The 71,714-nt window shown below is 33.0% G+C and overlaps 7 protein-coding genes across 8 annotated transcripts; 1 reads left to right on the forward strand and 6 right to left on the reverse strand.

The window, feature by feature from the left end:
• Window positions 1–7,213: 7,213 nt before the first annotated feature.
• LOC105789049 (spermidine coumaroyl-CoA acyltransferase) lies at window positions 7,214–8,854 on the reverse strand. The gene has a single exon (XM_012616255.2). It carries the CDS (start codon window positions 8,798–8,800, stop codon window positions 7,418–7,420), a length of 1,383 nt encoding a protein of 460 aa, XP_012471709.1. The 5' UTR covers window positions 8,801–8,854; the 3' UTR covers window positions 7,214–7,417.
• Window positions 8,855–10,248: 1,394 nt separating this feature from the next.
• LOC105789050 (RNA-directed DNA methylation 4) lies at window positions 10,249–13,512 on the reverse strand. The gene is made up of 10 exons (XM_012616256.2): window positions 13,291–13,512; window positions 13,091–13,171; window positions 12,902–12,990; window positions 12,674–12,745; window positions 12,512–12,550; window positions 11,481–11,617; window positions 11,280–11,398; window positions 10,912–10,999; window positions 10,762–10,832; window positions 10,249–10,682 (listed from the first exon to the last, which is right to left on the reverse strand). The coding sequence occupies exons 1-10, from the start codon at window positions 13,397–13,399 to the stop codon at window positions 10,414–10,416; spliced, it is 1,074 nt and encodes a 357-aa protein (XP_012471710.1). The 5' UTR covers window positions 13,400–13,512; the 3' UTR covers window positions 10,249–10,413.
• Window positions 13,513–16,079: 2,567 nt separating this feature from the next.
• LOC105789051 (putative tRNA pseudouridine synthase) lies at window positions 16,080–19,184 on the reverse strand. Its single transcript, XM_012616257.2, has 7 exons — window positions 18,885–19,184; window positions 18,770–18,805; window positions 18,398–18,510; window positions 18,168–18,316; window positions 17,922–18,066; window positions 17,206–17,637; window positions 16,080–16,933 (listed from the first exon to the last, which is right to left on the reverse strand). Exons 1-7 carry the CDS (start codon window positions 19,105–19,107, stop codon window positions 16,502–16,504), a joined length of 1,530 nt encoding a protein of 509 aa, XP_012471711.1. The 5' UTR covers window positions 19,108–19,184; the 3' UTR covers window positions 16,080–16,501.
• Window positions 19,185–33,892: 14,708 nt separating this feature from the next.
• On the forward strand, window positions 33,893–40,312 carry LOC105789052 (protein TIC110, chloroplastic). The gene is made up of 15 exons (XM_012616259.2): window positions 33,893–34,539; window positions 34,657–34,716; window positions 34,807–34,930; window positions 35,013–35,081; window positions 35,186–35,284; window positions 35,476–35,542; window positions 35,691–35,755; window positions 35,835–35,929; window positions 36,127–36,254; window positions 36,500–36,600; window positions 37,671–37,887; window positions 38,016–38,170; window positions 38,499–38,624; window positions 38,734–39,705; window positions 39,816–40,312. The coding sequence occupies exons 1-15, from the start codon at window positions 34,043–34,045 to the stop codon at window positions 40,056–40,058; spliced, it is 3,018 nt and encodes a 1,005-aa protein (XP_012471713.1). The 5' UTR covers window positions 33,893–34,042; the 3' UTR covers window positions 40,059–40,312.
• A 398-nt stretch (window positions 40,313–40,710) lies between these two features.
• Window positions 40,711–42,684, reverse strand: LOC105789053 (biogenesis of lysosome-related organelles complex 1 subunit 1). 2 transcript variants are annotated; one of them, XM_052627607.1, is made up of 4 exons: window positions 42,414–42,684; window positions 42,122–42,327; window positions 41,937–42,039; window positions 40,711–41,001 (listed from the first exon to the last, which is right to left on the reverse strand). In XM_052627607.1, the coding sequence occupies exons 1-3, from the start codon at window positions 42,568–42,570 to the stop codon at window positions 41,950–41,952; spliced, it is 453 nt and encodes a 150-aa protein (XP_052483567.1). In that variant the 5' UTR covers window positions 42,571–42,684; the 3' UTR covers window positions 40,711–41,001; window positions 41,937–41,949. The 2 variants fall into 2 exon arrangements, with proteins under 2 accessions (XP_052483567.1, XP_012471714.1); XM_012616260.2 differs by having other exon boundaries at window positions 40,711–41,005; window positions 42,414–42,682.
• A 1,770-nt stretch (window positions 42,685–44,454) lies between these two features.
• LOC105789055 (peroxidase 4) lies at window positions 44,455–46,404 on the reverse strand. The gene is made up of 4 exons (XM_012616262.2): window positions 46,099–46,404; window positions 45,468–45,659; window positions 45,210–45,378; window positions 44,455–45,100 (listed from the first exon to the last, which is right to left on the reverse strand). Exons 1-4 carry the CDS (start codon window positions 46,306–46,308, stop codon window positions 44,709–44,711), a joined length of 963 nt encoding a protein of 320 aa, XP_012471716.1. The 5' UTR covers window positions 46,309–46,404; the 3' UTR covers window positions 44,455–44,708.
• Window positions 46,405–52,226: 5,822 nt separating this feature from the next.
• LOC105789054 (peroxidase 4) lies at window positions 52,227–54,785 on the reverse strand. Its single transcript, XM_012616261.2, has 4 exons — window positions 54,473–54,785; window positions 53,308–53,499; window positions 52,988–53,156; window positions 52,227–52,893 (listed from the first exon to the last, which is right to left on the reverse strand). The coding sequence occupies exons 1-4, from the start codon at window positions 54,686–54,688 to the stop codon at window positions 52,502–52,504; spliced, it is 969 nt and encodes a 322-aa protein (XP_012471715.1). The 5' UTR covers window positions 54,689–54,785; the 3' UTR covers window positions 52,227–52,501.
• Window positions 54,786–71,714: the final 16,929 nt, after the last annotated feature.

Here is a 71,714-nt window from a genome sequence, read left to right on the forward strand (position 1 = left end):
GAAAATTTGATAAAGAAAATGACTAAATTGGAAAGTGGAAATGATAAATGATGATAAATGATTAAATAAAAATATCATCTTTTCATCATCTTTCCCAAATAAAAATACATGGACTAGTTTGAAGCTTGAAGATAGACAAGCTTATTTTGGCTCAATTAGGTGAGTATTCAAGTCTTGATTTTAGTAATTGTTATGTTTCCGATATCATAATAGCTTAATTTAGCTATCTTGGGGATTAATTTGTAAAGTTATCAAAGTACTAGGGTTTTTCCATGGATGAATATAGTTTAATTATGAAGTTTTATGGTAGAAAATGAAAGGTTGTTGATAGATAAACAACTTTTGTTAAGGGAATTTTGATGAAATTATTATTTAGGGACTAAATTGAAAAGATGTAAAATTCATGGAAAAATTATGAATTTTGTGAATTATATGAGCTGCTATTGTTACATGTAAAAATCGGCTAGGCTTGGAATAAGGATTAAATTGCATGAATTTCATTTTCCGAGCCTATGGACAAAATCAAAATTAACTAAAAGTATAAGGGCAAAATGGTAATTTTGCCTAAGATGTGAATTAAATTGAATTGAATGTAAATTGTATTAAATTGATGTTAAAATTCATTCATATAGATCCGGATAGACCAAATACGGAGTTAGATCGTGGAAAAGAGAAAATAACGGACTAGTAACTTTTGTGCGCACGAACATTGTCAAGGTAAGTTCGTGTAACTAAATTGTTTACATTTAAATGTTTTAATTGATGTTGTATATGTGAACTGTATAAATGCCATATATATGAAATTGATCTCATATCCGATAATGTCCGACAAGTATTAAGTCTCGTTTGAATAAATGAAATTCGATGGATATAGGGTTCCAAATTGGTTGTGGTCCTGCATATGTTGCGAACAAACCATAGCTCGAAAGAGCGTCCCGTTATTAGCTCTCATGAGCAGCCCGATATTTGGCCCTTTCGAGCTTCCTATTATATGGTTCTTGTGAGCTTCCCATTAATAGCTCTTCGGAGCATCCCGATTGGTTGTGAATCTGCATGTGTTGTAGACACACCACAGCTCTTATAAGCGTCCCGATATATGGCTCTTCGTGAGCTTCCCGATTAAAGGCTCTTTGTGAGCTTCCTATTAACGACTCTCCGGAGCTTCCCAATATGGCTCGCTTGAACTTTTCGATATATGACTATCCAGAGCTTCCAGATTAATGACTCTTCGGAGCTACCCGTTATTGGCTTGCATGAGCTTTCTGAATACAAATTTTAAGAGCTTCCCGTTATACAGCCCAGATAAGTTTCCCGTTACATGGCTCACATGAGCTTCCTGTTATATGGCTTGAGAGAGGGTTTCTCATTTATGTGCTCGTATGAGCATTCCTGAATATGAATTGACAGATTATAGTTTTGTACACTTTGAGTGTACTACCTATGTATCCATCGATATTTCAAATAAATTCAACGAGCAAAGTTCCGACATGGAATAATCTGAACTTGAGATAAATTATTATGGAAATGTACATGTTATATGAATATATGATGTGGAAAAAATATGTATATAAAAATTGTTACATGATGAGCTCATCATTGTTTCTTGATATTCAAATGAAGTACATGACTAACATGTTTCTTGAGGATATATGTGTTTAGGCAAATTGCCAAATTTCTTTGGATGAATTTTACATGCTTACTTTAAATATAAATGAATGGTAAGCTAATTTCATGTTATACGAACTTACTAAGCATAATATGATTACTATGTTTTATTTCCTTTGTTCTATAGTAATTCGGAAGCTCGTTGGGTTGGAAGCTTAGCGAAGATATCATCACACTATCCATCGGCTCATCTCGGTATATTTAGTAAATCAACTTTGGTTATAATGGCATGTATATGTTAACTTGGCCAATGTTGGCAAAAAAATATTTTGGTTGTAATTAGCCATTGGAATGGCTTGTGATGGACATGTTTTGATGTGAATATAAGAGGCTATATCATGTTTGATATGTGTTTGAAATGGTTGGTTGATAGAATCATATTGGTATATTAATGATTAAATTGAGTTAACATATTTGGTAAAATATGCTTTTATGTGAATTTGGTAAGTTAGGTAAGTTTGTATACTTGGTTATAAGAGGTATTATATCATGCATAATACTTGATTTTGAATGGATTTGAATGTCTTGTTTTGGCTTGAGAATATGTTTAAGTGTTTATGTGGTGGAAGGTAAACTTGGGTGAGAAATATGGCTTAGAAATAACCTTATTTCATCCACATGGGCAAAGGCACTGGCGTGTATCTTAGCCATGTATGACACAGGGCCTAGCACATGGGCGTGCGTATTGGCCTTGTGTCCCCTGCATCATTAAAATTCAAAACAGAATGCTCAATATTTTTCACACGGTCTGGCACACGAGCGTGTGGCTTGGCCGTGTGACCCCTGTACCTATACACGTCCTATATAAGGGAATGTGATCGGTTTATGGTGTGAATGTTAAATGTCATGAAATATTTGTATTTGACTTGTAAATTTTGATAATGCTCCGTAACCCTGTTTTGGCGACGGATATGGGTTAGGGGTGTTACAAATTGTTTAATAAATTTTGTCAATGATTGAGTCTCTGTATCTATGATTAAGTGTTCTATTTATGTGTTTGAGATTAGGGATTCGAGTATTCTCTTTTGAAATTTTACAGTTTATTTTGGCATAACCTTTATCAGTGAACTGACGACTTAGGTTTATTTATGCGTTAATCTGTATCAAGATTGAGTTCGCTGGTTCAATGGATAAGCTTCTGTGTGTCTTTGGTCGTTTACTTGAGTCTTTGCGTAAGCAAAGTGGGGATATATTTTTGCTATTCTAAAAAATTCGTGTGATTTTATTATTAAATTAAATTTGCTAAAATCCCCACTCCTTCTACGTTGGTTTTTTTATTCTTCCCTCTTCTTCTTCTTTTTCATTTTTTTCCCTTCTTTTTTGTTTCCTACCACTTCATCTTCCATCTTTTACTCCTTTTTTGGGCATTTTGTTGGCACGTCTCGTTACTTCTATCAACGGTAAGGTTAATCTTATAAGTTCTGGGTTGGAATCCGGTTAATTGTTGTTTTTTGTTCGTTTTTGCCAAGAATTGGTTTCTTATTTTTTCTTGCTCAATTCCTTTGTTTATGTGTCAATTTATTGTCAATTTTAGGCGAAGATCTAGAAAGTAGCATTCCCTCAACACGTTAGTTCGGTATCTCGCTGTTTTGTACAAGGTGAGTGCGTAAAGTTTTCGAGATTGATGTTCTTCATCGAACTTTTTGACATAACTTTGTTGGTCGACTTTTAGAGCATTCCTTTGGGAATTAATTGTTGAATTGGCCTTTGGTTGTTCGCTGTTAGGTCTCGGAGTCATTTTTTTTGCTTCTAAGTTGATTATGCATCAGGTGTATAACGAAAACCCGATTTTCTGCAAATTTTAAACGTCGAAAAACATGGCTCTCGACGCCATACGATCGTGTGGTAGGCCATGTGTTAGGCCGTGTAACTCACTATTTGCGAATTAGGGTCACACGAGTTAGGGACACGGACTTGTGTTCAGGCCGTGTAACTCACTTTTTTTTGCATTAGTGTCACACGGGCCAGAGGTACGGTCATGTGTCCAAGTCATGTGAGAGATATTTTGATATTTGAGTCACACGGACGTCCGCTTGGTCATGTGTTAAAACTGTGTAACTCACTGTTTTGAGCCACATAGTGTGTGCTAGGTCATGTGATAGGTTATGTCTGACATTAAGAGGGCCACATGGGCATGTGTCATGCCGTATGGACCACACGGGCCAGACACCTAGGCCGTGCGAATCCACACAGGCGTGTGGGCCAAAATACTAAAATTTCCCCTAAGGTCGTAAGCGTTGTTTGAATCGAACGTAGGCCTTCTGTAGGGTCTGTATAATCTGAATTAAACTGTATACTTGATATCCAATATTCTGAGGCTGAATAATCGATTATTTGTACATATAATTAATGCAATAACAGTAAACTGATAATGATCTGTATTATCTGATTATGACTTGTATTAGGATAACAGTATGTACATCATTGATATCTCATATTTGTAATCTGTATCTGCATTGGGTGGGAATGGTATAAAGAATGAAGTGTCAGCAATTTATTGATCTGCCGAATTGAGTGGCTAAGCCACAGTTTAATCATCGTATACTGATCTGACAGTTAGTCTGTAATCACTCTGAAATGTGTCATACCGACATTAATTATTGTGTAGGGCTGGATGAGAACTTGATACATTATATGGTGTGTTAGGATGGTCGGAGATGGTGTGTAACGGATGGGGGTAGGAAACTGCATCTGATTTTGATTTGTTCTGCATATGTATCTGATTTGTTTTGCATCTTATTTGAACTATTATGATAATACTAAGTATCATTTGATTCTGATTCTGTGTCTGAATTTGGGAAATTACTGTCATACTTATATTGTTGTTTTACCTTTATATCTGTTACACACATTGATTTATAAACTCATTCTATTGGTTGATTGAATTGCAGGTAACCCATAGACTTAGGAGGCTCGGTGTGTCAAGAGCTTGGTCATATTTCTTTTCTAGATATTTTACTGTTTATATAAATTTGAACTAGTGTATGTTTTATTTCGGACTACGATTTGTAAGCACGGATTTCCATGTTGGTTTAATTGTTTAAATGTTTTCTGTATAATGAATTTTAAAATACTTAAAGGTTGGTTATCCCCTTAAACATTTTGATATAACCTCCAAACTTGGTCTTTAACATCTAGGTCAAGTATGAGGTGTCATATATTTTCTCGGGTATTTTTCAAAAAATACATACGGGTACCACTTGACATAGTGAAGACACCAAAAAAAATTCTTTAAAAAAAAACTCATGATTGCCTAATGATTTGAGGGGAAAATGGGGTGGTACTGCTGGTGTGTCAGGCAACACCGACAGAGACGGTTCAAAACAACTTATTTTCATAAAATATTTTTTCTCTGACCCATTTTCGTAATTAATTATTTATATATATATATATATGTATATATTGTAAAAGAGCCCCTCACAATTAATTTTGAGCCATAATAATAAAAAAATGGAAACTAAATGTTGGACGAAATGTAAAAGATAAAAAGATTAAATGTATAATAATTTTAAACACAACATAGAAACATGAAATATTTAATAAATAAGACATATATCACAATAATAATTGATATTTAATTTTTGAACATATTTAGTAATTTATATTTATATAAAAATTATCATTTTTAAGTGATCTGGTTTTGAGTGACAATGACACTTTAAACATTGTGTTGAGTATGAAAATGAAGACAAGTATTTGTTATGTTATGTTATGTTATGAATGGATAATTAAATAATTAAATTTAAACATAAATTTAACTCTTTATAATATTAAATTTGTTGAATTATTTAGAATTAGAATTAAATTAATAGAATATGTAAATGTTGAGAACTAAATGTGTAATTATGTCACTTAAAAAATACCGTATAGTTATTTTCATTAATGATTTAATAAAGGGTGACCAAAATAGAAACCAATGATAATGTTAGTGACGAAAATGAATTTTTTTGTAGATTAATAATCAAAATAGAAATATGCTAATAGTTGGGTGAATAATTGTATAGCTTACTCTAAAATTATTTTAAAAATTCATAAAAGAACATATAAAATTGTCAGTAATTATAAAAACTTATAAAATTTCAAAGCAAGTACTAAAAGATTATAATTTTGAAATATTAAAATATATAAAAATTGATTTATCGGTTCCTCATTTTGAAAATTAAACCCGTAAAATTAAAACGAACACGTGACATTAGACCAACTGTTAGATAATGTGAATAGTCATCAAAATATTCCATGTTGACATATGCTAATGTTTGTAACGGTTGGATAATGAAAATTTGATTTTATAGTATCTATTTGTACTAAAAAACTTTATCATACAATACTTAGCAAACAATTTTCAACATTTTAAGGCTCAAACTATTGTATCATACTTAAAATTGGAGATAAAATTTTTAAAAATAATAATAACAATAATAATTTATCAATAAATAGGAGAGGTCTCACAATTATCGTTTTATTTGTAGAAGATCGAGAATATTTTATTCAATATGAAAATGACCCTAACGATTTGACGATTAATTTCATTATCCAACGATTGGTATAATGTTATGTGTTCATTATTATTTTAGGTTATAATTTCTAAATTTTTATAGTTTCTTTACAATTTATTAGAGTTTATTATATTATTTATAATTTTTATGAATTTTATAATCTTTTATAAAATTTTGAATATGTTTTATATGTTTTATTAATTTTATAATTTTTATAATTTATTAGAATTTCTATAAAATATTACAATATTTATAAGCTTTTTGAATTTTTATATTTTTATAAGTACTATTCTAATTTGTCTATAATTTTATAATTTTATATAAATATTTAATTTTTATGATATTTTATAATTTTTATGATAAAAATATAAGATTAAATTAAAAGCTATCTGTATCGCCATTTAATTGGTTTGTCAAATTATTTTAATGGTCAACGTAGTACTTAATTAATTTTTTTAATTAATGAAAGGGGCTCAATTGAGTGCGAATTTAATGCAGGGCTCAATTGATTTTTTTCCGTTTTCTCATAAAGAGCCTTTTTGCACCTATAAGCCTAAAAAAAAGCTCACGTAGTCACATGGTATCCATGCAACTAAAAAAGTAACCTCGATTTAATAAAATAATTTTAGCACTGTTAATAGCTTGACTTGAAATTTAAAATCTAAAAAGTAGATGAAATAAATTCATAGAAATAATAGTAAAATGTCCAAAAGAGTGGAGGGACTTTTACATATTTTAACCAACTATTGATGCCATACATGATAGCCCCACGTATTTGGTGGTAGTTAGTGGACGAGTCTGTAAAATTTATGAAGACATGCAAAGTAAAACCAGGACGCAACAGTAGCTATTCATTCATTTACCCTCTAATGTTTATGGATGAAGAATGATCTCTCATCTCATCCTCACCAACCAATTATTTCATTCACGTCTAATGCATGAAAATAGTTTTAGAGATGTTTTAGTTAGGTAAAATAGTACTTCATGTTCTTAACTTTTTGCTTAAAATATGGAATAATCCAATTTAATTTCGTCAGTTTTGTACAATCCTCTTAGGTAGAAGGAATTTATGTCTGAAACAATGTAATTGCCTTATACATTGTAAGTGGATAAGAACAACCCTCATATTCTTCTAACTCAATATTGCTCTTTCCACTACAATAATTTATTAACACATATATGCAATACGATAAAACACAACATTATCAACTTAAAATGTTAAAACAACATATGCATACATCGGTAGACAAGTTCAACTAATGGCCAGCAGCATCGTCACCATGCTTGAGAGCATCCATTTCTTCCCTGAATTTGGCAATAGCAGCTCTAGGTAGGGAAACCAACACCCTAGCTCCGCCTTTCATTGATTGGTCCAGTTTGCAAGGAGGCAATAAAAACACCAAATCCACGTACCCAAACATGTTCCACGGCAATGGTATCATGTTCACACATCCTTTCCATCCAAAATCTATGTCTTCCACTAGACCCAACCGTCTCCAGTCTGTTATCACCATGGTTGCACCACTGGCTGCTTCAAACTTCATGTTTAGTTCCCTCAGTTTCTCGTTAATGCTCATCAAGTTCCATATATAGTCATTGTTGGTGGCAAGCTTTTTGCCCTCCTTGATTTGTTTCACAGCTTTTGTGAGCGACCCTTCATTGAGTTCCTTCCCTGTCATGGATGCATTTGCTGCGGTGAAAGCATTGCCATAGTATCCTTCAGGCAATGGTGGTTTCACAGTGCGTCTCATACCTACAGCCATGGAGAAAATTGTTTTTCCATCTGGGTTCAATTTTAATGCTCTGAACCTTGCTCTCCATATATAGGCTGATAGGACCTCAAGGCTGGTCACTGTTTCATCTTTGCTTTCTTTGATCAAATTCATTTTCAAGGTTTTTATGCTGTCGTCGGTTACATAAAAGCAATCATGGACTATGTCAGTAGATGGCAGATATGGTGATGTTGCAGACGAGGCCTTATCGAGCATATCTGAAGGGATTGCTTCGATAGGTTTGGCTACCAGTAAGTGCCTATCCCATACTGGTTTAACCGAGGGCTCGTTGTTACCACTTGCAAGCTCAGCCAAGGCTTGAAAGACCTGAGCTGCACCAAAGCCATCGCAAACCGAGTGTGATAAGCTCAAAGCAATGGTGAACCCTCCACATACGAACTTGGTCACCTGCATGACTAAAGGGTGATAACCATCGTCAGATTCTGATGGGAAATCCAAGGCAAATTCTTTACCAGTTTTAACATCTATGCCGTCCAAGTAATTCAACGAAGAGAGCTTGCAATTCGCAGTTGCTACTAAGAAAGGCACCCCATCATCAGTATTGCAAGTGATTCGAAGTTTCCCATCAGTCTCCCTCTTCATCTTCCCTGCTAGTGGATAGTAATAAACCAAGAGGTTGGAGAGAGCTTCCTTGATTATTGAAGCTGGATCTTTTATCTCTTCTCCCTTAGTACAAAAATCGGCATTTGATTGGTATACGAAAACAGTGTGGCACATGAGCTCAAGGTTAAGATCATTGTCAATGGTGGAGAGAGATAGAAGGTGTGAGGGTGTTGGTTTGGAGGGTTTAACGAACGCTATGTCTTTTCTGTCTACTGAGAACATGATGCTACTGTGGGTTGCCATTGGAGATTTGGGGGAAAAATTCAAAGGTCTAAAGGTGAGGCTTAGATAGGTAATGGAAAATGGAAGTGCTCCATTATATAGAGAGTTTCCATATTATGGGCTTATCCATATCCAGTACCATTATTACGAGATGACTCGTAAGATGTTAGAGATTACGACGTTGGTAATGATGGGATCTCAATGATTTTTTGTAAAAAGTATACCAAGTGCACTTTGCAAAGCAGAAAAACCGCGTCAATACATGTTGAGTGGTAAGAAATTTGTTGTTTTTTTTATACATGATAACTACAAAATCAAAAGCTGCTGGAAAAAATATCATCAACCTCATGAAAATGGTAAAATATTTCATCATTTGAAGTTTGAAGGAGTTATATGAAAATCTTGATCATTTGAACCCAGAGATGGATTCTGCTGGTCCTGCCTGCAATAGTCTTGTGTTTTGGTTCAGGCTGAGATTATTAGCCAATAGCGGCAGACCATTATTAGTGGAGCATGAGCATTGATCGGAAAGATTGGATATCCCACTATAACAGGATGTAAGTTTCTTAGAGAAACCATTAATCACCTAATTAATTGACAACTTACCTTCAGTATAATAATAATAATAATAAAACATATATCATTATGATACACTTGAACAAAACGAATCTAGACAAAACTAAAGACCCGAAACGTTATAGGTTTGTTCAATACATTCCTTCAATCAGTCGGTGCCTCAAAAAGTGAAAAAGTAGGGTAGCTTGTATAAAGCTCGACCAGCATGTTTTTTTATTGATGAATATTCACGTTCTTGCTTCTTGGTAAAAAGGGATTTTATTTCTAAATAACAAATGCTAAGAAGAAAAAAGAAGACGATGAAATGATGTAATCATGACCTCTCCTTGGTATCATACCCCTGTTTTTATACTATATACTATACACCTAGAATCGTATGTGTGAGAGAGAGAGAGAGAGAGAGAGAGAGAGAGAGAGAGAGGATTATTTCTTCATATAAATGATGAATGAAGATAGAGCAGCTTGACTGCAACTGCAAGCTAAGCAGCACTAAACAAAATTGTTTGCGTATCATATTTAGCTTCAGCTAAACAATGATGTGTAGAGTTGAGAATTACATTTATACAAACAGTACTGTAATATGACCATTATTGATGAAAACCACAAGTTTTCAACTGTACTATGAATTGTCATCCAAAACGACAAAGAAAAAACCCTGAAATTTTAAGTGCTGGATCAATGTTTCAGGTAAGGCTTCTAAAATAAGCCACCCCAGGGTTGAGGCTGTATAATATTAATAATGGAGCATGTTTTCTTTTTTTATGAATGAACATTGGGTAAAAGTATTGCAAGAAAGTTGTGTACCAGGTTGGTGTCCCACTCTAAAAATTCATTGCAAGACTTGTAAGGTTGAGTGTTAAACTATTGATGCAATGTATTTTGAAACCATGGACTTAACATGGAAAAAACACCAGAACTATGATATTAGCAACTATACAGGTCCTCCAAGGTGAGGTCTTTCCAACACTGAATCCATTTGGATCTAATTATGAACAGAGATAATAGGAAGCAAAATGATGTCCAAACAGACCACTCTAGTTGCCAAAAAAAGCCAGATTTCATCTGTAAGACCATCTCCAATCTTCACCGTCAGTATCATAATCGCTATTACCATGACCAAGATGATTAGAATCGCCATTGATATCATCATAGGGATCAACTTCATATAAAACTTCTTCATCATAGCCACTCACGCTCCCAACTTCTGAAGATTTGCTACTTCCTTCTCCTGATTGATCAGACGCTTTAGTCTCCTCATCCTCATCCTCTTCCTCCTCCTCCTCTTCAGATGATTCATCAGGATAATCATTTCTTGGATTATCTTCAGCTGCAAACACCAAAAAAGAACATACAAGTCATACAAGCATCCCTAGAATTTGGTGACAGAGAGTAGACACTAAGATTACCATTTGAATCTTCACTATCATATTCTGACTCATATGGCACATCATAGAAATCCTCATCATCCACCTTTACCCTGAAACAAGATCATGCATCAGTTTCTAAGAGAGAGAGAGAGAGAGAGAGAATGCAAGAGCAGGTTATATAATACTTACAGTGGGAATGGATTTGAAGCCATATCCTCCTCACCTACATCCATGTCATTCTTCACAGTGTAGTAGTCATACACATATCCATCTGCATCTGCATGTTAAATCGAAAAGGAAATAATACATCAGATGGTCATAAGAACATAAACAAAATATCAGCCAGACTGAAGTACTAAAGAGAAAACAAATAATACTAATTCTCTAATGAAACAGCATTGCAGCGGAAAACCAGTAAAATTGGCTCCATAAAAACCATACATGAAAATTTCCTGTTATGAAAGATCAAAAAGAACGCCAAAAACAATAGCAGCTGAAAGGCCAAATATATTGCAGTCAATAATAGTTATTCATAAAACAAATTTACGATCCACAACCTTTTTCAAACATGTAAGCTCGAATATCAGATTCAATTTCAGCAGCAGCTGCAGGGATAAACTCTCTTAATAGAGGCAAATAACTAGATAAAAGCTCGCGATCTTCCAAGGATTCCTCTCTGCAGTAAAATCAAGGCAACTTAAATCTGTTTCACAATAATTCTTTAACATATAAGTTAATGAATTTTAAAACAAACTTACTCAATTTGCATGCTATTAGACTTTTCCTCAACCTCAACACGAAGAACATCATAGAAATGGTACATTTCATCAACTGCCTCTTTTTTACCTCTTCTGCTCCTCCATATTTGTTCAAAACGAGCATTTTTTGCCATTTCCTAAAACAATAGACTTCATGAAACTACAGAAACATGAAAGTAAGAGGCAAAAAAAAAAATTTCCTTTTTTCCTGTATCACAAGATAGCTGGCTGTGTTAATTACAAACTTAGGAGCCAAATAAAGCAGTAAGCTGCTTAGCTCCAGTACAAAATTGCACTTGATGCTGACAAACCACTTCAGATTCTCTAGAATTTGGATTAAAACAATAGTACGAACAGGTTTCTACCAGGAAAATTGTAAGCAAACTTGAGCAGTTTGGTTTTTCTTAGCAACACTAGTCATCAAATTTTTACTTTAGTCTCAAAAAAAGCATGCATTTAATCACTCAAGGTTATGGCATCAATCTCATAGTTTCTGAAGGCCGAGACTGTAAAACTACTCATAATATCAAATCATCCTAACCCCTTTTCTTTTAAAAAGGGTAAGCCTTTGCAACATTCTTATTAGGAAATATGAAAACAAGACATAGCCAAACCAGCAGCTTGTTCCACATTAGCATGTTACGTGGTCTAAAGCATTCCCTATACACCAGTAAATGTGCTTAATGGATATTCTATTATCTGTATAACTAATTATTTAAGATGGTAGTAATTTCAACTAATACACGATGACAGTGCAGGAATAAACAAGTGGAGTTTACAAGTAGGCATTAGCCCATGCTTTTGACACATTTCATAAATCTAGGTTTAAATAGTAAATTGAAATGTAGACAAAGCAAAAAAAATGCTATCTGATCAACAAAATCAGAACAAAGGATGAAAGCCATAAGATGAACACTAAAGAAAAAATTCTCAAAGATCCATGGTAAACAATAACGAGGATATAGAAAGGATCATTGATTATGACTATCTTTTCAAAATTAATAAAGGCATTTTTAGAGACATTAAACTACCTCTTGCTTTTGGATGGATTTAGATAGCTGCTCTTGACGCTGCAGACATTAAAATAAAAAAGGGGAAACATTAGGATAAATAAAAAAGAGACAAGAATCACTAGCAGATTCAAGGAGCAACGATAGTTGTGTTGCTTGAAGCGAAATAGAATGAGAGATTACATAATTGGTTTTCTGAGGGCGCCTTCCTTCCTGACTCTTTGTATTACCGTCAGTAACATCAGCAGAATTCGGCTGTCAAAGAAACCATCGTTAGAGCTATGTTTGCATGTTCTATGCAGAAGTACATGACAAGAAATTAATGAAAAATACCTTCAAAAAGCAGACTCTAACAAAAGCAAAGGATAAAAGAGAAAACAGTTACATTAACAGCATTTCAGCACCACTTACTATAAAAGATTGCACAATATCAACTGTAGCCTGAGAGCTTGTCAGTGTATCCACATGCCGCACAAATACTTTCTTACTCTTCAACTCCTCTAATGCAAAACAACATCATTGCGTCAATTTTAGAAATTTCTAAATTATGGAGCATGCAAATTAGGAATGACCCTTGAATTTAATCAGGAAAAGAAAAACCTCTTTGGGACGATTCAGATATCGATAGTTTCTCAAAATCAGAAAAGGGGCGTTTCAAAGGTCTCTCATTGATTTCCAGCCCTGCAACAGACAACACGAGTATTCCTTAAAGTTTCAAAATTGCATTTTAATCTATAACGGAAGCAAAAGGAAACATAAAAAAGGGTAAAGAAATGAAAGAATGAAAAGAAATGACATACAGAAAGCATCAAGACGAAACTGAGAGACTTTGCGCTTAACCCTAACAATCACAGGCTTATCGGTCGTCGATTGAGGCGGAGTTGAAGAGCTTTCGCCGTTACTTGCCATGGGTTTTGGTTGGTTGCAAAGAGGTTAGGGTTTAAGCTTCGTTGAGGAAGAATGGAGAGGGGGTTAAGGCTTTAATTAGTCCTCTTAACTTTCGTGTAAATTCTGAGGGCAATGCTTTTATATGTGATGGATATTTGAAATATATATATATTTCAATAGAAATGTATATTCTAGAGATAGCAATAAAGTATATCTGAGGTCAATGTTGCTAAATTTATTATCTCTTTATCGAGTTCGAGTTGAGAAAGCAAATATCAATCACTCTACATCATTTGTCTAAAAAAATTTTACTCGTTTTCGTACATATTCATTTTTTAAAAGTATTGATACGAGCATTCAATAAAAAAGAGAAAGTGATCATGATTAGAGGGTCGATTCACCTATGACAAACAAAAAATCAAAATTGGATTAGGAGGTTAAAAGAGACGGAGGAAGATGAAAATAGCTAAGGAAACACTTAGGTTTTTCTTGCGGAGGAAGAAGAGGTTTATTTGTCTCTTGTGCTTTGGGTTATATATCGAAGGGCGCCCTTGTATGGTAGTGTCACGTAGCCAACAATATGGATGGTAGACCAACCTTGCCCATGTGATCAGTTAGCTGGCAGGATCATTATAGGTCAGTTATCGTCATGTGCAGTATTGTGTGATGTGGTCTTGCTCTTACTTTCTTTTTGTTGAGGTTGCACGAAATTGTTATGCCTTAGTAGTTCCCTTGGAGGGTCCACAGTGGATGGTCTCTAGAATGGGTTCAAGATGGCTCGAAAGGAATTCATAGATGGTTCTAGATGGAGGGGCATCACAAGGGGTATCTAGTGGAAGGTTGCTCATGAGTCGCATACAGTGAGGGGTCATTACCAAGTTATCCCATGTTTCGCCGCATGTCATTATTGGAGTAGGGGTATAACAACAACAACAAAAACCCACCCCATTTGGAGTGAATCGAGTTTGGAATTCATCAAGGGTGTTCAAATTTTGACATCCCTAAGCTTAACTTAAAAATTAGTACCAAAATATATATTTTTTAAAGTTATATTTCTTTGTCACAAGTGTTACGTAAACAATTCTTTCATTACACATTTTACACCAAAATGCTACACCTGATAAAAGTCCAATCAATAATAAACTGCCACGTCATATAAGATTTAAAAGGTTAAATCATTATTTAGGACCTGAACCTGACAACAATTCTCACATTATGGCTTGAACTGGTTTTTGGTTCAAGTTAGTCCCTAAACTTGGTAATTATTTTCATATTGGAGCCTAAAATAGGTAATTGTTCCTGCATTGGGGCTTAAACTTTTTTTCTTAGTTAGTCCTTGAACTTGGCAATTATTCTCATATTAGGGCTTGAACTTGACAATTGTTCCAACATTGAGAGTTAAACTTTAGGGTTTTCAATTAAACATCAATTGCTAACTTGGACAAAAAAAAGTTCAAGCCCTAATGTGAGAACAATTGTTAAATTCAAGGACTAAGTTTAACAAAAAAAAAGTTCAAACCCCAACGTAGGACTAGTTGCCAAGTTCATGTCCCGAAAAGTGATTTAGCCCAACTTTAAAAAAATATTTTTTTATTGTTTGATTTTTTTTTCTTTTACATTATTTCACTATTTCTTTTCTCTTTTTTTTTTTTTTCCTTTTTTTTCTTTCTTCTTCCTTTATAATGTTTTACAATGCACACAATACTTGAAATTCGTCCTTTCAAGGTCGACATGCAAGTTGGACCAAAAATCAGCCGGGGTGCCGATCTTGAGATAAGGGTTGAACTGATTAATCAACGAATCGATACAAACCAGTTGAATCAAGCTAAAAAAATCGATTGGACCAATTTTCTATATTTTTAAATATATATTTATTTTTATACATTTTTGATAATTTATTAATCGAATTAAATGAATTGATCAAACCATGAATTGGTGGCTTGACCGACTCGATTATCATGCTAATTCTAAAAACCTTAATAAAAACTATGAAGCCCATATTAAAGCTCGTACTTGTAGAAGAAACATAAGATGAGAGAAAGAAGAAAAAATAAATATAGAGTAAAAATTAATATAATATATATAAAGAGAAAATAATGCTTTTTCTGTCAACAATTTTAGTTGATTATATTTTTTAAATAGATTTAATGTTTTGACTAACTATTGAAGTAAGGTAACAACTTGAGAAAAAGAAGAAGGTAACTTCAGTCTACTAAAATGAGAAAAATATGCATAATTTAGATATCAATTTGTAGGTTAAGTCTTTTAAAAAAAGATTTAACAGTTTGACTAACGATCTGTATTAATGTAGTTTAAATACCATTTGTGACCAGAAAGTAATTTAGATACCAAAATGAGAAAAAAAATGTATAGTTTAAGTACCAACTTGAGAATTAAGCCATTATTAAAAAATAAAGCAAAATTAATATATTAAAAGAAATAAAAGTAATATGGGTGGATTTAAAAAGTATTGAATTAATCATCCTAAAATGGAGAAGTTTAAACAAAATTATAATTGCTGATAGCCTCGAGAGCTTGCTTGAGCCCATAAACCCCCAAGGAAATGGGAATCAGTTTAACTTTGTGTTTCTTCTGCTATTTAGAAGAGGCTAAGAGGAACCTACCAAACCTACTCTATATATTTGCACCACTCTACATCTACCTTCTCAACTATACCAGTAAGAAATTAGGCAAATATGGGTGCTAGGCATAACTTGGTTTTTCGTATTGAACAAAAAATTATTAAGGTGAAAATGGAAAGATTGGCAAGCAAGTTCTTGACCACAATTTAGCACTCTATAACATGTATTCTAAGCCTTTTAAGTCAAAATATAGAAAAAAAAAAAATGCATTCTCCTATCTTAGCCGACCGGTGGTGAATCTTGTGCTATTTACCTCTACTTCTGTGACCTTCACATCACTTTGTTCAAAAAGTTTTCCGACTAAGCCAGAGTCTTGATTCATCTGACCCTGCACAGAATCAAATTCGCAAAGGCCGTTCTCATCATCTTGAATACAAGCTAGCAAGTATCAATCAAAATTGTTTAGCCTATTCCTCCTTTCCATTGATTCTAGCATAAATGACAGACAAATATCAAATAATGCTGAAAATTTCAGTGTGTTTTATAGGCTCACTGCCGGTGCAGAAGAAGTTCGCCTAATCGGCAACTTCTCCTTCCACAGCTTCCAAGCATTCCTGACTTCATCCAACTCTGCATCGGGAATGCCTGTGTTAAAATCTAAATTTTCAACCCATTCTTCCCAGGGTGATTTGGAAGGGTCCAAAAATTTTGAAACTTGCGGCAACATTACAGATTTGTAGAACTCATCAACTGCCTTGAGGATTTCTTTTGATTCAACCATCGTCAGCATTTCAGGTCTTGTTACATTACCAGGCGCCTTTCTCAATATGAATGTGTTCCCCCTCAAAATTAGAACTTCAGATGGAGCAAGGGGAAGGACAACCCGTGAGAATTTGGCTAGCGATAATGTTAGAATATCTCTTGGGAGCAATTTGCGCTTCACAGCTACGGCAGTACCAACCATTTTGCGGATCTGGCACAATATACAGTATTTAATGTTATAAACTTTGTCAAACAGTTTGCAAAAAGTGCAGGCCACCCTAAGCTTTTGTTCTTTAAATTTCTTCTACACAATGAGGCAACCTTAAATTGCAATTACTGCTTTTAACACTTGAGGAAAATAAGCTTAATTCTAATTATTTTTTTCTTTTTTTTTTTTTCAGAAACATACTGCAGTAACAATAACAGGAAATATAACATGGCAACAAACGGATGCTTTCTACTTTAATGATTTAAAAAGGTTACCTGATGTAGCATGAAAGACTCTCCCCATATGGAAATTTCAACGTAATCAAATCCCATTGAATTCTGCAGCTTTCCGCAAGAACAGTGAAAAATTTTTCGAAAGTGGGAACCTGTTATTCTATCTGTCTCGTCAGGTTCATGTAACCATCTTGCTATAACTACCTTGGGACTTTGATCCTTCGAGCCATTACCCTGACTGTTACAAGAATCAACCACAGGTTCACCAAAACCACAAGACATTTCCTCATTATTTACTGTACTTGTTTCATCGATCCTTGTATCTTCCTCTACATCACTTTCCTCCATCTCGGAAGTTGATGAGCCATTATGAGATTTAGCTCTTGGTGGACGACCATTTCTGGCAGTTTGCCTAGGAGGAACTCGTCTTCTGTACTTGGCTCTTTGAGTATAATTATGGAAAGGGTGTTCACCCTAAAAAGTATCCACAATAAACAATAAGCAAGCAAATTCTAGCATAACTGAATCAGTAGACCTGAATGAGTATTAAACTAACCCCCGAAATCATAAGAAAAACACACCAGAAAATGGAATCATAGAACAATGAACTAAAGTAAACATGTTTAATATGAAGTAAAATCTTAATTGAGAAGGCAATTCTCCAGGTGAATTTTGAATTGCTCTCCATTGAAAGAAAGCAAATAATAACATATGGCTTCATAAAAGGACAAAGATAAATGACATAATATAACTGATACCTCAAAACAGTTTAATATACTGTTGAAGTCTGATATATGATAATTAGTTTCAGCTTCAGTGAAGTGACTTTTTATTCCAATGATTTCAGCTGGTAGAAGGTAGGAATATTTCCGGAGATTACATTCCCTTCTAGGATCGAAACTCCTAAAAAAGGCGATGATACAGAAAAGAAAGGACACCCAGAAATGAAATATTTATGTAAAATACTGAAGCAAAAATCCAAATAAACAAACTCAGGCTCTCACTTTTGTGAAGGTAATATACTGAAGACTCGGATATTGTCGGGAAGATAAGAGTTAACACATTTAGCCAGGGCAATGCCATTGGGGTCTTCCTTCCAAGCATCTTCAGGTATCTCCATTTTCAAGGAGATCATTGTTGCCAAAGAGTGAACCTAAAGTATCCATTGACAATAGAAGTTTTAGCAGCACCAACCTCACATCAAGCACATACAAAATAATAACAAGAAACTTACTCCTTTATCTGTTCGGCTGCTTCTGGCCCAAGCAATTTTGTGCAGATCACCATAATTACTGTCACGGATTCCTCCAGCCTTGAAAATGGCAGTTTCCAGTTCATTTTCAATAGCTACATTGCCACATTGCAATCATTAGTATGTTCAGACCCCATACTAGATATGAAGGGAAAAAAAAACTGAAATGTAATGGCCTAGTGAGCACCTATAACACAATTAACAGCAACAAAAACAACAGCCAAAAATTGTGATGAAATCATGAAAAGAAAATAATCCCCACTTCTAGGCTATGTAAAAAAAAAGGGAGAAAATTGACAATAATTTTTAAATAAACAGATATATTTAATTACAATAGTGGAAGCTGCAACTTACTAGATAGCTCGTGTTCATCTCGCTGCAGTTGAAGACCTATAAATAAAGGGGGGAAAAACATTGGGTTTTGTTTATATAATAATGAAAAAGAAGGGGAGGTTGAAGAAGGAGCTACCTCTGTAGTCGGTGCCAACGTAGCCGACCCGCATGACCACCTTTTTCTTGCGAAAAGGTTCCCATTTGCAGGCGGAGAGAGGGAGAGGCAGCTCCTTTTCATCTACTACAGAGGACTGAGCAGTGCAAATGATTCGAAAAGGTGTTACTTTCAAAGGAGGCCTTGGCCTTGGAGTTTTCACCAGCCATGGAGCCAAGGATAGTCTCAGACAAGAAATGGCCATCGCCTTTGGCTGTGGCTATGGCTTTGGGGCTTTTCAGTTCGGTTACGTTTCGGGTCTAAGGCTCCAGAAACACCCAAAGACACTAACAAAGAACAAAAACAGCGGATATGGTTGCTTATTGGTAAAATCACTTTTCCAATCCCTCTTAATTTCAATATTGAGTAAATTGGTCTTATCAAAAAAAAAAATTGCAACAATTCAATTACTGTCAAATTTTTTTTGAATTTGAATGAAATCATGTAAATTTTGAAAATGAACAAGTAAAGAGAATTAATATTTTACCATACATAATATTAATTAATGTAATAATAAATTAAACTTTTAATATTTGCATATTTTATTAATTTGATTCTAATTCTAAAATAAAAATAAATTTTAAAAATCTAAAATAATAAAAGAATATAGAAAGAAACTTTAGCTTCAAATATATATATATAGATAAAATGTGTAAACTTTGAGCGCTAAATTTATTATTACATTAATTATTATGTAAACTTGATAAAAGAAAATTAATGTTGTAATTAATTATCCTTAGATGCTTACATTCGAAATTCACAAAGATCAATTTATTTCCATCTTTTTAACAAGACCAATTTACTCGACATTAAAATTAAAAAAGATCGAAGAGCTTTTGTACCTTTCTTTTTTGTTTTTGTCGTAGTAATGGTAAAAAAATCGGCTTCGTTTACTTTTAAGTACCAATTCAGTAAATCTTACTAGGGTTAATTCCGCTAAACATATTCAAATTATCATTGAATTTTAAATTGGTTCTTAAGCTTTGAAATATTTCATTTAAACTATTTAAGAATCACGATACCAATTAGCTTTTCTGTCAACTGGACTATCAATTTAGGGTGGGTTTGGATGGACGATTGGGTCCGGTGCGGTGCATTTAGTTTACTTTTTATCTCACGCTACAGTATAGCTACAGTGTCTAATCTCACCACCATCGTTGTTTTTACACTAACCGCAGGTAAACGCACCGCCCATCCAAACTCACCCGTAGGTGTTTAATGTCTATTCAAATTATGGCATGAAACATAACCCTATTTGCATATCGGGTGTCCTGCTAAGCTCGGTTTAAATCGAGTTTAGACAAAGACTCATTGTCTTTGGATTGTCTTGACCTAAAGCTTAGGCAAGAGTTTTTTTTCCCTCAAGATAGCACAAATTTAAATTTAATGATAAAAAAATATGAATATTAATATAAAATTAATATAATATTCATATTTTTTGGACCATTTGACTCAAGTTGAGTTTGGAAATTTTCTAAAAAAATAGATTGTAGCTTAGCTCACTTCTTGGACATCTTTGTTGAGTAATGTTTCGTATTTTTCGGCTTTTCTTTTTTCAGTTAAACTCTGTTTTTAGTTTCCCACTTAAACTCTGATTAATGTAGGTTATTTTAATATTATTTGACCTATAAATTTAGCCTATAAATAGGCCCTTTTTTCACCCTAGAAAGATAACCCTTTACATATTTAGGTATTAGCTTTTATAAGCTTTCAGAAATTTTTGTGTTTACGTTTTGAAGGTTCTTATTTCAGGTTTCGGAGTTTAGTTTTATCTCCATCTTTTGCACTTTTCGTTTTTGTCGTTTTAGTGAAATTATCTTTGCTCGTGATTTTTTATCCTTTTCAGAAGGGTTTTTCCACGTAAAATATTTGTGTTTGATCTTTTCAAATTCTTCGTTATTTTACTTGTTCATTACTTAACCGTATTTATCCCCAACAAACTGGTATTAAAGCTAGTTCGATTTCCACAATCAACTCGTTTAGAGATGGCAACAACAAGGTTTGATTTTGATAATTTCAATGGCATCATAAATTTCAATTTGTGGCAAATTTGGATGGTGACAATTTTGTTCAGGGCGATCTTGAGAAAGTCCTTACAGAGAAGAATCTTGCAGACATGGATAATTCAGAATAAGATAGGTTAGATAAAAAGGCTCTATCTACGATTCAATTATGTCTAACAAATAATGTGTTTTAAGAGGTTTTGATGGAGAAAAAAACATTCACCTTATGGAAAAGGTTAGAAACCCTTTACACGACAAAGTCTTTAGCTAACCGATTAGTGTTGAAACAAGTGAAAACTTCGACCTTAGGTCCAAGTGGATCCTAGATTTGGGGTGTTCTTTCCACATGTGTCCCAATAGAGACTCATTCTCCACGTATAGTTCAGTTGAAGGTGGAGTTGTGCGCATGGGGAATGGTTCATCCAATAAGGTAATCGATATTGGTACTGTTCAAATCAGGATGCAGAACGAGACAATTAGAACACTGTTAGATGTCAAGCATGTGCCTGACTTAAAGAAAAATCTCGTCTCCTTGGGAATTTTGGACTCGAAGGGTTGTAAAATTAACATCGAGTCAAACAACATTAATGTATCTCGTGGGGCTCTCGTTTTGATGAAAAGTAAAAAGATTGGCAATCTTGATGTTTTGGAAGGATCAACGGTGACTGGTGAAATAAGACGTCTCTCGTTTTGATGAGAGGTTATCTTTTGGATGCAAGTTTTGAAAAGATAGGACATTGCGTTCGTGGAAATCAGACCCGAGTCAGTTTTGATTTGGCATTGCACAAGTCAAAGACTAGAAAACTTCCAGCTTCTAAACACAACTTCGACTCAATTAATGTCCTGCATAGTTCGAGATAAGCCCGTGGTAGGCTTTGACAAAGAAGGTGTTCTGAAAATACGAGTTAAGGTAGAGATTTGTGGAGTTATGTCTCGTATTTTTCAGCTTTTTTTCTCCCAATTAAACTATGTTTTTAGTTTCCTACTCAAACTTTGATTAGTGTAGATTATGTTAATATTATTTGACCTACAAATTTAGCCTATAAATAGACCATTTTCCCTCCCTAGAAAAATAACCCATTACACATTTAGGTATTAGCTTTTACAAGCTTTTAAAGAATTTTGTGTTTACGTTTTGAGGATTTTTTTTTTGAGTTTTGGGGTTTAGTTTTTATCTCCATCTTTTTGTACTCTTCGTTTTTGCCGTTTTAGTGAAATTGTTTTTACCCGTGATTTTTATCCTCTTCAGAGGGGTTTTCCACGTAAAATATTCGTGTTCGATCTTTTCAATTTCTTCTTTATTTTACTTAATCGTTGTTTAACCGTGTTTATCCCTAACAATCTCTAATGAAACATATTTAAAATATGTGGATTAAATTATAAATACACTTATATCTATTATATAGATAATTTGGATTCAATGTGTTAAAAATGATAATCAATGTCAATAAAATATAAGAGAGCTATTTCTTTTTATTTTTAATAATTTAGATCCCAACTGATCATGCACTAAGTAAATGTAATTGTACAAATATATTTATAAATTGATGGATACATTTTAAATATCTTCCATTTCAAACTTAAACTAACATTTATTTAGTAGAAAGAAACACTAGTAGCTAGGATTTTCTGAACTGAAAAAAGCTTTGACTAAATCCCCTTGTGAGTTTAATGTAGCTCTACATAAATCTCTGGTAGGGGAGTATAATGATATATTGAGGCAAGAAGAACTTTTCAAGGCCCTTAGATCTAGATTCCAATGGATTATAGATGGCGATCACAACATAAGATTTTTCCATCTTACCACTATGATTCATAAAAACTCAAATAGAATTATGGGTTTGTTTGATGTTTTTGGGAATTAGGTTATGTCTAGAAATTAGTCCAGGATCATTTTATTAAGCTTTTCTCTACTTCTGAGGTTTTCTTAACGGGTTTTCGAGGGGTTCTAGTTTCCACTGGCCACACCTATCGGAGCCAAATATACAAATGCTTGGAATGGAAATTTCTTAGGTTGAGATAGCTAAAGCAATGTTGTTCTTTAAACCAAACAAAGCCACGAGCCCAAATGGACTGTATATTTTCTTTTACCGGTGTTATTAGCCTCAGGTTAAACATAAGGTTATTGACTTGATTTTTGAAGTTTTTAAGACCTCCTCTGTATCAGAAGCTTTAAATAAGACCTTGGCGACCTTCATACCTTGTGTAATACTGTCTACAAGTTTATTACTAAGATTATGATAATGAGACTTAGACCCCTTCTTCACAAATTAATTTCCCCATTTCAAGGTAGTTTTGTCTCAAGCAAAAAAACCTTCAAATAATGCCATTATAGTTCAGCAACTTATGCACTCCCTTAAAGAAGATGAAAGGGTTATTAAGTTGGATCTCAAGAAGGCTTATGACAAATTAGAGTAGAGTTTTGTGAGGAAAATGCTTCTCTTTTCCGGTTTCCCTATTAATTGGGTTAATCTTATCTTGAGTTATATTTCTACTACTTCTATAACCATCCTTTATGGCTCTCGAGGCATCAGGCAAAGAGATCCCTTATCCCCATATATTTTTATTCTACGCATGGAATTCCTTAACCTTAAAACCATGTAGAATGTGGACTAAAAAATGTGGCTATTGATTCGTGCCTTTAAAAGCGGCCTTTGATTTCCATATCTCTTGTTTGCAGATTTTTTTGGAAAAATCGATCTAAAAACCTATTTGGTTGCACAGCAGAAATTTAATTTTTTTTTTCTAAAAACTGATCTATTTATAATAATAAAATTTACCAAATTATTATATATGTTTTCGGCTTAGCGGTTCTGAACGATTATTGACTTTCAACCACCACAATCTTCTCTGTTATTTTCAAGCCCTTGACTTACTCAAAGAGCATGTTCTAATTAACAAACTAATCGCACAATGGAAATTTTTTAATTTTTCAATAGGAAAAATTAATACTCTCTATGAGAAATAAATCTAACTCGAGCTCTCATGAAAATCAAATTTATTTGAGAAAACAAATATCACTATTTTCTGACAAAGTAACTACGCTCAATGATGTGTCTTTTTTTTTTTTTACTTAGCTTATAGTCCCTATTTAAAGGGAAAATTCACAAGAATTCTTAGCTTATAGTCCCTATTTAAAGGGAAAATTCACAAGAATTCTACTTAAACAAGAGGAGATAAAATAATAATAAATTAATAGAAAACATAAAGCCCCATTAGAACTATTACAGTACGTTTGGTTCACTGTAATGGAATATGGTTGTAATTGAATAGAGCTGTAATGGAATAGAACTGTAATAAGTAATTCAACTATTTGGTTGAATGAAATGGAATAGAACTGTAATAGTATTCTTGTGTTTGGTTGAATGGAATGATGCTGTAATAGCATAAGGAAAAGAACTAAAATGACCAGAATAACCTTAGCAGAATTTTTTAGGTAGATGATTATTGTTATTGTTATTAAATTTTAATAAGATTATTATTGAAAATAATTTAATAAAATAATAAATAATTTAACCATATTTTAACATAATTATTATTAAATAAAATTTAATAAAAATATAATTTAATAACATTCGTAATATAATTATTATTATATGAATTAAAAAATCAAAATATATAATACTATAATCTACTTTATTATTTTTAAACGCAATATATATTTAATGTGCTAAAATATCATTATTGAAACAAATAATTTAATTATTCTACAATAATTGAATTGGTAGTAAAATATAATAATTACATCTTTTAGCCCACTGAGATAATAAGAAAAATAATAATTGAATTGGTAGTAAAAAAAATCCTAAGCTACTATTTTCTTATTTAAATTAAATATTGATTAATTATTTGTTAAGAAAAATAATAATTGAATTGGTAACAATTATTTTGGGATAAATGTGGATGAAATCTGGAGAAAAATTTTGGGGAGAAGAAAGTGGGCTATTTTGGTCTCAAAATGTGAAAATATTGGTGTTGAATAGCAATTCAGAGCCCCCACCACTGAATACCTATTACAATTGCTGAGGGAATAGGGGTGTAATAGCAAAACTGTGGAATCAGTAAATGGTGAACCAAGCTATGAAATAGGGGTGTAATTACTGTAGCGCGCGTAATAGGCAAGGAATGGAATACCCATTCCCTCCAACCAAACGTGCTGTTAGGGTGGGCAGCGCACACCCTTTCTGGGTAACCCTGGGTGCTGCCCATCCTTTTTAAATAGGCTTACTGGGTTCATTCATGTATTGTATATAATTATACATGTTATTCAATCTTTAAACCAACTCATATAAATTATCTAAAATAGCTAATTTTCATTCTCAACATATTATTTATTTATTAATTTAATTTAATTTAATTATTTCTCTCAATTAAATTATTTTCCCAATTCAATTCTAATTCCGTTAAAATCATGATAACGGTGCAAGACTAGAATCTATGAGTAGATAAATTTAATTTTCTCATTCTGTAAAACTGTGATGACTAATTAATTTAATTTTCACTTTGAACTTCAATTATTTAGTTACAAACAATCAAATAATAATCCAAATAAATTAAATTAATTTCCAAGTCATCTCTTGTTCCTCGCGAGAAAATGCATTCCCTGTGAATAGTAATACATGCAATCTATTTCTCTGTTCTTTGTTTTCATTTATTCAATATATCAGTTCTAAATGTAGTTCATAAATGGTTATGTTGAGTTAGCGGAGAGACTGATTGGACATATATATTTAGGGCTCAAAAAATTTGTAAATAAGTTGTAGCTATTCATTTATTAATTACAACATTATTGACTCATAGAGTCAATCCACTAAAATCCACTAAAAGTACCATTACTGAATCCTCTCTTATTATATGTCATTATGAAAACAACATATACTTTTTATTATCTAATGACATTATCATTAGTGTGTTATTCTTATAGGATATCATTTATCTCTTTGGGTTAAATTCGTTTACCCAATATGATCCTATTTTATCTCATGATAACCATCACATCTTTCTTTATGAAGAAGTCTATTACTAACACAGTAATAAAATCATTTGTCCTAAACAAATGACTGGTGGCCACGATTTTTTCATCAACCATGAATGCCAGTGAGATAATATATGTTACCCTTAATTGGGCTATGAATCCTACTTTTATAAGTGAAGTTATGTCATACAAAAGTCATATACCCAACATACCAGCTTTCGACTCTATTACCAATTGAATTCAGGTTTTTAATATATCAAAGTATACAAGTTACATACATACAGACACTTACTCATGATTGAGGTAACGCCACAAGTGAATGAATCCATAAAATGGTCTGGGATAAATTCATATTAGGTCTTATCTACTGTATTGTCAGTCTAGACAATTATACTTATGTCTCTATCTTTCTGAAAGTCATTCGCTTTGATACCTAAGGCAATGTATCTCTCCAGTTGGACTTGATAGACAATATAATAGTTCATTCAATCAATTTGCTCAATTTTTATTATTCAAACTATGAACTATTTAAATTATCTACTAATATAAGTTACCTTCTTACATCATTATTTGACCACATGATGCGACTTGATATTAGTTAAACGTTAGGTAATCAGTGAACCAATATTAGCTTATACATTTTGCTTTTCAAGGAAAAATCGTTGAGATACTAATATACAAAATATAACAATCCAAAGAATGGAATTTTATTAATTAATCTGACCAAAAGGTTATAAGCATTAATGATGAAACAACTACACTAAAGTCATAAGATCCCAACAAGATGATGTAATTCTGTTTGCTAAAACAAATAGGTGTACTATTGAGGCCATTAACAAAACCCTTCTTTTATTTATGGAAGAACCTAGACAATACATTAATTTAACCAAGTCGAGAATTGTCTTCTCCTCTAATTGTGCCTCCGATATTAGAGATCGTATATGTAACTCTCTTAGAATAAGGGAAACTCTAGATTTAGGAAAATATTTGGGCTTCCCCATTCATTCTAAAAGAGTGATTTACGAGGATTATGAATTCAGCATTGATAAAGTTAGAAGCAAATTGAAAGCATGGAAAGCTAAAGTTCTCTCTCCTACATGTCGGCTTATCCTCATTCAGTTTACGATGGTTGTCATTTTAATTTATTTTATGCAATGTTAATTACTTTTGTTTAGTGTTTTCAATTAAATTGATCTCATTAATAGAAATTTCCTTTGGGGTAGAAGTGAGTTGGCTATGAAACTCCACTTGGTTAATTGGGAAACTGTAACTCACCCTAAGACAAAGGTAGATTGGGTATCTGACGTGCTAAGCAGAAAAATTAAGCCTTCCTAGTAAAATTGAGTTGGAGAATACTCCAAGAAAAAGAAAGTCTCTAGGATAAAACTTTTACATCTAAACATTTACAAGACCCAAGGAACCTACAAGAAGTTAACACTTTGTGTTATGGAGTTCAATTTGAAAGATCAACCCGATCCTTGCTTCAAATATCAAATGGGTAGTTCAGGATGGAAAAACAATTAATTTTTGGTATGATAATTGGTTAGGATTGGGATCGGTGAGGGAATTAATCCAAGGTTCACTTCATCTAGAGAAAGAAATTGGATGTTCAATCAAGTTAGAAATAAATGGGATGTATTTAGGCCTTAATGTATTTCCTTTTATCCCAAGGGAGTTAGTTGACATTTTTCTGAGTACTCTCGTACTTGACTCCTCCTTTAAAGGTGATATTGTATGCCAGGGACCAACGAGTAATTGTAACACCCCTCACCCATCCCGATTACTGGTATGAATGAGATATGCCATTAGACCACTTTCATGCCAAAATCTCGAATTTATTTAAAAATTGAATAAGAAAACATTTTTATAAAATCATAGAAAATAGATCAAATCAGTTTTAGAGTTTTGAAATCTTATTAAAATGATTTTGAATCAATTTTTAAGTGTTTAGAACCAAATTCGATTTTGGAGGGATTGTTTTTGACAAAATAGTGTTATAGAACCTACAGGGATACCTAGGCCTTAGGTACTGAACCCAAGTCCTTGTACTATTTAATTTAACATTCTATTGGTTGGGCATGTGGTACCCTTATTAAGTACCGAACCTTAAGCACCTTGATGAAAGTTTGGCCCCATTTTTAGGCTAAAAACCAATACCTATACCATGGGTACTGAACCCAAGGTATAGGGGACCAAAATTTTGAGTTATATACACTTAAAAATCAATCCAAAACACCTCACACCAAGAGCACCCATGATACATGCTTCAAAAAAGAACCATGTACAATTAGAATTTACATAAAATTTACTCAATTCAAGCCATTATCCAACAAATAATTATGAACAATAATAGCAAAATAAGGCTATCATAAAATCAGTCAAAGTATAATTATGAACAATAATAGCAAAATAAGGCTATCATAAAATCAGTCAAAGTAAGTTAATTGGCCAACTACTTAGAGCTTAGAACAATTAGGCTATTTGCATGCATGCAAAGGAGGTTTTCATGCATTCATGAAGTATAACAAAATAATTAAGCCTTTTACAACTACATCACAACCAATGCTTCACGTGCCAAATGGTATATTAAATAAGCATATTTACACATGCAAACGCCTAGGTACATGCCAAAATAAACAAATATGTCAATTTCATACTCTTGTTGTCTTGATGATAGTGTGATGTTCCAAAAGGAAATGTTGGCTTCAAGGATATGAAAGTGTAACCTATGCACAAAAACAACAACGTGAAAGCATATAATGCTTAGTAAGTTCAAATGGAATTCATTATACTTATCTTGTTTGGAGTTGAGCATACTAGGTTGTTAGATCTGGTGCCCTAAGTGTAGTATTTTCGTTTAAGTATACTTGTAATTTTTCAAATAAATTAGTTACTAAAATTATTCATGAATTACATTAATAATTTGCATATTATCCTTACATAGCTTTTGTACGCAAAGAAAAATGGAAGCAAATATTGCTCACTGGTTGTCTAATGTTCAACTAATACTAAACGATATTATGTGGTCAGATCGTAATACAAAAAGACAGCTTGTATTAGTAGACTAATATGTTTTCTATCCAGTCCAATTCAGGAGATGCTTTGTCATAGGCATTAGAGTGGATGACTCCTATAAGATAGAGACAGAGATGTGACTGACTAGATTGATAATACATTGGACAGGACCCAAGCAAAATAGATCTTGAATTCGTTTATGAATTTATTCACTTGTGACGTTCATAGTGTTACATACCTAAATCCTGAGTGGGTGGCAGACTATGTATGCGTGACTCATACACTTTGATGTAAGTAAAAGTCTGAGTTCGAATATATAGGGAACCGAAAGCTGGTGCATTGGGTGTACGACTTCTGGAGTACGTAGCATCATTCATAATAGTGGAATTCATAGCCCGAGACATGGGCAAATGATATCCTCTCATTGGCATTACATGGTTGATGAAAAGTAAACGTGGCCACGGATTGTTCATCTTTGTGATGAATGACTTGATCACTATTTGATAGTGAATGACTTTTCATGAAGAAGGATGTAATGGTTACCATGAGATAAAATAGGATCATATTGGGAGAGCGGATATTATCCTAAAGAGATCAATGATATCTTATGAGGGTAACACACTTATGACAAGGTCATTGGACAAGCACTGAGTAGATGTTTTCGTAATGGTATGTAGTTAGGGAGAGCTCAGTCATGATACTATAGTGGAATGACTTCGTGACTACATGAGTTTACAATTAATAGGCGAAAAATTGAAACTTAATTATAAATAATTTGAGCTCTAATTATATATGTCCAATCGGTCCCTCCGCTAGCTCGTTGAAACCAAAAATGAATTCAGTGTTTGAATCAAAATGAACAAAATGAATAGAAATAGAGAAATGGAAAACATTCAGAAATGATTATGGTTTTCTCTGGAATAGAGAAATGGAATCATTTGGAAATAAATGTGGTTTTCTCAAAATGGAAATAGAAATGCAAATGAGAAATTATTCATTTGCAAATGTACATAGATTACTCAGAAATGATTAGAAGAATGGGTTTATGTTTTTGAGCTATTTTAGAGCCCTAAAAACAAAATAAGCCATTCAGACATAGTAAACATGTTGAGTAGTGAAATATTATATATATTTTCTCGAAATTTACTAGGAGTAAAATTGTCATAATTTTACCAAGGGCAAAATTGGGATGAGAAATTTATTTAATATAAATATATTGAAGTTTATTTTGGGAAATAGAAAAACAAAATCGGGTTGGATCAAATTACAAAGTATTGGGCCAAAAACTCCGGGAAGTACTTGTAATTGGACCCGATGTGAGAGAGGACCAAAAATCCCTCATGGATATGAAGGGGACGACAACACTAGTAGGAATACTAGATGATGTTGTTCACCCTACTCCTACTCCAAGTAGGAAGTTGTTTTTGTATTTGAAATAAACCACTACAACTCAACAATGGTTCTACTTTCTTTTCCTATAAATAGATGGCGTCGGTAGAGCTATTAACACAACTTTGAGAAATTGTTACTTTGCCGAAAAATAGAGAGAATTTATTCTCAGCTATTAAATATATTTTTCCAAAATAACAATTCTACTAGTTTCTATTTAAGAAATTTTTTTTCGTTTTCAACCTAACAAGAAAAGAAAACATTTTTTAGTTTTGTGTTTTAATTCAATTGGTTCGAGCCAACACTTGAAACAGTTTGTGGTATGAGAATAGCAGAGAAGATCATTGGTTGAAAGTCGAAAAAAATCAAGGATTTGTTTATCCGAAAACACAGGTACAATTTTGGTCTAAAGTTTATTGCTATAGATATCACAAACCGGATCGATTTTCAAAATTTTAATTTTCCGCGGTGCAAGAAAACCGTTTTCAAACCAAATTTTTTCCAACACAAGCACCCCAATAATATATAACAAAAACCTTATCAATATATAAGCATACAGGAGAAATACAAGGCAAGGTAAGCATAGAAGCACCTATACATATTTATTAGCATAACTTTATTTCACAAGTGACATGTAACTCTTCTATTTCTTCATCTAAACACATTACAAGTACCTCTCATGGATATGCATATACATGTAAAGAAAATAACTTTGCATTAAAACTTATTACATAACATTTCATATTCATTTTCAACAATCGACTTTATATCCGTATAAGCTTTTTGCCTAACGCAACCTTGGTAAAAACAAAATCAGACACACAAGTGAACTACACCACACCAAGAAGCTTGGAAGAGCATAAACTACACTACATTACACCAAAGCACATAATTGCAATGCCCCAAGGTAACATATACATATACATCCCTCCACCATACTAAGTAGTCTCAAAAGAAACAGTGTACATCTGATGATCCGCAGTAAGTGCTAAACCATCGAATGACATAATAGAGCTCCAACTCTATAACAAACCCGTACAAAAATGCGCATATGACCCTAATTGGCATGCTAACTATATTTTAGTCTTTGTACAAAGTTTACATGGACATTTGCATATCATGTGCATATACTAGTCAATTCTCTTTTTGTCTTTATACTATAACATCATATTTATCAATTACATAACTCTTTAATTTCCTTATACTCATGTATCAATACATAAAGAAGTTCATTAGCCATTCTCATGGTTACATATCAAACCAATCATAGCAATGCATACATGTACATTCTCAGCCCATTTTTCTATATCATCAATAAAATAAACATTCCTTTTAATCATGTAACTATGATATATTACTTCATTGCCTAACATGTCATCTATATGAATATTTTTCTTGTTTCACAACTGACAACAAATTTAACATTCAAATACATACAAACACACAAATTTAACAAGGATGGGTAGTAAGTTCCATGAGAACTTACCTCCCCCCCCCAAAAAAAAATAGAGAATGGTTCTTCCAAGACCCTTACTCCATCACTTTCTCCTTTCATTTGCTAAAACCACTTCTAGCAACCTTTTTCTCTTAAAATAACGTACAAAACCACATTTTTACAAAAATGTCAAAATACAAGGATAGCATTAAATAGTCATATGAATGGCTCAATAGCCATTTTCTAGTATTTAAACATGTAATGAGATGATAAAATGCTAAGAAACTAAGAATCATTACCAAAAGCTCTTTCTTCTCTCTTTAGCTCAACCTTTTCATACTAGAGCTTAAACTCTAGATGTGTGGGTGATGAGATTGGTAATGAATCTTGGTTCTAATATGGTTTTTAAGGGGTGTTCTTACAAGAAAACTAAGGAAAATGGTGAAATATTGCAAAAGAAACTAGTACAAAATGAGAAAGATTGAAGAAGAAAGCTTTTTCTTGTTTCTCTAATATGGCCGGTTGGTATGGCTGAGTTTGGGGGTTCTTTTCCCCCTTTTAATGTTTTATTATGTTTAAAAATACAAGGGTGAGTCACATAGTCAATGGGTAAAAGAAACATGTAATCAAAATTAACTTTAATAGTCAGAGGGTAAAAGAAACATGTAATCAAAATTAACTTTAAAGGCTAAATCTATTCATTTTTCAATTCTAAAATCATCTCATCACCACACATCATTACAAACATTAAAATTTAGTTATATTTAGGTCCTAGATGACCAAAATACCTTTGGGGCGAAAATTATCATTTTGCCTCTTATCTCGTATTTTACTTGATTAAGCCCGAAACTTTGAAAATGACTTATTATAATTTCTAATGACCTCCCAATAGTTCAAAAATAATTATATCTATTAGAAATGAATTTTCTCGTCTAATATATGGATACAATTATCGTAACAATCTCGTAGAGTATACCAGAAGAATTTTGGGGTGTCATAATAATGGTAGTTTCACACTTGCAAGTGCATACTCCCTGGCCGTAGATAAAAATACATTTGTCCTGAGCCTGAACACACAATTGGGGAATTATATTTGGAAATCAAGATTACCTCTTAAACTAAAGATCTTCCTTTGGAAATGCGAGTTCAAAGCCATTCTCACAAAATCTTTCTTTTGGCATAGAAACTTTCAGTTGGAGGATGTGGGCTTGCTATGTTCTAATTCTCAAGAAAATGTACAACATCTTCTCAGGGATCAGCAAACCACAAGTAGCTTTTGGTGTTCCATTCACATTGCTTCCTAGATCCCCCCATTTCAGGAATCAAATGGGAGAATTAGTTCACTGCAAACCTTTCATCGAAAATAAGGGCAATCAAACTTAAAATCCCTTGGAGTGTCCTATTTGCTTTCACCTTATGGGAGGTATGGCTTACTCACAATGCTTTAATCTTTGGTCATGCCTACCCTAAAGAGCATTTCCTTGATAGGGAGATCTTTGCGGTTGGAGAATTCTTTGCCCTCTCTCCTATAGTGAGTAGGAGAGATCTACCATCCTTTGTTTTAGTTACTTGGAAACCACCTCTACCAGACTGGTATAAGCTTAACATCGATGGATCTGCTATAGGCAAGCCAATAATAGTGAGGGTTGGACTCTCATTAGGGATCACATCAGTAGTTGAGCAATTGGAGCTTCTCAACATATATCAAGAGCTATTAGTGTTGAGGCAGAACTCTAAGCCTTGAGAGATAGCTTTTTAATGGCTAGAGGTTTGAAATCACCAAGCTTGAAATAGAAATGGATGCTACTATCATTATCCAGTTTATTTCTGCCGATAAAGTCTCTAACATTATATTATCCTCCTTTGATTGATAAGTGTAAAATACTCATCTATTGTATGACTTTTAAATCATTCAAGCATGTTTTTCGAGAAAAAAAAAAAAGCACTGATGCGTTATCCCGACTTAGAAGTAACTTTCAACTTTCTTCATCACCAAATGATGTAAGACTCCACCTAGCTATATAAACCGTCTGTTAGAGTGTGATGCAGGGATGTATTTTATATCAAACAGTACCTTAATTTTGTTTTGATGCTATCTAATTCCCTTATGGAAAATCAACCCACTCATTATGTCATAGTAAATATACAAGGACTGCTAATAGACGCTACAGAACGGGAATTGAAATTTTGTCGTGTTTTATATCTTAAAAACTCTTATCTTTCTCGTCTCCCTATCCCATCCTCACTCGGCCTGCTTCATCGTTCTTCTCCTCCATTTTTTCGTTAAACCCTATACCCTAAAGCCGCCGAGTCGCCCCACCCCATGAATCCCTCTCTTCTCCTTTCTCCCCCTTCCTCTCACCCTCGCCCTCTTCTCTTATTCCCTTTCACCCCTAATTCCCTCCCCAGGCCCTCTCGACGTCGTTTCAGGGTCTCTTTCCCCCGCAGCTCCCTCTCTACCCATGACCAACCCGCTTCCTCATCGGAAACGGAAGCCCCCAACATTTTCGGAGGCCCCAAGGAGCTGACTGGCATCCAACCCTTGGTTCAGAATTTGTCGCCGCCCGTTAGACTAGCCACTTCTGCTGTCATCCTTGCTGGTGCTTTAGCTGCTGGGTACGGCCTCGGCCTTCGTTTCGGTGGCAATCGGAATGCCGCCTTTGGTGGAGCAGCCGTCCTCGGGGCTGCTGGCGGAGCGGCCGTCTATGCGGTGAACGCCGCTGTTCCGGAAGTTGCGGCTGTTACTTTGCATAATTATGTAGCTGCCTATGATAGCCCCGATGCTATCAAGAGAGAAGATATTGAGAATATTGCGCAAAAGTACGTGTTTTAAATCTTACCCAATTATTATTGTGATTAAGTTGAAAAGACTCTGGCCTTTGTTTTCACTAATTTCATTGGGAGCTAAAGTCTTTTGCAATGTTTAAAATAATTCAGATACGGAGTGAGCAAGCAGGATGAGGCATTTAACATGGAGCTTTGTGATTTGTACTGTCGGTATGTTTGATACTAGTTAAATCAGTTCTCTTCTTATTTGGAAAAAAGGATTTAGGTGCAAGGTTTGGCTCTGAATCTTCGATGTTACAGGTTTGTATCTTCTGTGCTTTCCTCTGGAAGTGAAGATCTTAGAGGCGATGAAGTTGAAACCATAATCAGCTTCAAAAATGCATTAGGCATTGATGACCCTGATGCAGCTTCCATGCATATGGAGGTAATCTCGTGATGTTCACTCTATGTAGACGTTTTGTCTTTAATGGAAATTTCAAAATTGTTTATTTGATTCTGCTTGCTAGATTGGTAGGCGAATCTTTAGGCAAAGGCTTGAGACTGGAGATCGTGATGGTGATTTAGAGCAGCGGCGGGTCAGTCACCTGTGATTATGTACACCTGTTATTATGAATTAGGAACTTAGGAGGATGCAATCCACATGTGGATCTTGACCATTTTTAGCTTCTTTCCAGTGCAGGCATTTCAGAGGCTGATTTATGTTTCAACTCTAGTTTTTGGGGATGCATCAACTTTTCTTTTGCCTTGGAAGCGTGTTTTTAAGGTCACTGATGCACAGGTACTTATGACCATTATTTTTATGAACTTCTTTGCTCCTATTTTCTTATACTCTTCCAATCAATTATTTCAATCGCTTTACTTTTGGCATCATGAATGCAGCCCTGTCAGTTCAACTTTCGAAAATCTGATGATAAGTTCATACTTTTTTCAACCTGATAATAAGTCAGTATATACTATTTATGCCTCCAGGTTGAGATTGCTATCCGTGATAATGCCAAACAATTGTATGCTTCCAAGTTAACTTCAGTTGGAAGAGGTAATGCGTGGATGTTCCTTCCGCAGTGTATTTTAGATTGACCATTTTAGAATTTAAGGTGGTTGTATGATTAATGTTCTTGTGCAATATCTAAAACCTGCCAGATAATGCCTTTAATGTTAATTCAATTTTAAGTATTTACTTTCAGATGTTGGTGAGGAATTGCTTGTCTCCCTTAGAAAAGCACAACTGAAATACAAACTTTCTGATGAGGTATAATTTCTTCACAATTTTTGGCATTGGTGTTATTGGTATATGATTGTTCTTAATATAGTAGTTTTCCGATTTGTAGCTTGCCAAGGATCTGTTGATGGAGCACAAAAGAAAGCTAGTTGAGGAAAATATTTCTGTGGCACTCAACATACTGAAGTCTAGGGCGAGAACTGTGTATGATTATGAATGCCTAGACTCTAATGCAGTTTATTTCTTTTCAGTCAGAAAATTTTCCTTAGTGATGATGCTTAAATGTGTTTGTATATTTTTATATTTGCTTATGATTATGAATGTTCTGTCCTTACCATAAAATATTAAATTTTTTTTTCTTTGATACCATTTGCTCAACTAATCAAGTAAGGTTTTCTCAGTGGGGGAGTCAAGCAAGCTGTCGAAGAGCTTGACAAGATATTGTCATTCAATGATTTGCTTATCTCTTTGAGTAAACACCCAGATGCTGATCGTTTTGCCTGTGGGCTTGGTCCTGTCTCTCTAGTTGGTATGCTTCCTAGTCCTTTAATCAGATACATGGCTATTAGACCTTGTCAATTGTACTGCACGTTTTATATTTAAGCATATGAAGAAATTGGATGAACTGGGTGAAATTTTGTCTGGCTTTGTTTAAAACGGTTGAGCAAACCTGTTTCTTACCAATTTGTATTTATGCTTAATTTTTATGATAACCGAGGGTTGACCATCCCTCATCCAAAACCATTAAACTATCATTATTTATGATTGGCACAGGTGGTGAGTATGATAGTGACAGAAAGATGGATGACTTGAAGCTTCTTTATAGGGCTTATGTATCTGATTCTTTATCTGGTGGCCGTATGGAAAAGGATAAGGTAATTGAATTCCCTCTTTCTATATTCTTGTTCAGTTGCCTCATGGTTGGTCTTAATAGCTTAGAGGTCCGGAGAACATCAACAAATTCCTTTATTATAGCAGTTGTTACCTTTTCTGAAGCATTATGTCTAATTTTTGTTTTAAACTAATTCCTATCGGCAGAAACATTATCACTCCTGGAGAACAATTCTTATGGGATGCTACTAGTGTAATTTTGATTATCACTCCTGGAGAAAAATTCGTAATGGAAGAAAATTGAATGCTTATAACCTTGACTAAATGAAATGATCCATGTTATGTTATGGGAAATATTAAAAGAATATCTAGCTGGTTTTTCTTGGATAATGGTGTAAAGGAGGCTGGAAATAATCCTGCAAAGTTATGTTATAAGTAGCTGGTGCTTCTGGCTGGTATTGTTCTTTATATGTATGTTCAAGTGTAAACTCTAGAAGCTTTTCTTTTTACTAAGTTGTGGAGCTGGGAAGGTTATTGTTGTTTTCTGTAACTTCTGAACTTCCTGATTATTACTAGTTTGGAAAAGATGAAGATCCTGATAAAGTTGAAAATATCCAGGGTGTTAGTCGGAAATATTTGCTTCTCATTTTTATAGCATATGCAAGCAAAGCACCATTAGGATTCACCTATAGAATTTTTTTTTGTCGTCCTGCTATTAATCTGGTTGCCTCCCTTTATTCTTCACTTCCCACCTCATGATAAAACCTAACAGCATCAAACTTAGGAGACTTCTCTTATTGCCCTTTATATAACTATTAATTTCATGGCTACTCAGCCTGGTGTCTCCATTTTTGTTGATTCAACTTTTAAATTGTGACTGCATGGAAACTTTAGACTTATTAGTGGATAAACTAGCTGATAAGAGTCCCATTGTTTGCTCAACAGTATCAGGGAGTGTTTTCAACAGTCAAAACAACTGCTTACTGCATTCCTTTTTTCTCTGTTCTGTCTTGGTTTACTAGTAGGTTTTGATGCATTATCTTTGTATTTTGCAGCACCTTGTCTTTTTGTTTTCTAATGCTTGTTTCTTTTGTTGTCTGTGTCTGAACTTCAGCTTACTTCATTGAACCAATTGAGGAACATACTTGGCTTGGGCAATAAAGAAGCAGAAGCTATCATACTTGATGTTACTTCGAAAGTATATCAGAAACGGCTTTCAGAGGCTTTTCAGGGTGGTGACCTTGAGATGGCAGATAGCAAGGCTGCCTTCCTCCAGAATCTTTGTGAAGAATTGCACTTTGATCCACAAAAGGCTAGTCAGATTCACGAAGGTATTAGAAGCAGGGTTGGGAAAAGGAAAAGGCTGAGACTTTTTGTCTTCCCTATTAGGATATTGTTTTTTCTGTTTTCAATGTTAAAATATTATTTGAAGTGTCTGATATGTCTATTTTGTTTCAAGAAATCTACCGGAAAAAGCTTCAACAATGTGTATCTGACGGTGAGCTGGATGAAAGTGATGTTGCTGCATTGCTGAAGGTGCGAGTCATGCTCTGCATTCCTCAGCAAACTGTTGATGCAGCTCACTCAGATATCTGTGGCAGTTTGTTTGAGAAGGTAAAATTGTGTCCCTTTGGCCTGGAGATTCATTATTCTAATACTATATCTACTCAAAATTCAGTCTGAACAGTTATTTTTTTGCTTTATGTTCTACACTTGAGAATAGAATAAGTAGATTCCCCGATTTAGTATTGCACTAGCACCTCATCAGCTGTACTGTACTTTAAAAGGGATATATAGTCCCGTAGGTTTGATGTCTTTTTGATACTGTCATGTTGATATGGAAAAGCTGGGAAAAATGAAAAATCTCTCATGGATTATTGGAACCAAAAGATGTGGTTAGTTGTGTCTTAATTCTTCTTTTAATTATAAATGATCACTTCAGGCCGTGAAGGATGCTATTTCTGCTGGTGTTGATGGCTATGATGCCGATGTAAAGAATGCTGTGAGGAAAGCTGCACATGGTTTGCGATTAACTAGAGAAGCAGCTATGTCGATTGCGAGCAAGGCTGTGAGTGCACACTACAGTTATTTTGTGCCAATGGTTATTCATTTTATTAAATTTGAGCTCTAGGTTTAACGTCTCTCTCTCTGCTTGAAATCATCATGCATGTGCTCAGGTCCGTAAGGTTTTCTTGAATTATGTGAAACGGTCTCGATCGGCGGATAATCGGACAGAATCCGCAAGAGAACTTAAAAAGTTGATTGCCTTTAACACCTTGGTTGTCACGGAATTGGTGGCAGACATCAAAGGGGAATCTTCTGATACTCCATCAGAAGAACCTGCTAAAGAGGAAGTAAAAGAAGTTGACGAGGATGATGAATGGGAATCCCTTCAGACACTTAGGAAAATAAAACCTAACAAGGAACTTAATGCAAAGTTGGGCAAGCCAGGCCAAACAGAGATAACACTCAAAGATGACCTCTCCGAAAGAGATCGTATGGACCTCTACAAAACGTACTTGTTATATTGTCTGACAGGTGAAGTCACCAGGATTCCTTTTGGTGCTCAAATAACCACGAAGAAGGATGATTCAGAGTATGTTCTACTGAACCAGCTTGGTGGGATCCTTGGTTTGACAAGTGAGGAGACAGTAGAAGTCCATCGGAGTTTGGCGGAGCAGGCTTTTAGGCAACAAGCTGAGGTGATTTTAGCTGATGGACAGTTGACCAAGGCTAGGATGGAGCAGCTCAATGAGCTGCAGAAGAATGTTGGCTTACCTGGACCATATGCACAGAAAATAATAAAGAGCATAACAACTACCAAAATGGCAGCTGCTATTGAAACAGCTATTGGTCAAGGGAGACTCAACATTAAGCAGATAAGGGAACTCAAGGAATCAGGTGTTGATTTAGACAACATGATCTCAGAGAGCTTACGGGAAAACCTCTTCAAGAAAACTGTAGATGAGATTTTCTCATCAGGCACTGGTGAGTTTGATGAAGAAGAAGTCTATGACAAAATCCCAGCAGATCTCAAGGTTAATCCTCAGAAGGCAAAAGGTGTTGTTCATGATCTCGCACGGACTAGATTGTCCAATTCACTTGTTCAAGCTGTGGCACTGCTACGGCAGAGAAATCGACAGGGAGCGGTAAGGAACATTCTAGCTTGGTTTCATGTAGTTCAATAGTGTTTGGTGTTAGCATACTTGTATTTGTAACAAGGTCAATTAATGCCTAAGATTTGTTGCTGGTTTTGTAGGTTTCCTCGCTTAATGACTTGCTAGCTTGTGACAAAGCTGTGCCTTCGGAGCCACTATCATGGGAGGTGCCGGAGGAGCTAGCTGATCTGTTTGGTGTATACGCCCAAAGTAATCCTGCTCCTGAGAAGTTGTCCCGCTTGCAGTATCTGCTTAACATAAGTGATTCAGTGGCGGCAGCTGCCAAAGAGATGGGACATGGAGCAGTATCAGTCGGAGCAGAGGAAGAAAAGTTTGTGTTTTGAATGTTTGCTTGAAATTGTGGTGTAGAGAGCCATTTGTTTAGGAAGCTCAGTTTTGAAGGCTTTTCCTTTTCTATATGTTACTAAGTTGAAAAGAGGTAGGATGGCGATAGTGATGAAGGTGTTTGATCTTAATTGCTGCTTTCTTCTTGCTCTATCCGTGTTTTCCTTAACACTTATTATTTTTACTCAATGGTATTTTCCAAAACATGATATTCTCTCTTTAATATATAATAATAACAACGAAAATTCTCTGACTTGTATCTTTCTTTTATCTTTTCCTTGTTTAGTAGTACTTAATTTGAATGACCTTTATTGAAAATTTCATTTGTAACATTTTTATATTATTATGTTATTTCTCTTGATATATATATTATTAACCTTAGCTCAAGTTTAAATATATATAATCTTAATCAAGCTAGAGTAGTTTAATTATATCTCGAGTCGAGCTCTAACTTAAAAGATAATTGTTTAATCGAGTTTAAGTCGAGTATCAAGCTTGAGTTTGCTGGGATCTGAGCTAGGGTCAAAGCTGGGGAAGACCCTCAAGTATGGGCGTCAATCATGCATTTTTTTTATAACTCATTCTACGACCATTGACCAACGCTCGTCCACCACCACTAAAAGAAGGGAAATTATTAGCAAAAACCATCAGTGAATGCAAATCAAATATGAGATAAATCAATTATTACATCTATCAATTATTTTCTGCTATTGTGTTTTTTACATATATGCCTCCATAACTTTGCTAGCTTCTCAAAAGAAAGAGATGGACAGCTTAATAGTATGGAACAAATGAACAAGGAAATGAAATTGCAGAGGCACAACTTTGCTAGCTTCTCAAAGCAAAGAGATCAACAGCCTAATAATAGCTTCTTGTTATCAAAAGAACAAGGAAATGAAATTGCAGAGACTTGTCAGAAGAAGCAGGGACCTCAATTGGTGCCTGCCTGCATGCAAATGAATAACACAGAGTAAACAGAGAAGCAATGACTATGAATTTTCACAAACCGCATATAGTAGGTGCGATATCCTTCATTTTCTTGTAGAAGACAATAAACAAGCAATTTTTTAGCTATAAATATAAACCAAGTGCTTAAAAGATATAATTTATTGAATTTAGAGAGTTATGAGGTTATTGATGTTATGAAGCAACTATTATTTCGCATAGAATTCATCCCAAGATATGCAACTACTAGGGCCGCAGAAGCACCAAGAATGGTTAAAGAACAAATCTCGTTAGCTCTTTTCTAGTGTTAACTGGATAAAGAGCAAGTAGAAGATGAAGCATTTCCCTAGATAATCCACATAAGCCATAAACTAAGTAACTTTATATGTATATATGGTTGGGGTTACCATGAGAGTCTGTTACTCTACCAGTCTTTATTTAAAAGAAAATCATGAAGAAATTAACATGTTCCAAAGAAAGGAAAGAAAAGGGAACCTCTTCCTGTTTCAATAGTGGGAAAAGCTTCCTCAATGCCTGAGGTTCAAAAACATTCCCAAATAAGATATTGGAATCTAGAATAAAATAGAATTAACATTTTGGTTTTTTGCTATGCTATCACATAAACATATTAAGTGATGTTCATGCGCTCAGAGCATAGGCTGCTCCAAGAGAACCAGCATCAAAACATTAAACCCTATGATTCCAACTTCCAAGCTCAAGTGTTATGGTAAATGTAGTCTAAAGTTTGGCATGCCATTGAGTTCTACTCTTAGCAAATACAACTATTACTTTAGCAGGTTAATAAATTAAAATAATGAAGCCAGCAATCTCATTGGATTCCAAGGAACTTGCAGTAACAGTAGTGAGAAAGAGTACAATTGGATATGATTAGCAGTAATTTTAAAATAAATGGATGAAGCTAATAAAACTACCTGAATTCGTATGTCATTGTTGGTAGATGTTGCGGATTGCAGCGTTGATACTCTTACAATCAAAATCCATGCTCTTCATCCAGTTCTCAAAGTCTCCAATTTCCTAAAACCAACAATTCATCAAAAACCCAGTTGTAATTAATTTAAAAAAGAGAGTTAAGGATGAGATAGAAAGTGGGAAAAACCTTGACAGCGGTGTTAATGGCGTGAGAAGCGGCGAGCCATTGATCGGTCTGCTTCATGAAACGAGCAATTGTAGAAGCCAAAGCACGAATCTCCGCCTCGATTCGCTTCTCGTTTATAAACGACTCTTGCACACCTCCGTTCACCGCCTCCACCAACAAATCCGACACTCTCCCCGCTTTCTTAATCGCATCTTTCTTCGCTTTCTCTGTTCCGATCAATTCCTTTAAACTAATTAATTAATTACTTAATTAACACACACACACACACAAAAAAAAAAAAAACAGAACTGACCGGCCTGATCCCGGAGCTTGAGGGAGTTGTGGTGGTGATGGTGGTAGATTTGGATTAAAGAAGATTCAAGATCTCCTCCTGACCCGGCTGGGGATTTGTTTATCTCGGATGAGGATAACACGCGCCCACGGGTCTGTGGAAGCTGCGGTGAGTTCATCTCTGTCTCAGTTAGCTATGCCACCGAGTTTCGAGTTCGCTTTCCTTTCGGTTTTTTTGTGTTTGTGTTGTTAGTTAAGTCATCTGCTTTAACAGTAACACATTCGCCAAATCTTTGTCTCTACTTCTTTGGGCCCAGGCCTCGCATAAAAGTACCTAAGCCACTTAAGAAAAAAAAAAACTTAATATAGACATATGATAAGCGCTTCTTTCCATTAAATATCCTTTCATAATATTATGTTGTTTAATAAGATAATTTTACATAAAATTATATTTTTATAAGACAATTTTACGTACAAAAATTACTTCTTTATATTATAACTACTTGATCAATAATTATAATTTATTAAACTTTTTATATATTGAATATTATTATACCAACGTTATAAACTATTAACAATCCCCTAGTTTAAAATGTTGGTAACTTACTTTATAGCCTTTCACACAAACACATATTATGCATACAAAATAGTATCTCTTGATTTGGACTATCAATTAACAGATGTATTTTCATAATTCTAATGAAGTTAGTGTTCGAAGATTAAATCGCAACTCCTAGTATTAGAATCTAAAATACACTACACATAATATTCGTTTATATTTTCGTCATAGGTTGTTCACTTTTAGCACTAATATAACCATATGCTTATCTTGTTTATAATAAACATTTACAAGAGAGACTCTACCTCTGCTTGTTAAAGCGGCACCACTTCTTATGTTTATATACGTAGAGTTCCTATAATGTCTCTATTGCTTTAGACATTTAAACAATAAACCGTGAAATTCATTAAGAATATTCAAACTCGTTCTTTATATACAATGGACCATACTAATTTTCATTAAACTTGTTTTTAGAATGAATTTTACTAGTGCATTACAGACACATAATAATAACTTGTTTTTACCCATTTAACTGTAAAGGTTACTAATTACCGGGTCTCATCCTCATTATCAAAAACAATTAGGAATTGTTTACCCCCATTCTGTTGATATTCACATCAAATACCCCACCCATCTTGAAGTTTTCTTTGAGAGTCATGGTCTCATAAAAGCATCGAGCGGTACCCACCACACACCTCTTCAACAACTTGACCATTTCTTCATTCACCTCCCCTGTGATCATCTTCATACTATTAATCTCCTTCCCAATCCTTTCAGAATCCCGCCGCTCCTTCGAGGATGACATTTCATTCCGATTAGATTCCACTGCCGAACAGAATCCATCACCTTATTGCGTTATTCCTCAACCTCGTTCAGACCACATCTCCAACACGATGCACCTTAGGCTTCACCTTCCTCCAATATGAGGTTCTTCCTTTAAACGGGCTAAGGACAGAAACCCATATCTCCTACTACGACGACTTCTCTTATGAGGAATGAAAGTTTCCACTACTTCCCATGGTATTTGAGCAATTGTCGCAGGCATCTCCAACGAATCCTATCTAGAAGTTAGTCAACAAACAAAGTCTCGTATCTCCTGTTTGTTTTCAAGCACTCCATGGACTTATCCAAAAAAAAATATAAATGTGTGATGTTATAATTAGATGGTTAGGCCCTACTAATGGAAGGTTTTATTTAATTAGAGTAAAGCAAACATCTCCGTCAATAGCTAAGCTACCATTAATATACTGATTGACTGGTTTATTTTTAACTAAACGAATTATCTAGTATGCGTATACCATGGGCTAATTTATTATAATGTACAAATATAAAAAAAAATAAAAATGAAAGCATTTAATGGAAAAGAAATGATCAAACCAGTGGCTGTCAGCCTCTGACCAGTGACCATCTCAAACTTAAAAAGCTAATGGTATCTATTTAAAGAAATATATAATATAGTAACAAAAAGAGCAATAATTTACTGGCAACCTGTGAATCACTATGCTTAAGAAGAAAGAAAAACGATTCATTAATATGCTTCAAAATACACAAACAACATTGTCCTTCTTGGAACTCGATCAAACATTAACATGCAAGCTGCTTATCGTCTAAGCATGCTCTATTTTTCTTCTTTAGTTAAAAACGATAAGTAATATTTTTTATTCGTAAACTGTTTTACCTCATACGACGATATAAACATAGAAGTAAATCCTGGGTAGTCCTCATTAATTATAAGGCCAAAGCAACGGAGGAGCTATATTAATTAGGCTTCCCGCAATTCTTCCTGATTTCACCATTTGATCCGGTGAGTGGCTTAATATCTCCCATCTTTATCATTGCAGCAATAAAGTCTGAATAGAATTTCTTCACGTTGCTGCTGTATGTTTTGACCAATGAATCGGTGGATCCGCCATTGAAGAGTTCTTGGTCTGAGTGGAGTAGACCCTTTTTGTTTAAGAGGTTTTCGAAGTATTTGGAGTCAAAAGAATTTGGGGTTGCCAGGTCTAGGGGTGCAAGGTTGTTGTCTCCTGATCCGCTGGTTCTTGGGCAGCTACTTTGCCTTGTCTTTGCAAATGAAGTATCGATAATTGTGTCGTTGTATATGCGATTTCTGAAAACCAAGCACCTTGCCTTCCCAATTGTGTGAGCTCCTGGGTCAGCAACATAAAGCAATTTGGCTTAGAAGAGATCTATAGATATAATAAAGTAGTACAGACTGAAGTGCAGGAGAGGAAAGAATGTTATATACTTGTATTATACCAGATAATGCAACCATGTCCTTGGTAGAAAGACCTTGCGCTTGGAATAAGCTGATAAGTTGGCTAAGATTGGCACTACCCAGTGGGAGTACACCACTATTTGCATCAGAAAAGCTGGTGGTCTTTGAATCCCTTCTTCCAAGCTTAACATCCCAGTCGGGCCCTCCAAGCTGCACCAATCAAACTCAATTTTCTATATTCATTTGGTGACACACTAATATGCAGTATGTACGTTGGACTGTTCATTTCAAGTGCTTACAATAACAACGGAGTCCCGAGCTGCAATGGCTAAGATATCAGCACATGAGACTACACCAGGACACACTTTCTCCACCTTGGCCTTAATCTCATCAACAACTTCGAAACCTCTCAAGGACCCATTATTGGGAGTAGCAGTTTGCTCCCCGGTGAAAGAAGAAGTGTCGTCTAGGAGTACTGACCCATCACAACCCTGTCATAATTAAATATGATAAATACAGGACGTACTTAATTAATAACCATATATATAAGTATTTCATTAGTCATTCACTTGCTCCATATGCAATCCTTTCCCCTTTTGAGTGAGGTGCAAAGGCATTTCATCATCATACATCAGTACTTATATTGGCTCCACAAATGGAATTTCTTTAAGTCCGCAGGGAAAAAAACACATGCATGCATGCATGGTTGGAAAGGTATTCTGGATTGAGTTTTATATTGATTACCCTAAATATATATACATGAGATTAAACATTTGACGGCGCTTTTCAACACGAAACTCCAATATACTATTAAATTGAAAGGAATGAAAAAAAAGTTACTCAAGTTCCGTTGACCAAGAACACTGAATATGCTTATGTGACCATGTGTATATGTAGTAAGAAGATGGAAAGAGAAACAGTGGAAATTACGTTGACAAAACAGTCATGGAAGAACAAGCGGAGGAGAGAAGCACCCAAGCGCTTCTCTTTTGACACAGCTCTTTCAACTACTAACTCAACCGTAGACAACACCTTTGGACATGATTTAGAGTAGAAATTAGTGGAGAGCTGAGCATAACTACTGCTCCCCATCATCATCCAAACCCCTACAACAAACAAGACACCAAATGAAGAAGCCATACTCTCAACTCTGAATATGCTTATATATTATTATACTTGACAAATTATAATAGAAGAAGATAAAAAAGTGCAGAGGTGTTTAGATGAATGGATGGTGGTACCATTAGCCATTAGGGATAATATATATAGGCATGTGGCACAATGACACCGGCAAGTCACTAAGGCATGTTAGTGAATAAGATTATTAATGAAAGTATATCTATAAAAATCAAATTAGTAATTAATCCATGACAGCAATTCATCAACCGATTGAATTTTCAAACTCATTGGGGTCCATGATTCCTTAATGCCTTTTGAGTATTCTCTTATGTTGAAGACGACACCGCCATAGCTAGAGGCTTAGGGGACTGAATTTTGATTTAGTCAGTCACGTTTTAAAAAGTTGTCACCTCTCCTAAATCACTTGTTTGTTGGTTTTGTTTTTATCTATTGCACCAACAGGGTTGATGATGTTCAAAGTGCTGCCAAAGTTTATCGTCATCCAATAACAATATGTGTCATATACAGACAAATATATTTATATACAAAATTAAAAAGCTAATTTAGTTTAAGGGCTATACCATGAATTAAACTTTCCATCTTTAAAAGTGGAATAAAAAGAAAAGAGAAAGTAATCATGCTTAATCACCTCCTAATTTTCTCCTATTCTCAATCATATAAGAATGGTGAGCATACTAGTTACGAATTTCTAATTATGCTCTGTTTATTCCACGAAAAATTATTTATGGAAAATAACTCTTTATATTTTTCCTGTTTGTTTCATGGAAAATAATTTAATTAATGAAAATGACTTACAGATCAATAGAAAATAAGCCTCTTGATTTTTATACTTGGATCAAGCATAATATTATTAATAAATTTTAATTTTTAAAATATTAATATCAAATATTATATTCTTATATTATTAAATATGCATATTTTATTATTTATATTTAATAATATAATAGCTTATTAATATAATTTCTTATTTTAATAAATTATTTAATAATGCAGTTTCATTTTAATAATATATTTTAACATTAGCAATAATTTTAAATTTTAAATAATATTCTTAATATTTTATCGAAAAATATTTATATATTACAGTTTATAATATTTAATAGTGTAAAATTTGAATATTTTAACAATACAAATATGACTATTTGTTTAAATCATGTCCTTTCAAACTTCAATGTGTTATTATCCACTCGCATAAATGTCATACATAACTTCAAATTAAGTTTTAATTAGGTATTATTTATTATTAAGTTTATATAAAATATAATTATTATAAAATGAAATCCAGTTACCAAAAGAAAATACTTTAATAATATTTCATAACAAATATAATGTTATATTATGTTTGTTTCACTAAGAACAACTTTTAAAAATGATTCCAGTAAAATTTTCAAACAACGCAAAATATTTCACATAATCATCCAAACATAACAAAATCAATACATGTTTTAGAAATAATTATCCTTCCAAACACACCCTTAAATAATTTTTATCAATCTAATCTCCAACAATATCAATTTAAACTTTTGTGGCTGCTTTCTCTTTATTGTTACCTTTTACTATTACTAGTTTCACTTTTCAAAGGAAATTTTACTTTTCTTGTGTTTCTATGCAATATCTTCAATTATGCAATAAAATGTTTCTACCCAAAGAACCAACAATAAAATGTTTAATTTCTATTTTCATCATATATAAATCACCTATAGATTTATTTAGATTAATTAACTAGTTATTTTTTCCTCACCTTAACTAGTTAACTTTAAATTGAGTTATTCAAAAGGTTTTTTTAATTTGATACTTGAATTTAATTTCAATATTCATTTTGGTACTTGAAGTTTTTTTATCTCAATTAAATACCGAACCTGAGCTATTTTTGTCCCAATTAAGTACTTAAGTTTTTTTACTAGAGCAGATGTATCAATTATTTATTGGGTTTTTTACCTAGGTACCAAATTGAACATTAAAATTGAACTTATGTACCAAATTAAAACAAAAAAAAAGAAGACTCAAATGCCAAAATAAACTTTAAAACCAAACTTACATATTATATATATATATATATATATATATATATATATATATATATATATATATATATATATAACAAGGTACGAAAGCATGATATCGGACAGGTGTTGCATCTTTTTTTAAATTTAATTTCTATATATATATTTATTTTTATCTACTTAAAAATTTTAGATAATTTAAGTAAAATTAAAATATAAGTACAATTTACATATAATTTTTTGTATATTATCCATTTGATTATAAAATATTTATTTAATTAAATAAGAAATTAAAAATAATAAATTGGATAATTATTATATTTAATAATTAAAATTTATTAAAATTTTAATTAGATAATTAGAATCTTTAAATTTTAGATAAATATTTAATTAAATAAAAAATTAATTAGATAATTAACCATTTGATTTAACTTAAATATTTATATATTATCTATTTTAAATTTTAATTTAAACAATTTTAAATAATCAATTATCAAATTTGGATAATTTAAGCAAAATTAAAATGTAAGTAATTACATTTCAAAATTTTATATATTACCCATTTGATTATAAAATATTTATTTAATTAAAAATTAAATATAATAATTTCAATGATAAATATATTTTAATGATTAAATAAAATCAAAATAATTAATTATATGGCATAATTATTTTTAAGGCAAGCCAATGTCGCAATAATATATTAGATAGCCATTCTTGCAATGTTGATGGTCTCAAATTTAATATTAGATTATTGTACTATCAAATATTTATTCATAAAAAATAAGAAATCTTTCAAACAAATTGATCCTAAAAGATAAGCCCTTATATTCTAATAAACCCTTCGATCATTGATGGATCCAGAAATACGATTTAAGGGACAATTTAAGCTCGTTGAAGCGCATTTATCCTCTTATTTAATGTTGGAGTGGAGTTAAAAAAAAATACTTACTTGATAGTCAAATAATTAAAAAAAAAAGACATAATGAACTTGAATTTAACAAAATAATTTTACCAATGTTAATTGTTGGATCTATATTTTGAAATCTGAAAAGTAAAAAGAATAAATTTCTAAAAATAAATGTATATGGACTAAATTTCAAATCTATATTACAAGTTCTGATCACATTTGTTCTTTTTGACACAATACTTCCTCTTTAACTCATAAATAGGAGGATAATGTGCTTCGACGTACTCAAATCTACGTCCTCCTGCATTGACAATAATATTAATATTAATTGAGTTAAAATCCAATCGACAAACTTATCACGGTAGGTAGAGCTGGTTGTTTAGGTGTCTAATCTTGCAGCGTTTGCCTATCCATATGGTACATACCTATGGACCCCTTAGCTTCGAAATTTCCACGTCCGTATTGTTTGATACTTTAGACTAATTAAACAATATATAAATCTATTTATTTTTGTTGAGCAATCAATCCTTATCTTTGCTCCCTTAGTTGAATATTTACAATTTTTTTTACTAATTTTAGTAAATTATATTGATTTTTAAAAAGTGTAATACATGTCACAAAATATTAAGATTTGGATCCAATTTCTGTAGTTGATGCATGAACGATGATTGACAAAGGCGTGGGAACAATACGGTAGGTGTGTTGCTTGAAGATTTTGGACAAAATGTGGATCACATTAATAATCATAGAATTATTTTGAGATAAAGCAATTGTTTTGTATTTAATGATTTAGGATTTGCTTTGAATGTTAGATATTATATTTAATGATTTTGTCTTTTTGAGATCTTATTTTATTTTTATATTATTTTTAAGGATAAATTACTTTTGTTTTGATATGTTACGTTTTAGTCACTTACGTTATTGTTTGTTACGAAATGGTCACTCTACCGTTAAACTCCATTACCTCTCTAACGGTAGTCCTATGTGGCAGTCCAAATGAGTTTTAAATGCCAACTTGGATGTCCAGTTGTTGGGATGAAAATAGGTTTTTAATTAAATAAATTTAATTTGGACTGTCACGTAGGACATACAAGTTAGCATTTAAAACCTATTTGGATTGCCATGTAGGACCGCCGTTAGGTAGATAGCGGAGCTTAACGGTAGAGTGACCACTTTGTAACAAAACGATAACGTAAGTGACTAAAACATAACATTTCAAACATAAGTGACTAAAATATAATCTAAAGCAAACAAAATTGACTTTTTGTAGTTTACCCTTATTTTTATTATTTTGCAGAGAAAGTTAGGGTAGAATTCCTTTTTAGTCCTTATAAATAAAGAACTCGGCACTTCCCAAGGTGGGAGGAGGCTTTGTAATATATTTCTTTGGTTAATATTGTTTTGGCATTTACAAAAATTATGAGTAATTAATTTCCATTTATCTAGCCGAAGTTATATTTTTTAGAATTGTAAGATTGAAGTGTTTTTCAATATTCTTTTATTTAATTTATATTTTTCATTCTCCATTTTATGGGATGGTTCGTGCCATCTCTTATTACTATTATTATCGTTTCAAGTAGGATTTTGTAATATCTTATATCAGATATAGAAGTTAAATCGAATAAAGCATGTCACGAGAGTTGTCGAAGCAATAATGATTAATCATTCAAATATCTAAAACGTATTCATACTGAAGTTTTAATCATGCAAATAATCTATCCAACATCTATAAAACATTACGAACCAACAATGAGCTCAAAAGGACCTTAAAACGTTAAATTGGATGTTGGATTAAAATCTTCAATTATGGATGCATATGTATAATGTATAATGTATAATGCTATTATAAAGTGTGATATAAAATTAAGTGGCCAATTATGTTAAAAGTGTCATGTGTATTAAAGTGTCATGGAAATAATGTATAGATACCATAAGTTGTATTTATAATTTGATGAGGGGCCAAATTATAAATATCAAAATTGATTTAATAATAAGCTATTTAAAAATTTCGGCCCGCGTCCTAGGCCCGAGCCCTGCCCGGCCCGAAATATGAGCCCAAAATTTTGTCTTGGCCCGGCCCGGGAAAAATTCCTAAGCCCGAGCCTGGCTCGGCCCGACCTATTTTTTTAATAAACACCAAAAATTTATTTTAAATATAAAAAAATAAAAAAGTATTTTAAAATAAAAAATAAAAAATATTTATTATATTCGGGCCGGGCCCAGGCTCGTTTTCTAAATGGGCCTCGTTTTTTGCCCAAACTCATATTTCGGGACTATATTTTTACCCGAACCCTCCCATATTTCGGGCGGGCCGTCGGGCCGGGCCGGGCTGCCCGGCCCATGAGCACCTCTAGTGGTACCCAAGAAATAGATATATATCTCGTATTTGTTTTTATCTCTTTTAGAGGGTTAAACAATGAGATAAACTATTTTCTTGGAAAATCAAAATCTTTTAGGTAATCTCCAACAATGGATTCAAGTACGTTTTCGCATTTAGTTTTGTTCTTAATTTATTCTTAATGATTTGACATGACAGATCCTGATTTATTAAATTTTTATATCAGATCTTGAAGCTCAAATTTTAAAAACTAGAGCCAATTCTTTATACTTGGGCCAATGTATCAATACATGGTCTTATATCGTGAGACACAAAGACCATGTCTCAAGACTAATCTCCCGTGAAACTAATTTAGTTGATGACTTCAAATGTCTCGACTTGCTTATCATGTCTTAAGACATCATCCTATAATGAGACATGTTTGTCTTGTCTAAAGACTCAAGCCTACTTAGAATTGCAGAAAAATAAGACTCAAATGCAACCTGACATGCTCCAAAATGCATTCTAATATATTGACACAAAGCCATTACCGACATATTTGCCATATCATAACAAGTTCGAAACATATGCAAATCTTGATCATCTTTGTTGTTGCTTGTATCAGTTTATCCGTGTGCGTTGAATACCTAAGAAAAATGTACTCATTGTGCTTAATAGCTGGCTAGGCTAAGAGAAAACACAAAATTCATTAATTTGCATCAAAACAGACGCATCATTGTTCCTTCTGGAACTCATCAAACATTAGCATGCTTTCTCTTTTCCACTTAATTTTATTTTGTTGGAATCAATTATCTTTCTTTTGTTGTTGGATTCATAACGAACGGCAAGTACAGTTTTTTCTTCGTAACTGTCCGACCTCCTACGACCATATAAATAAAGAAGCAAACTGTGTAGACTAGACAAGTCCTCAGTTATTGGGGCAAAGCAATGGAGGAAGAGCCATTAGTTAGGCTTCCTGCAATTCTTCCTGATTTCACCATTTGATCCGGTGAGTGGGGTAATATCTCCCATCTTTATCATTGCAGTAACGAAGTCTGAATAGAACTTCTTGGTGTTGCTGCTGTATGTTTTAACCAATGAGTCGGTGGATCCGCCATTGAAGAGTATTTGGTCCGAGTGGAGCAAACCCTTTTTGTTTAAGAGGTTATTGAAGTATTTTAAGTCAAAAGAATCTGGGGTTGCCACGTCTAGGGGTGCTAGATTGTTGTCCCCTGATCCGCTGGTTCTTGGGCAGCTACTTTGCCTTGCCTTCGCAAATGAAGTATCGATGTTTGTCTCGTTGTATATGCGACCTCTGAAAAGCACGCACCTTGCCTTCCCAATTGTGTGAGCCCCTGGCTCGGCACCATAAAGCAATTTAGCTTAGAAGAGATGTATAGATATAATAAAGTAGTGCAGTGCAGGGGAGGAAAGAATGGTCTATTATACCAGATAAAGCAACCATGTCCTTGGCAGAAAGACCTCGCGCTTGGAATCTATTGATGAGTTGACTAAGGGTGGCGGTCGGAGGTGGGATGACACCACTATTCGCAGCAGAAAAGCTGGCGGTCTTTGAATCCCTTCTTCCAAGCTTAACATCCCAGCCGGGCCCTCCAAGCTGTACCAATCAAATTCAACTTTTTTCTTGTGAATATCGTTATCTTTTCAAGTACAGCAGATTTTCTATGATTAGTTGATGACTAATACGCAATAATAATATAAAAGGAGCACATACATGTATATATGTACTTTTCATTTCAATTACTTACAATAACAACAGAGTCCCGAGCTGCAAGGGCTAAGATATCAGCACAAGAGACTACACCAGGGCAAGCTTTCTCCACCTTGGCCTTAATGTCATCAACAACATTGAAACCTCTCACGGAATTATTATTGGGAGCCGCAGTTTTCTCCCCCCTGAAAGAAGAAGTGTCGTCTAGGAGTATTGACCCATCACAACCCTGTCATAATTAGACATGATAAATATATACATACTTAACAACCATATATATATATTCTAACTAATTAAGATGGTTGATATTTCCTTAGTCGTTTACTTGCTCAATCTGCAATCTTTTCTCTTTTTGAGGGGTTTAGCTTAATAGCTAATGAGGCAATGGCATTTGATAATCAGACATCAATAATTGTTGTTACTTGGGTTCGCGAATGTAATTTCGTATTGGCCCGCAGGAAAAAAGCATGCATGCATGGTTGGAAAGTTATTTGGACCCGCAGCCAATGTTTACCAGGTAAGTGAAATGAATTTAAATCATGTTATTTCAGTTGAGATTTTTTTGTCAATCTGACTATTAATATCATTAAATGTCAGCTCGAATATAATATAGAGCATATTTAAAACATATGGACTAAATGTTAAACATATATACTTACACAATATAGGTAATTTATATACGCGTATTGAAAATGAATAATATCATTAAAATAACTATTTATTCTTTTAACATGTCAAATATTCAAATTATCATGCAACAGGTTTATACGTATTTGAAATTTGATTCATCAGTTTTAAATATGCTTCACATTGTATTTAAGTTAAACATTCAATTAATATTTAACGCTCTAGCTAATTAAATAACCTAACTATAATATGATGTTGATAGGTTGAAGATTCATTTAGAACACTTTAAACCCAATATGTATAGGGTTGATGTATATAGATATATATATATATATATATATATATATATGCGTGTGTGTGGATACCATTCAACGTGAAACTCCATTTTTAAATTGAAAGGGGAAAAAACCTTAAGCTCAGTTGACCAAGAATAATGAATATGCATGTAGGCATGCAATGCAACAAAAATATTAGTGTATCGAGAAAACAAGGGAGGCTGCAGCAGGTGTATGCGTATGTGTGTATAGAAGAGAAGGGCTTAGCAAGAAGAAGGAAAGAGAAAGAGAGGAAATTACATTGACAAAGCAGTCATGGAAGAACAAGCGGACGAGAGAAGCACCCATGCGCTTCTCTTTTGACACTGCTGATTTAACTACTGACTCAACTGTAGACAACACCTTTGGACATGATTTAGAGTAGAAATTAGTGGAGAGCTGAGCATAGCTACTGCTCCCCACCATCATCCAAACCACCACAACAAACATGACACTAAATGAAGAAGAAAAAGCCATTCTCTCTAGTCTCGATATGTATAATGTTATACTTGACAAATTATAGAAGAGATAAAAGTGCAGAGGTGTTTGGATGAAGGGATGGTGTTAGCATTAGCCATTAGAGGTAATATATAGAGGCGTTGGGCACCATGAAACCGGCAGGTCACCTAATCTTTAAGACCAAGGCATGAATGACTGTATTTTCGATGTCTAGTAATTAAGATGAAGATAATATATCTATAAAAAGCATATTAGTAATTGATTGGTGACAGGAATTCATCAACGAGTTGGTGGGGTGAGCATCCAATTATCAAACTCATTGGGGTCCATGATTCCTAAACGCATTTAAATATTCCCTTTCGTTAAAGACGACACGCAATGCAAGACTATAAAACAAAACTACCTAGAGGCTAGAGGGCAGTGCATTTGACAAATTCACTCACTATTTGAAAAGTTCTCTGCTAGGCACACTACAGCTAATCACTTGTTTATTGATTTTGTTTCTATCTGTTTTTCTTGGTCATATAAAGTTAACAGTTTAACTCAAGTTGCATACTTCAATCTAGCATTTAGGGCCAATTACCCTCGTTATAAAAGATTGAAAGTAGTATTTACAAATCATCCGTCTAATTAAACTATTGATGAGTCTTGAATATTTTTTCGGTGGAATTAAACAGCTAAAAAACAACGATTATAACGATTAAAAATCTGTAAGTTATTACGGTGAAAGTCTGCAATCTTCGCCATGTGATCCCTTAGAACATGTCGAACTCGCACTTTCCAATTGCGACACAATAGTTGGTGAGCCTTGAATATTAAATAGTGACGAGTATTCATGAAACTGAACCAATTGGTTAAAATTTTGTTTTTATGTCTTGGTCTTGGACCAACAAGGTTGATAGTTTATAGAAATTGGATTCGTTAACCAACGGTTTTTACTAACAATAATGAAACCTTAAACAGTAATTTTCCGTCTCAGTTTGGTGGGGATTCACTTTAGCGCCAATATTCAACTCCCCTCATTTATATTTCTAATTAATTGAACTGTTCCTCAATCCTATTCTGCTCACCAAACCAAAACCTAATCAAATGAGTTGACAAATTAAGCTTACTCTTCTCACTTTCTCAATAATTAAGTAGAGTCAAGGAAACAATCGTACTCAGAAATTAATCGGCAGCAACTAGCAAAAGACTCGTAATAGTTACAAATTAATGATGATAACAAAAACCAGAAATTTTCAATAATTTCATTTTGAAACAGCAAAAGACTCGTAATCTCAAGTAATTTTTTCATCAATTGATAATCATACTAATCTAATCTTCCACTTCAGCTGTTTTTGCCCATTTTTAGTCATTCAATTTGATACTTGCAAAGCCTAACAATTCAATTTTATTGCTACCATCAATCACCAAGAAAACTAACAACAAACTAATTCTCTCCTTACGCATTTGGGGTTTCTCTCAACGTTTGGCGGACTTTTCTTGTCTTGCTACTGATTTCTGTTTCCTTTTCAGGCTATTTAGGATTGGATTGCAAGTTTTAAAGAACAAGGAGAAAAGTATAACACAATATTTGTTAATACAGTTTGAATTCACCAATTTTATTTTGCGAAGTCTCATCTCAGGAAATGATTTTATTTCACAATTCGTACGACTCAACTATTGGCTACCCTTAAACCGATGAATATTTGCAACTTCAATACTGAACTCAAATTGTTACAAATCACTTTTTCTAAATACCTCACCTTACATTCGATAAAATATCTGAATAAAAAAAAAAGTCAAAGATACTAAAAAAATTGTCCACCAATATATAGGCCATGAATAGCACAACCTCCCAAGACAAGATAAGACTTCTGCACAAATTCTCTAATAAATAATATCATTAATCCTATTATTATCAAGTTTTACAGAAACCTCAAATCACTTAAAGAGATAAGAAGGATAAGGGTAGATATCTTTAACACTTTAAACTTCTTCCTTCCTCTCCAAGGCTGATCAAATGGATGATGATCATATTTTAATTTATTGCGAAATTCCCTCCTCGTTTGTTGTTTAATAAAATTCAATCATAAGCCATTGAAAGTTAAATATGCTAACACCAAAAACTTTGATTGCTCCAAACAACTTGTTCTAACATTTGTTCAAACATGAAATGGGACAAGGCAGACAACTTTCCCAACAATTTCTCTCTTTGACATTTTTTACAAAACCCTACAACAAATAATTAACACACAATTCAAACAAATTAAATATGAAAGGAACTAGAATATTTCTCCCCCTAAGAAGTAGAACGATCCTCAAACAACCACTCTCTATATCAACAACCAAGCTTGTTCATCACAAAATCAACCGAGCATGCATCAAAAACTCAAAATAAAATCAAGGGGTATATAATATAGGATATAAAATGAATTTATATCAATCCATAAAAATTAAAAGTAACGAACCATTATCGAATCCACAAAGTCTTTAAAAATTCATCATCATTTCCCCTTTTGACAAAGCGAAATGCAATAACCATCAAAATAGACCATAAATCAACCATCAACTATCACTAAAAGTTACCAAAAGTGCTCCCCCACACTAAAAGGTCTTTTTAGCAAACCTGGACTTTTAGCCTCCAACATTTGAATATGAGTATTAAATGAATTCATATTAGTCCTCAATAACCCCAACACTTGAGCTTTTTAGGTAGCCAAAACAATAGTCTCTTGTATTTTCAGTTTGAACAAAAGATGAAACAGTGACAAATCATATACCAGCTCAACAACATTTTTCTTTCTTAGCCACAAATCTCTCCAATTTCATGATCAACCCAGATTGTATCTTTAGAAAAAGAACATCCTAAAATCAACAATAATATGCAATAACAACAACCAACAATATCAGTTTAGGTGCATCAATTCAGACCACAGAAATATTGAAATCAACCATAAGTAAAATCAGAAGTATTGCTCTCCCCTTACTCTATTCATTCCTAATCAGATTGCTTCATGTTGTTTAGATGGGATGGGATTAAATGCCACCTTAACAGGGATTGTAGCTTGTGGAACAATAGAGATATTTTCCACGAAATTTAGATGAAGTGCAACACCCCTAACCTGAATTCATCGTCAAAGTACGGTTACGGAATATTACCAAAGTTTATAGATCAATTAATCATACATTTCATATAATATAATATTCATATCATAAATGTATCGAAATCATACATATTGTCCCTTATACGAGTCATTGGGGCCTAAAATACACGTTAGAAACAAGTCGAGACTAGATCGAATACTCAAAGAATTTTTCGAAAAACATTAAAATTTTTCAAAGTTGCAAAGGACACACAGCCGTGTGACTCACACGGTCATGAGACACGCCCATGACTCAGGCAGTGTGGGAATTCGAAATAGGGACACAAGGTCGTGTCCCAGCCCATGTTCGTACCCGTGTAACTCCTTGACTTGGGCCACACGGCCAAGTTACATGCCCATGTGCTAGGCCTTGTTAAGCATATTGACTTATGTAATTTTAAAGATAGAGGTGACACACGGCCGTGTCACCTAGCCGTGTGTCACACACGACTGAGACACACACCTGTATGGACAAAAATAGGTCATTTCTAAGCCACATTTCTCATCCAATTTGGTATCAACCTAAACACAACAATTTGCATATCAACAAGTCATAACAATGTATTCAAATCAAGCCAAAATCAAATCTTAAACATGTATTATCACAACATACAACCAATATGCCCTTAGACACCTCAAATGACAACTTAATAACATGTCAACCAAATATTCAAATTTACCTAGATATTCAAATGCATGTATGCATAATTGTACCAAATATACTATTTCAAACAAATTATCAATATATCTATAAGATTTCCATCATTCAACCATACCAAACACACATTGAATATGATAAGGCCACATATATATACACATTATCAACACAAGCCATTCAAATGGCTAGTCTCAACAAAATCCTTATATACCAATATTGGCCAAATTAACCTATACATGTCATTATAACTGGAATTAATTTGCTAAAACTACCAAAAGAGTCGATAGATAGTACGAAATAGCTCCGACTAGCTTCCAACCCGTACGAGCTTCTAAATTACTATAAGACACGAAAAATAACATAGAGTAAGCATTTAAGCTTAGTAAGTTCGTATAATTCAGAATTTAACTTACTGTTTATTCACGTTTAAGGTAAGCATACAAACATATCCAAACTAATTTGGCCAAAAGCCTAAACACATATCCTCAAGATGCTAGCCATGTAAATCACATAAAGAATCTAACACACATGGATAAATTCATCAAGTAATCACATTTCATGTATATACTGGTAATAGTTCATATCGAACTCATATAACTTTATAACAGAACTGTGCCTGTTGAACCATTTAGAATATTGTTAGATACACGGGTAGTACACACGAAGTGTATTGAACTGTAATCCATCAATTCATGTACATGTATGCTCATATGAGTTGTAAACGGGAAGCTCATGCAAGCTAAGTATCTGGAAGCTCACGTGAGCTAAATATGGAGAAGCTCATGTGAGCTAAATATCGGGAAGCTCATAAGAGTTGTGGTGTATCCGCAACACATGCAGAACCCCAACCAAATCGTTAACCCTAATGACATGTCATTTGTATCCTACAAATTTCATAAGGTTCATACGGGACTCGGTAATCGTTGAATATGCAATCGGTATTTATTCATGGCAATTTTATAATTCACAAACAATAAATCAATTTAACACATAAAAATGTACAACTTAATTACTCGAACTTACCTCAACAAATGTACGTAGATACGAAGGCGGCTAATCCAATATTTTTCATTTGCCTCGATCTAACTCCGTACTAGGTCTATCAGGATCTATACGAATGAATTTAACTCAATTCAATATAATTCATAATCAATTTAGTCCAGCACATATTTTTGGTAAAATTACTATTTGCCCTTATACTTTTAATTCATTACAATTTAGTTCCTATGCTCGAAAAATAACTTTCATACAATTTAATCCTTACTCAAGCCTAGTAAATTTTTATACATATTAATGGCAGCCCATATATTTCATAAAATTCACAATTTTACCATAAATTTATCATTTTTAATTTAATCCCTAATTGATAATTTCATCAAAATTCTCTTTGTAAAAGTTGTTTATCTAACAACAACCTTTCATTTTCTATCATAAAATCCATAATTAAAGCATACTAATCAATGGAAAAACCTAATACTTTAACAATTTTACAATTTAATCCACGAGCTATCTAGATTAAGCTATTACGATCTCGAAAATATATAAATCATCAAAACGGAAAAATGATACATACCTAATTGAGAAAAAAAGATTGCTAATATCTCAGGCTTCCATGGCTAGGGTTTTTTTTATATGTTTGGTGGATGATGATGATAATAGGTTTTTTATTTGATTTAATATAACTTTATTCTTTAATTTCCAAAATTAACCCTAATGTTTCATGAAATTTCCAATGATGACTATTCATGCTTAACTACTAAGCATTTTAATGGTTAATTACTATATAAGAACCTCCAATTTCAAATTCTATAGCTATTTGATACCAACAGCTATTAGAACTCAACTTTTGCACTTAATGCAATTTAGTCCTTTTCATCAAATTAGGCATGTAAACGGTAGAATTTCTTGACAAAATTTTTATATTGTATTCTATCATACAGTAGACCATAAAATAATAATAAAATAATTTTTTTTGACTTCAGATTTGTGGTCCCGAAACTACTGTTTCGATTTTACTGAAAACGGGTTATTACATGGAGTATGTGTAATCTTCGATGTATGTTCAATATGATCAACATGAGTTGCAACCTCATGTTTCACATGAGAATCAACCAAACATTGATATTTATAACTCAAATATGCTCAATCATTTCTCACGCAAATCTACTTTATTGTAGTCTCCTTATTCCATTTGACGTTCTAACAAGTTGTGCACCAGATCTGAACTTCTTATAGTCTTGCATCATTTTAAAACAATAAAGGTTTGATATGTCATTTATTCCCACAACAAAAGTATATGGGTTTTCCCTTCATCCCGTTAACTTTGTGTTGTTGTCTAGGTATTGTTATATTAAACATTGCAACAAACTTTGCATTTCTCCTTCGATCATTCATCAACTTGTAACAAAAAGATCTAATATACATAACCTTTTTCACAATGATAACAAACATGCTTTTGATTCTTCCTTTTTCTAGTCTCAAGCAAAGAAGAACCCACTTCTTTTGCTCTAATAGAAATTGTAGGAGTAATAGGCTCTTTACTATAATCGATGTAACCAAGTCCTTTATGGCCAAGTTTAAATTTTCTTGAAGCCAAAATTTCATCAAGCTTCTCATGTTGGCCTCTAGACTTCTTCAAAACAACCTTCTAATCAGCTAGATCCTTCTCGATAGATTTTAAAGCATCATCATTTTCTTAAGCCACGATTTCAATGGATTTTAAAGTAGATGAGATGGAAGTAGATGGATTGGAGGCCAATAGGATGTTGAGTGCTTCCATAAATTGTGTGAGGGATGGTAGAAGAATGGATGTTAACTATAAAGACTAGTTTATGACTGAGTTGATAGAGGATTCTAAGTGGTATTCAGCCCAGAAAATGATCCAAGGTTGGTTAGACTGGTAGAGTTTGCTAGAGCAAAAGAATTAGCGAGGTTGGTAGGGTTAGCAAGGTCAAGGAGAGATTTAGTTTGTGTTAGATTTGTGTCACCCAAATTCTTGTTAAAATAAAATACAAATGGCAAGATAGGGGGATCTACGAGGGCAAGGCTGAGGGCCGCGGTACGGCACAGGCTACACAAGTAAAATTCGTATAGAAGTTTACTTCCTTTATTTGATGATGATTAGAATAAGGTGTTTTAATCTTACTACATTACTTCTATTTGACTTTTATTAGAATAAGATTTTTAAACCTATAAATAGATGTAATCATCTCTCCTCTTGTATCATTCAAAATTGACATAGTGAATTTTCTTCTCCTCTACCTCTAGTTTTTTCTCAAATGAGTTTTCACGTAAAATTCTGTGTTTTCTATTTTCTCTCTTTCTTTTTGGTTCATTGTCATTATCGATGTTTAATTTTCACAGTTTGAGACTGAGATGCCATGATGCCCATGCTCACTTCACCAATTATTGATGTTGGGTATCAACAAGGGGGAGACACAGTGGAGGGAGTGGCGGTGTTGGTGAAGGTCGGTTCATCCAATTTGGGCAGAGAGTCGCACCGATTGTTGATGTAGGGTATCAAAAAGAGGGGAGATATGAATGAGGGAGTGATGGTGCTAGTGAAGGCCGATTCACCCAGTTTGGGCGGAGAGTCGCACCAATTATTGATGTTGGGTATCAAAAAGAGGGGAGATATGGAGGAGAGAGTGGTGATGTTGGTGATGGCTAGTTCACCTTTTCTAGGTAAAGAGCCGAAGATGGTAAGTGAGCAAAGAGACTAAGGTTGCTAAGGAGTATGCTAGAGGCAATAAATAGGCTTGAATGCTTTTAGATCCATCCCTTCTTCATCGCATCGAGGGTTATTTATAGGGGAGGTTTGTGTTTGGTAGCACTGACATGGTGAACTTGCTATCAAGTTATCATTGTAAGACACATGAGGAGGATGTCTGTGATGGGATGGATTCTGTCATTCCTTTTAAACCATGGTGTAGAATGGTTAAGCCCACATGGGGTTCGGTGGCCTAAAGAGTCACGTTCTGAACAAAAGAGCAGGTATTGAGTGAAGACTTTTCATAGAAAGTAGGTAGCTAGTTCTTAGGAATGGTTGGCCAAGGTTATTCCAAAGAAGACAGAAGGTTAGTTGGTTTTAAGCCTTTTGGGCTATCAGTTTTCTAGTGACAAGCGGAGGGACTTCTTTCTAGTGGCTTGTTGTGCATAGCGTGTTTTAGGCTGGAGGGGGTATAACACTATTATTATTGTTAAGTGTCCTCAATGGATAGAAAATTATTATTTTTCTCCACTGTTAAAGTTGATTTGCTCATTAATTGTACATTAAGTTACAACTAACAGAAAAAATAAAGAAAAGTAAAAGTAAGATATAAGCAAACGGATTAGTTATGTAGTTTGGAACCCTTTAATAATTCTTCAAGGCCTTGCCTAAAGAGTAATATACTATCAATTAATTGTACAAGATGTTATTTAAGTTCAACTCACTCACCAATTAGTTGCAATCCCATGCTCATACATTAACTAAGATTAACCTTCCCACTAAGACTTTCCCCTTAAGAGCTTAGGTACAAACTGATCATGAAATAGATTGTTTATAATGTATTTACACTAAAATAAGTTCCTCTAAGAAACAATTTAAATTCCCTCTAATTCGTACCTAATAAAAAAAACAAGCCTTCTTTAACTAGGCAATTGTAGGCTTGTAAATCTCCTACTCATGTTATCGAGATATGCATTGAAATTATGTTTCAATTAAACTTTTATATGGCATCAAAATAAGTAGAGATCTTGAATTGAACTTTCATATATAGAGATTGTAACTCCTTAAATATGGCAACTTGATTACATACAAACCCTCCCAATAAAGTCTTTGCTTGACCTTAATTCAACATGAGTAGATTCATATAATTATTTGTTAAAATCCTTAAGAAGATATACTCACAATTTATGTCAAATATGCCAACACAAATGATAGGTTGCACACGCGTCCAAATTGCAACTGGAATTAGGGGTGTGCAAAATTCGGGTAAAATCGAAAAAATTCGGTTAATCGATCAATTCGTTTAATCGATCGGTTAATCAATTTTTTTCAAATGAGGTCAATTAATTATTTTTAATTTTTCGGTTAACGGTTAATTCGGTTCGAAATCGGTCGGTTAATCAATTTTTTCTGCTTAACCAAAAATTAATAAATAAAATTATAATATATAATTAGGCCCACTATTCACCTAAACCCAATCTAAACCCAAGTATTCAACCCAACCCAATTACCCAACCCAACCGAATCATAAAAATTACAAATAATTTAATAAATAAAAATAAAATTCTAAAACTAAGACTAAAACTAAAGTCTAACAGCATGTTTGGTTGGGTGTAATGGCTAGCCATTACACCCCTAATCGGTGGGCCCCACTTAATCCCCCTTTAATCCTTTGTTTGGTTCAGTGTATTGCTATTACAGGTCTAATACATTACGAACCTAATCCCCAAAATCCACCGATTTCTATTCCGGAAGAAAAGTTCAGTTTTGCTGCGTATTAAGTTCTCCCCATTTCTTCTACCCTGTTTTACCCTCCTAATTGCTTCTTCTGATTTCTTCTGATTCCATAACTTTTTCCTTCCTTTCGGTCGCCACAACTGCTTCTTCTTCATCACTCATCAGCAGACTGCTTCTTCTTCTTCATCCGCTCGACCCTGTTGCTGTTTCATGGTGGTAACCGCTTGATTCTCAACTTATTGGCTCTCCAACAATGGGAACAAAGACTCCAAACTTCGCCACTTACCGGAAATGATATTCGGTGAAAGTTGTTTGGTTCTCTTAAAGACGTCGCAAGCGGCAGTGATATTCGTTTCAATGGAAGGTAGCTGATTGCATTATTTTCCTTTTTCTAAAGAGTCATGCCAAGTTCTTGGTTTCTTTTACAATTTTGGGTAAGTGGGTGACTACAAAATGCTTTTGATTATGCAAATCTATGTGGTTGACATTTTCTTAACCATCTCTTCATTTTTTCACTCTGTATCCGGAAGAAATGCTAATTTCGTGTTCATCTGTTGCTTGAAAACTCTTAATACATAAGCCATTGCACTCTTTTTCTCTCCTGAATTGATTTCCCCTTTCAGCCACTTGCTGGTTGATGGAGTGCTACTTAGATTGTGGGACACCCGCATCCATTGTGTTTTTTGTGGGAGTGCACATCCTGCCATTCTTAGAGAAAGATGTTGGAAGGAAGGCACATATCAATCTTTATCTACTGTAAGTATATAATCATTGACTTCCTCTCTGGTTTTTTGTGTTTGCCTATGCCACACTAGCATGTTCACTTTTATATGTGTTTACTTGGGAATATTATCTGTCATACTTGTTAATTTCCTTGTAAGTTAAAGTGACAAATCTTATTTTCTTGTTACTGCGACTTTAAAATGTACCATTTCTAGTAGCTACTCTCCCCTTCTCCTTTTGGTGTGATTAGGGGTCAAAAAGTATACCTCGAGAGGCATTATTTCCAATGGTGCACCATTGACCCTTTTGTCGGTGCACCATTGTCCGACTGGTGGTAGCCAAGATGAAATGTTAAGACGATACCAATTGCTCTACTGGAGAAGATAGTACTTCAAAGCCAGGAAAATCAAGAAAGCCAAGAAAGCTTTGGATTTCATAAAAGTATCCATAGGAGGACATGGTGGGCACCCGAATTCAGATATTAAGATTCATACTTTAATTTTTTTTTGACAGTTGACTTGTTATTGCTTGGTTTTAATTCATAGGATCAGTGATGGACATCATTCAGCTTCATTGTTTAGTTTCTGGCATTGGTGCTCATGACATAGGTAGAGTAAGTAGAGATTTGATCATCTTGTATCTCTATACTCACTGCATTTTCATTCAATGGTATATTGACGCATTGATATACATTTCATGTTTCGTTTAAAAGCTAGTGATTGATCACCTGATTTTTTATTTTTATTAATGTTAATCAGAAAGATTGTTTTTTTCTTATAACTTAGGCTTTTATGTTGATGTAAGACTAGGTGGTTGGTATTTTCATGCATTGTCTTTTAGAATTATATAACTTTGATCTCTAGTGGTCTCAATGTCAAGGTTGTGACCAATGCAAGACAAAATTTATCTAACATTATAGATGTGCTTTTCAAAGGATGGGTTTAATGAATTGTAGTATAAGTAAGCCAAAACCTAGAGTTTAAGCTTTGGCTTTAGAAATTTGCTACTATCGGAGAACGAAGACAACAAAGAGTGTAGAGGAATAAATGGCGATTCCTTCTCAAAAACGAGGAACAAGTAAGCTTTTAATTTCTTCTGTTGAATGCTTGCTTTATATTGTAGTTGAACTAAGATCTTGAGGCGATCGCAACTTGTCAACAAATATGCCTTCGGTTTTTGGTGCTTTAGAGGAAACATGTGCTCTTGGCAATTTAGCCTTCTGGAGAGGTAAATTACTTTTGATTCATTGTGATTTTTAGCAACCTTACCTCATGGCCTTCTTTTTCCGATTTATCAATGCATCATATAAATCCGAATTGGCGAGATTGCTTTTCCCTTAACTTGTGGAATGGACACATGAAGTTGGAGGTTATTTTGAATGGCAACTTTGGACAGTATTCGTTTTCCTGCTAGATTGGTGAGCTATTTTGTTTGAAGTGAAGAATTGGTTCCATGGAAGGCCAATTGGAGTTGAGAGCAGGGTGAAAGAGATATTGTATCGACTTGAATTTCTTCTATTGAATGCTTGCTTTATATTTTTAGTTGAAGTGAGATATTGAGGCAGTACTTCCATTTAATTCAGAATTGTTGTAAATTCAATCGAGTTGTTGATGATAATTCGATATGGTTATGTTTTTATTTTTATTTTTTAGAGTTCAATTCTTACTCACTTATTAAATTTTATTAGTTATAATTATTTTAAATTTTATTAAATCATATATTTTAATTAAAATATATTTAATATTAATTATTTCAAATTATCTTTTATAGTATCATATATTATGATTTGAGAAAATTCATATAAGAATATTAATTATTAAGAATTTTATTAAATTATATATTTTATTATAATATATTTAATAATAATTATGTTAATTTATATTTTATAGGATCATATATTATGATTTGAGTAAATTCATGTAAGAATATTGATTATTAAGAATTTTATTAAATTATATATTTTAATTATAATATATTTAATAATAATTATGTTTAAATATGATTAAATTATTTATTATTGATATTAATAATCTTATTAAAATTTAAATAACAATAACAATAATCATTTACCCAAACAAATTTATGCTAAGGGTATTCTAGTCATTTTAGTTTTTTTTTCCATTATGCTATTACACATCTATTCCATTCAACCAAACACAAGAATACTATTACGTCTCTATTCCATTACATTCAACCAAACAATTGATTTGCTATTACACCTCTATTCCATTACGCCTCTATTCCAATACAGCGAACCAAACGTGCTGTAAAAATCTAAAAATAATTTAATCATGTAGTGATTCAATTTGGTTAATTCGGATAATTCGGGTAATTCGGTTAATTCGGGTAATTCGGTTAATTTTTAACCAAAAATAAAAAAAATATAATTTTCAGTTAATTCGGTTAACCGACCGAATTAACCGAAAAATTTTCGGTTCGGTTAATTTTTTTGAAAAAATTTCGGTTCGGTTAACGGTTAAAGATTTTGAAAGGTCGGTTAATTTAGTTAATGTTATTTCGGGCCGGTGAACCGAATGAACACCCCTGGAATATACAAATGGCACTAAAATCTACAATATTGTATAGACTCCTATTTTACCAATGCGTAATTGTGTGAAATCAATGTATATAGGGCTTTCAATTTAGGCCACAAGAAAAGGGTGTCAGCTTGGTGGCATGGGATAATCAAGGGTTTGTCATCTTTGTATTGTCGGTGGTAAGAATGCTAGTAAAGTTAGAGCACATGCAATCACTCTTGCTCTTAAGTTTGGCCAAGAACGTGGTTTCATGGATATCATTTTGGAAAGTTATGCGTATGCGGTGATTTCAAAGATGAGGAAAGACGATATAAAGGGACTAATTCTTAGTAGAAAGACTAGATTAATACATTTAATAGTAAAGGACTAAATTGATAAGATCTCTATAATAAAAGGAACTGTTAAATATTTTTACCCTAAATTATTTATATCAGAATCACGCAGTACCAACGGAGTCCAACTTGTCTGTCTGCTTTCTATTATTATTATTATTATTATTATTATTATTCTTTTCCGTTGTCACAAACGTAAGCTAAATTATATTGCTGAGTTAACATTTGAAAAATAAAAAAGATATTTTGCTTTTTTAGTATTTTCTTCTCGAGGGTGCTGAAGATGTGACACGATACTAGCTACCAGCAGAGTCAATTGGCCCACAAATTTTTAAAAAAATATTTTAAATAAGGAAAAAGAATTGGAATTTTGCTTTCCTTCGTAATAATTGAAGGATTTTTTATTGATTAATAATTTTAAGATATTAATTTGTATGAGGTTATTAATATTTTGATTGAATAATTATATTTAGAAATTGGGGAAAAATTTATTTGTAAAGTGTAAAAATTAAAGTAATTTTACGCATTTCGGTATTTTAACGATTCAATCATTAAATTTATTAATATAATTATATTTGTCATGCATGTAAATTTTAACCGATTTGATATCTCTATCATGTCGTTCTAAAATACTCTATATATTAATAAATATTCAACGGTTAAATTTTTTTACATAAAACAAATAGTTAGAAGTTTTAAATTTACATCAAATTTGACATGCATTATCTATATGAATAGATCATAAAATATAACGATTGGATCTTTAAAATATTAATCAAATAAATAATTACGGAAGTATGCAAAATTATTTTAGTTTTTACATTGTGTGAATAAATCCTCCTTAAATTTTAATTAATACAAATCCTTAAAAAATTAGGACTGATTGTCTTCATAATCTTGAGTTTATTAAATGTTGATTAAAATTTTGCCATTGTTGTTTACAAATTATCGTTGTTAGTGTGATTATTATAAATCCTGTATTTGTATTTGATATATTACATTCTTAAAACACCAAAATTTATATTTAATCATATCATATAATTATTGAATGTTAATGTTATACATTAATTTATATAAAAGTTTTCAATATTTTAAAATTTTAAAATTCGACCCAAAACTAAAATTCTCACCCTCTACCATTACTAACTACATATATTTTTATGAAACAATAATTGCTAATAAGCTTTGAGAATACTTAAGTTCAAGATTTATTATGTGTAATTCTTGTATATAGCTCTTCAGTTCTATCACATGTTGTTATATGTGAGTTTTAATTCAATAGATCGATGGATTTTAGTTCAGATTGTTTTGATTTTTATCGATTTATATTAACTTTAATTTAATTCTATTTTGTAATTGTTTAGACATTTATTTATAAACGTATTATAATTATATCATACTTATATGCTCTAAAACAATTAATTAATATATTAATTTGTATGAAACAATAGTTAAAATTCTTATCAAATACTATCTCTACTCTCGATAGTATAATAAAAACTAATTAATAATTAAGTAAACGAAACAAATTGGAATGCAAATTCAAATCTTATTATATTTGTGCACGTGATAAAGTCCACGTTAATTATTACAAGACCTCCTTTTTCTTTTCCTTTTGCTTCTTTATTACTTTTAATGTCTGACACATCAATTTCACTTTATCGCTTATCCTTTTCCATGCCAACAGTGTAAAGGGTAACTAGGGATATTTATTACTTATTAGTATATCTGTTTATGAATTCGGGCGGCCAAATTTTGACAAAATTTTAGGTTCATTTAATAAGTTAAGATTTGGTTCGGTCTAAAAATAGATTTAAAATTTTATTTAAGTTTAACTCGTATAAAAATATTAAAACTTAAGTTCAACCTACTCGCCCGTATTAAATTTTTAAATATATATATAATATATAAAAATATTAAAATAAATGTCTCCTAACAAATTGAAAATAATTGAAAAAGAAAATCTTTATACTTAAATAACATTAACATAGGTGCAACTTAACAAGAAGATGCCTTTAAAATATAACAAAATTAACAATAAAATAAGAGCTATACAATATCAAAACAATAACAGCAACATAATGTGAAACGGTAGCAAAATAGAGAGAAAACAACAAGATATTTTTTTTTTACAAATTTGGGTCGGGTTGAGCTAGGTCAAAAAAGCTTTACTCGAGGCTCGACCCGTTTTCTAAACGAGTATTATTTTTTTGCTCAAACTCATTTTTTAGATTTATATTTTTATTCAAACTCTCCCATTGTTCAAACGGACCAAACCATGAACAGATCTACTTATTAGCGTCTAAAAAATTAAGGTTTAAATTCTTATGTTACCATAGCTTTTCAATTTGTAATATTTAATTAAAAAATCATTCTCCAATCTCAATTATTAAATATTTATGAACATCATTTTTATTGTTCAAAACTAGTATCTTTGCATGGTTCTCCTTCTTTTTATTATCATTTCTAAAGATAAACTTAAATAAAATATAGAATAATTACGATAAATTTAGATTTATAATTATTTATGATGTCATTTAGTAGTATTAATTTTATAAAAAATTAAAATTTTAATTTCCTTTTAATTCAATATAAATTAATATTTTATAATATGAATTTAAGTGAAATTTTCAAAAAATAAAATATTGAAATCATATAAGGTCTCAAATAAATTGTGTTCATATTGTATTTTTATGCCATTTGGCATTTTAGTATTCTTACGTATGTAACACAAGAAAATAATATTTAAATTATTTTCATTTTAAAAATTCCATCTATATGTTTATTTCATAAATTAAAAATTAAATTGAATTCAAGATAGCGATATTTTATAAATTTAATTGTTAATATATAAATAAAATAAAAAGAAAAGAACCCTCGGGGGTCAGCATCTCCATGTTACTCTGCTGCCACCAGTCTCCCCTCTCGTACAATACCCCGGAAAATCTTTTACTTATATTTTACATTTAAAAGATTATTTAATAATTATTTCGACAATCCTTCCATATTTAATAATTTAATAATTTAATCCTTAAATTTGATAAATATAAAATTTTTAATCGCGGTGTATGGATTTAATAGAGTATCTAGAAACATTCTGTAGAAATAGGAAATTTCTGTTTTTACTTCTAAATAAAATAAAAATTTAATCTATTAAACAATTCAAACCATTATCTTACCGTGATTTAATATAATATTTTTAAAATAATAAACATTTGGTACACTGTAGTATAATTTTTTTTTTATTTTAGAAGTAAAGCTTTAAAAAATTGATATGTGTCTCTTTTTTTTAATATTTTACTATAACTCTGTAAGATATTTGATAACCTCTTGACCCTGCTTGTGGAGCCTACAAACTCTATTGATAGTGTACCAAATAATTTCCCTAATCCCTGTACTTAAGGGTGGATTCTATTGAAAAAAAATGAGTAAATTGATCTTTATGCATTTCGAAATGTGCAAATAAGCTCATTCGTTAAATTATCATTTTGATTAATTACTAATTTGGTCTCTAAACTATAGTTAAACTATCATTTTGATTTTTAAAATTTTTAACAATAATTCTAAAAATAAAAATAAATCTTAAAAATAAATATAAATTATTGAAAATATTAAACATTATGTTAAAAAATTCAGCACAGTTACCTTCAATATATTTTTAAAATTTAGAATGGTAACTAATCAACAAGTAAAATGAAGGGTTGAAGGAGACATATGATGCCCTTGCCCCTCAAAATCTTCAGTGGTAATCAACGATTATTGTCTCCTGCATTAGTCTTGAGATGATGAGCTTGATTACGAAGTAACCATAATATCTTCTGATTGTTAGCAGTGAACCATAAATTTTGATGCTCTTGCACCTTATTTTGTTTTCTGTCACCTTGTCCCTTTTATTAATAATAAACAATTTTGCAGAGAAATTATCAAATTATTTTTCAAATAGCTTAACATAATTTTAATCATTTATATTATTTTTAAGATGTTTTTATTTTTAGAATTATTGTTAAGAATTTTTTTAAAAATTAAAATGATATTGGAGCTATAAATCGGGGACCAAATTAGTAATAACCATTTAAATCAACGTTCTACATTATCATTTAACGAAAAAATTTAACAAAAGGATTAATTTGCATATTTCAAAATGTATAAGAACTCATTTACATTTTTTAATAAAAATGTCAAAATACAATCTACCTCTAAATATGGGGTTTTTTTTTTTTAAA

This window comes from Gossypium raimondii, chromosome 2 (genome assembly GCF_025698545.1).
Source record: "Gossypium raimondii isolate GPD5lz chromosome 2, ASM2569854v1, whole genome shotgun sequence".
NCBI lineage: Eukaryota > Viridiplantae > Streptophyta > Magnoliopsida > Malvales > Malvaceae > Gossypium > Gossypium raimondii.

Coding starts and splice junctions, on each gene's coding strand:
- LOC105789049 (XM_012616255.2), bottom strand. CDS start 8,800: ATGGCAACCCACAGTAGCATCATGTTCTCAGTAGACAGAAAAGACATA.
- LOC105789050 (XM_012616256.2), bottom strand. CDS start 13,399: ATGGCAAGTAACGGCGAAAGCTCTTCAACTCCGCCTCAATCGACGACC. Junction 13,172..13,290: donor GTTTCGTCTTGATGCTTTCT/GTATGTCATTTC, acceptor TGTCTGTTGCAG/GGCTGGAAATCAATGAGAGA. Junction 12,991..13,090: donor ATCTGAATCGTCCCAAAGAG/GTTTTTCTTTTC, acceptor GTTTTGCATTAG/AGGAGTTGAAGAGTAAGAAA.
- LOC105789051 (XM_012616257.2), bottom strand. CDS start 19,107: ATGGCCATTTCTTGTCTGAGACTATCCTTGGCTCCATGGCTGGTGAAA. Junction 18,806..18,884: donor CGTTGGCACCGACTACAGAG/GTAGCTCCTTCT, acceptor CTTTATTTATAG/GTCTTCAACTGCAGCGAGAT. Junction 16,934..17,205: donor AGTCTTTCATGCTACATCAG/GTAACCTTTTTA, acceptor ATATTGTGCCAG/ATCCGCAAAATGGTTGGTAC.
- LOC105789052 (XM_012616259.2), top strand. CDS start 34,043: ATGAATCCCTCTCTTCTCCTTTCTCCCCCTTCCTCTCACCCTCGCCCT. Junction 34,717..34,806: donor CTTTGTGATTTGTACTGTCG/GTATGTTTGATA, acceptor TCGATGTTACAG/GTTTGTATCTTCTGTGCTTT. Junction 35,082..35,185: donor GTGATTTAGAGCAGCGGCGG/GTCAGTCACCTG, acceptor TTTCCAGTGCAG/GCATTTCAGAGGCTGATTTA.
- LOC105789053 (XM_052627607.1), bottom strand. CDS start 42,570: ATGAACTCACCGCAGCTTCCACAGACCCGTGGGCGCGTGTTATCCTCA. Junction 42,328..42,413: donor CAAGCTCCGGGATCAGGCCG/GTCAGTTCTGTT, acceptor TGATCGGAACAG/AGAAAGCGAAGAAAGATGCG. Junction 42,040..42,121: donor CCATTAACACCGCTGTCAAG/GTTTTTCCCACT, acceptor TGTTGGTTTTAG/GAAATTGGAGACTTTGAGAA.
- LOC105789055 (XM_012616262.2), bottom strand. CDS start 46,308: ATGGCTTCTTCATTTGGTGTCTTGTTTGTTGTAGGGGTTTGGATGATG. Junction 45,379..45,467: donor CTCGGGACTCCGTTGTTATT/GTAAGCACTTGA, acceptor TGATTGGTGCAG/CTTGGAGGGCCCGACTGGGA. Junction 45,101..45,209: donor GGACATGGTTGCATTATCTG/GTATAATACAAG, acceptor TTGCTGACCCAG/GAGCTCACACAATTGGGAAG.
- LOC105789054 (XM_012616261.2), bottom strand. CDS start 54,688: ATGGCTTTTTCTTCTTCATTTAGTGTCATGTTTGTTGTGGTGGTTTGG. Junction 53,500..54,472: donor TCCATGACTGCTTTGTCAAT/GTAATTTCCTCT, acceptor TAATTATGACAG/GGTTGTGATGGGTCAATACT. Junction 53,157..53,307: donor CTCGGGACTCTGTTGTTATT/GTAAGTAATTGA, acceptor TGATTGGTACAG/CTTGGAGGGCCCGGCTGGGA.